At 47.1% G+C, this 72,089-nt stretch overlaps 1 protein-coding gene across 1 annotated transcript; it reads left to right on the plus strand.

Annotated features, from left to right (window-relative positions):
- The first annotated feature begins 24,441 nt into the window (after positions 1-24,441).
- LOC123041912 (non-specific lipid transfer protein GPI-anchored 3) lies at positions 24,442-25,185 on the plus strand. The gene is made up of 2 exons (XM_044464468.1): positions 24,442-24,824; positions 24,990-25,185. The coding sequence occupies exons 1-2, from the start codon at positions 24,515-24,517 to the stop codon at positions 25,004-25,006; spliced, it is 327 nt and encodes a 108-aa protein (XP_044320403.1). The 5' UTR covers positions 24,442-24,514; the 3' UTR covers positions 25,007-25,185.
- Positions 25,186-72,089: the final 46,904 nt, after the last annotated feature.

Genomic DNA, 72,089 nt, shown 5'->3' on the forward strand with positions numbered 1-72,089 from the left:
AGAGGGGAAGAAAAATACGATAAAAGAGCGAAAGGCAAGTATTGAAAGGACATGGGAAATACTACTTAGGGTTCATTAATGTGTTATGTACTTATGCTGGAACTAATTTGCTAATAGTTGCTACCTTGGCATCCCTCTAAAAGTAAATAGATGGTATAGATGACATTTATTTTACTTAGAAGCACTCTCTACAGAGAGTATTTCGTGTAGAAAAAACTCACAGACATGATCTATATTGACAATTTTAGTTTTGAGAGAGATGAAGAAGTAACCAATTTAGGACATGCGGATGGCATTCAAATATGTCGGTTACCAAACTGAATCAAGAAAGCCACAACACGTAAAAATTGTAAACCATGGCAAGTAGTTTGTAATATCTGCTTATTTGGATTGAACAAACTGGTGTGTGCAGAATGCAAAATACTATCCCTGCAAGTCATCAAGTAAAACAAGTCCGCATTGTAATGTTATGAATCCCGGAAACATCAGAAGGACACTGTTAGATTTCGTAAAAGGGACTTCTGAAAAACAATGAAAGAAAGTTAGCAAGTTCTATTATCTAAAAGTATAAACATGACAGAGGCATACACTAATTAGAGAACGTAATTGATTCAGTCTTTCAACTATATTTTTCTTCTAATCTGCTATTGGAGGATCTCTAACTCCACAAGGAATAACATAAAAAAATTGGCTCCTTTTTTTAAAACTTCTTATTATATGAAAATTGAGAAACCATTGTTGCCTAAAATACAGAACTACCATTTACCACCTTCGCGGACATATTTGAGCCAAATCATAATACTAAAAGAACGGCGACTTCTAGTTAAATCATTATAGTGCCTCCTAAATAATGTTTACTCTATACTGGAAGGAGTACTTGGATCCAATCAAACATCTACAACAGAAGTATAGAACTACTATAAACAATATTGTTGAACGGTGGATTGTGAGAAAGAAACAATTCAACAGATTACTTTGGAGAATTCTTGTACTCCTACCACTCTCAGCTGATAGAAGGGGACCACTCCCTTACAACTTGTGTCTTCGTTGCTGCATATGTCTAATACTTTATATCCCATTTTTATAACCATTTGATACCCAATTGTCTGAAAATTCATAACAACATATCAAGCAGAGGAGGCTCACTTCCCCAACAAGCAGAATGAATAGCGTGACCTTGCAGCACCTTATGGCCATGGGTAGCACCATAGCAGGATTATACCACACACCTGGGTAAGGATGGTTAGATGGAATCCAAGATGACACAGAATCCACAAACCATAACTGCGGAAGGCGGAGAAGGACGATGGTGTGTCCCTGCAGAAGATCAGAATTGGAAACTGAGCATAGACATGAGAGGATGTGAGGCGAAAAAATGATGCACAAGATTAGTGGGTGGCTCACCGGCGGCTAGCTCTAGGGATGGCAGATTAACTGTGAATGGAGACTTGAAGACTGACAAAGGATGAACCATATATACAGAGGTATATATCCCAAGGCAACGGAAATGATGAGAACATCACCCGTCATGAATCTGCGCAGAGAAACTGAATAATGATTGCAGCGGGGGCTGCCGATAGAAAATGAGAATGAGGGAGAGGCACCACTGCTCGAGGTCATGGTGGGAGGCGGTGCTAGGAAGGCTACGTCGCGTCCAGCTGCCCGGATCGCCATGGCCGTCACTCCGGGACCGTTCGCGACCTAGGTCGGCCGGCCATGGGAACAGCCGCTAGGCGAAGGGTGTGGGAGGCGTTTGGTCTTGGGAACAAAACGGTGGCTTCATGAAGGGGATGGTGCTGCAGGCCCGTTAGGCCCAATTTAATCTGAGACACCAAAAAAAGCGACCAGAGCAGCGGCCCATGACGAACGAGGCCAGATGAGGAGCGATTGACAGTAAATCTAATGGCCAAAAATGCCCAAGATTGATGATCCGACGGCTACGGACACTGATGGCCTGAGAGGGCATGAAAAGTGTTCAGTTTTAATGTTTCTAAATGTATTTCTTCAATAGGCAGTAAATTCTTAACATCTTCAGCTTTAATACCCTTTTATTTCATAGATTTCTTTGACTCTTGCATATCTTCAGGACTGAGAAATAGAATACCACTTTTCTTCGGAGTTGGCTTAGGAGTTGGTTTAGGAAGTGTCCAGTTGTTTTCATTAGTCAACATATTATTCAATAACAATTCAGCTTGATCAACAGTTCTTTCCCCCGCAAAAAAAGCTTGATCAACAATTCTTTCCCTGAAAACACAATCAGCACAGCTATCCAAGTGGTCTCTCGAAGCATCGGTTAGTCCATTATTAAAGATATCAAGTATTTCGTTTTTTTCTTGAGAGGATGATCAGGAAAAGCATTAAGTAATTGGAGAAGCCTCCCCCAAGCTTGTGGGAGACTCTCTTCTTCAATTTGCACAAAATTATATATTTCCCTTAAAGTAGCTTTTTTCTTATGAGCGGCGAAATATTTAGCAGAGAAGTAATAAATCATATCCTGGGGACTACGCACACAACCAGGATCAAGAGAATTAAACCAAGTTTTAGCATCATCCTTTAATGAGAACGAAAATAGCTTCAGTATATAGTAGTAACGCATTTTTTCCTCATGAGTGAATAGGGTGGCTATATCATTCAATTTAGTAAGATGTGCCACAACAATTTCAGATTCATAGCCATAAAAAGGATCAGATTCAACCAAGGTAATTATCTCAGGATCGACAAAGAAATCATAATCCTTATCAGTAATACAGATAGGTGAAGTAGCAAAAGTAGGGTCATATCTCATTCTAGCATTCAAAGACTTTTCTTTCAGCTTAGCTAATAATTTCTTAAGATCATATCTATCATTGCAAGCAAGAAAATCTCTAGCAGTTTCTTCATCCATAACATAACCCTCAGGCACAACAGGAAATTCATATCTAGGGGGAGAATCTTCATCATCACTTTCATCAATATTATCAGTTTCAATAATTTTCATTCTCTCTAGCCCTAACAAGTTGTTCATCAAGCAATTCACCTAATGTATTATCAAGCATAAAAGTAGTTTCATCATAAGCATCACGCATAGCAGAAGTGGCATCATCAATAATATGCGACATATCAGAATTAATAGTAGGAGAAGGTGTCGCAAGTTTACTCAAAATAGAAGGTGAATCAAGTGTAGAGCTAGATGGCAGTTCCTTACCTCCCCTCGTAGTAGAGGGATAAATCTTGGTTTTCTCGTCTTTCAAGTTCCTCATAGTGACCAGCAGATATAAATCCCAAGTGACTCAAAGAATAGAGCTATGCTCCCCGGCAATGGCGCCAGAAAATGGTCTTGATAACCCACAAATATAGGGGATCGCAACAGTTTTCGAGGGTAGAGTATTTAACCCAAATTTATTGATTCGGCACAAGGGGAGCCAAATAATTATCTCAAGTATTAGCAGTTGAGTTGTCAATTCAACCACACCTGGAAAACTTAATATCTGCAGCAAAGTATTTAGTAGCAAAGTATTAAGTAGCAAAGTAATATGGAAGTAACGGTAATAGTGGCAAAAGTAACAGTAGCTGTTTTGTAGTAATTGTAACAGTGGCAATGGTAAAGTAACTAAGCAAAGATCAATATGTGAAAATCTTGTAGGCATTGGATCAGTGATGGATAATTATGTCGGATGTGATTCCTCATGCAATAGTTATAACATAGGGTGACATAGAACTAGCTCCAGTTCATCAATGTAATGTAGGCATGTATTCCGAATATAGTTATACATGCTTATGGAAAAGAATTTGCATGCCATCTTTTGTCCTACCCTCCCGTGGCAGCGGGGTCCTATTGGAAACTAAGGGATATTAAGGCCTCCTTTTAATAGAGTACCAGACCAAAGCATTAACACTTAGTGAATACATGAACTCCTCAAACTACGATTATCACTAGTAAGTATCCCGATTATTGTCACTTCGGGGTTAACGGATCATAACACATAATAGGTGACTATAGACTTGCAAGATAGGATCAAGAACTCACATATATTCATGAAAACATAATAGGTTCAGATATGAAATCATGGCACTCAGGCCCTAGTGACAAGCATTAAGCATAGCAAAGTCATAGCAACATCAATCTTAGAACATAATGGATACTAGGGATCAAACCCTAACAAAACTAACTCGATTACATGGTAAATCTCATTCAACTCATCACCGTCCAGCAAGCCTATGATGGAATTACTCACGCACGACGGTGAGCATCATGAAATTGGTGATGGAGGATGGTTGATGATGACGATGACGACGGATTCCCCTCTCTGAATCCCCGAACCGACTCTAGATCAGCCCTCCCGAGAGAGATTAGGGCTTGGCAACGGCTCTATATCATAAAACGCAATGAATCCTTCTCTCTGGGTTTTTTCTCCCCGAACGTGAATATATAGAGTTGAAGTTGAGGTCAGTGGAGCCTCAGAGGCCCACGAGACAGGGGGCGCACCCCCACCCAAGTGGATAGGGTGTGGGCCCCTGGTCTTGATTCTTTTGCTAGTATTTTTTATTAATTTCAAAAATATTCTCCGTGGAGTTTCAGGTCATTCCAAGAACTTATATTTCTGCACAAAAATAACTCCATGGCAATTCTACTGAAAACAACGTTAGTCCGGGTTAGTTCCATTCAAATCATGCAAGTTAGAGTCCAAAACAAGGGAAAAAGTGTTTGGAAAAGTAGATACGATGGAGACGTATCATCAAGCGTTCGCTTCGAAAGTTGTTCGGCGAGCCGAAAATGACTTCCAATGTAATCGAGCCCGTGCAGTGAGCTTCTATTGCGGAGATTGTTCCCTTGAAGGTAGTTGTGGTGGGCCTGATTCTTGAAGGATCAATGCCCATTTTGCGGACAGTGTCTTGGTAGAGTAGGTTAAGGCTACTGCCGCTGTCCATAAGGACTTCGGTGAGATGGAACCCTTCGACAATTGGATCGAGGATGAGAGCTGCCAGACTTTCATGAAGGATACTGGCTGGGTGTTCCTTGCGATCAAAAGTGATCGGGCGGGCCGCTCATTGGCTTAATTTTGGGGCGGCTGGCTCTATGAAGTCGGCGTCCCGTAGCGCACGCTTGCAGTCCCCTGTAGGGGTGTGCGTCACGTATACCATGTTCACTGTCTTTACTTCGGGGGGAATTGCTTCTGACCCCCGGTGTTCCGTTGGCGAGTCTCCTCGTCATCGCTATCACTGGGCAGCCCCTTCCCCTTGTGTTCGGCGTTAAGCTTGCCGACTTGTTTAAAAACCCAACAGCTCCTGTCGGTGTGATTGGCTGGTTTAATGGGGTGCCATGAATCTGGCAAGGCCGATCCAGTATCTTGTCTAAATTGGATGGCCCGTCTTTGTTTGCCTTGAATGGCTTTTTCCGTTGACCAGGTTTGGAACCACTGAATCTTACATTTACCGTCGTGTCTTGCATTCCTTCATTGTTATTGCAATGCTTGTGTTTATTGTGTCGTGGCTTGCCGTTGCCATCTCGAACTTCGGAAGTACCCAGATTATCGGCGTTGCTGCTTCTACGAGCGAGCCAGCTGTCTTCTCCCGCGCAAAAACGGGTCATCAGAGTGGTAAGGGCAGCCATGGATCTTGGTTTTTCTTGACTGAGGTGGAGGGCGAGCCACTCATCTCGGACGCTATGTTTAAAGGCCGCGAGGGCTTCGGCGTCCAGACAATCGATAATTTGGTTCTTTTTTATTAAGAACCTAGTCTAAAGCTTCCTGGCAGACTCCCCGGGCTGCTGCATGATGTGACTTAGGTCATCGGCGTCCGGAGGCCGAACATATGTACCTTGGAAGTTATCACGGAAGGCGTCTTCCAAGTCTTCCCAGCTGCCGATGGAGTTCTCAGAGAGGTTGTTCAGCCAGTGCCGCGCTGGCCCCTTTAGTTTTAGTGGGAGGTATTTGATGGCATGGAGGTCATCACCGCGAGCCATGTGGATATGGAGGAGGAAATCTTCAATCCATACTGTGGGGTCTGTTGTTCCATCGTATGATTTGATATTCATGGGTTTAAACCCTTCCGAGAATTCGTGTTCCATTACTTCATCAGTGAAGCAAAGGGGGTGTGTGGCGCCTCTATGTCGGGCCACGTCGCGACGTAGCTCGGATGGAGTTCGTCTACGGTTTTCGTCCCGGGTACGGTTATATTTGTTGCGTCCGGTCAGATGGCCATCTTCGTGCATCGGGGCATGCCTCTGCGATCCATAGATCGATATGGTCTGACCTGTTCTGTTTTCCAGGTCATCCTGCAGGTCATATGTATATCCCCGAGCTGTTGTGTCTCTATTTTTACGGCGAGGTAGTGTGGGCTGGTGTTCGGCTTGAGCTTTTGCTTTGTCCCGACCACGTGGTGGTCTGTCAGCCGCGTTATGCGTTGGTAGGACGGGCTCCAGCGCCTCGTCATCAAATTGGGTTAACAACTTGCGTCACTAGAGAGGTGGCTACCTCTGGAGCAGGGCTAGATCCTGGCGAATGTTGATGGTGTTGTTTCTTGTGCTGCTAACAAAGGAGGAGGAGGGGTGGTCCTGCGTGACCATGATGGTGTCTTTCGGTGTTTTGTGGCTCACTTCTTCCCAAACAACTCGAAGTCGAAGATTTTTGAATTGAAAACTTGCAGGATGGTGTTCCACTTTGGATGCGACCTCGGGGTGTTGAAGATCTACATCGAGCTTGACTGTAGAGAGGTTGTCTATATGATCAATGGGGCTAACAAAAACCTCTCTATTGTTGTCCAATCGTGGATGATATCATATGTCTTATGCAGGGTTTGCAAGGATGCAAAGTTTCTTGGAGAAGGCATTTGGCTAAGAGAAAGGCTCATATCTTATCTAAGCTTGCGGTAGGTGATGAACTTTGTGAGAAATGGTGATATGTGCCTTATAATTGTATCTTGCATGTAATTGCGGGTGGGATCCCAAACGTTGTTTAAATAAAGAATTATATTTCCATAAAAATGATTGTACTATGTTTCCGTCAATCTTAATAATGAAACAACACGCAAAGCTCTTGTGTGTTCCTGAAAAAATATCCACCACCCTCCGCCATCGAAGACCAAAAAGGAAGGTAGGACATCGAATCACTTCAATCACCCAAGCAGCCACCGTCCTCTCCACAATGATGCAAGCCCATACTAGCATGGGTGCCATCACTATCGCTCGAGCCAGTGTGCCAATGCCTAATGCACATGCACAAACCGTCAGACCTGTGGCACGACCGTGGATCGGACCTGATCGCCGATGGTGAGGTAGCTAGAGAGAGGAGCAGGAGAGTGTAGCCATGGCGAGGAGAAGGGGGAAAGGGCAGCTCGGGAGAGGATAAGAGCAGGGGAGGAGAGAGATAGACGAGAGGCCCAGAATGATTTCATTTCAAACTTGACGATCTACAGAGTCACTCGCTTGCTTATAAACCGCAAGCCCACACACCGACCCTCGGCCCACTGGCCCATGGCCTACAACTCGACCCACCAACTCAACCCATTGACTCGTTCAAATCTTCCCGCTTTCACCAGGGCTCCCTTACCTCCTCTCGCGTCTGCCAGAGCTTGATGACATCGCCTCCGCACTTACCGTACCCGCCCCTGAAGAACCAGCGTATCCCCATGCTGGTGCAGGTGGAAACCTTTTCTTGAGCACCTCGTGATCTTCCCAAGTAGCCGAGGTTGCTGGTATGGTAGCCCACTTAATTAGTACTTGCAAATGAGAGGTGTTGCCCTTCTTGACCAGACGGCAATCCAAAATCTCTTCAGGGAAAACTCCAGTAGCAGAAAGATCGATCGGAACAGGCAACGACGCAAACACTGGCGTATGATCTAGCACATGATTCTTCAGTTGTGACACATGGAAAACTGGGTGAACTTGACTGCCTCAGGGCAATTCCAGGCGATAAGTTGTGGCTCCAGTTTTCTACAATATTTTGTAGGGGTTATTCCATCTGTTCCCCCAATTCCTTAGTTGTGCTCAGTTTTCCCCACGCTCCAAACTTTTGCTCACTTTTCCCCACTCTCTTAGCTGAAACTCTCACAAATGTTCATAGCAGACATTTGCCGTCTTGGCTGTTAACTGACTTGTGGGGCCACGTCGGACTCTGTTGACTGTGGTTGTGTCTTTGTTGGTTGGGCCGTGTTTGTGTTCATAGGACGGGACCTTTAGTTTGTTGGTAATAAATTAAAAAGGGAGCCCAATTTAAAAAGCCTGCTATAGATGGATGTTGCCTGCTATGCATGCCCGGCTTTGGCATCGATGTGGCCTGCTATGCATGTGAACGCCGCCACGCATGCATCTAGTGACCTAGACCTAATCACATGCATGCACGCCGACACGCACGCATCAATCTGTGCCGCACGGTTGCTAACACGACATGCACGCCGCATGCACACATCGTGTTGCACGATCGCTCCGCAGCGTCATTTCACGCGTCGCGGGCATACGTGTCGGTGATAGAAGGGGAAGGCTGCACGCTCGCGTCCATATGTCGAGGCATCGGTTCAGTCGTGGGAGGCAGGCAACCGCCAACGCAGAGCACGCAAAAGGGGGAGGCAGGCAGCTGCCAATGCAGAGCAAGCAAAAGGGGGAGGCAGGCAGCCGCTAACGCAGAGTATGCAGAGCACGCTCGCATCTATTCATGTTCTCACATTGGTTCACGCACGCTTGCATCGATTCACGATCGCATTGGTTCACGCACGCACTGAGTCATGATCTACACCGTTTCCGCGTGTACCCTCTTCATCTCCCCCGGCTATTTAAACCGCCCTTCATTGCCTCTTCTTCTACAGATCCATCTACGCCTCCCCCTTCTCTTCTTCCCCCAAAAGCCAAAGCAAACACTCAGTGAAGCGAGCAAGATGCAGTTCAACGGGCCGACGTTCCAAGAGCCGCCCACCGTGCCGGAACGGCGGTACCCCGCCAACGTCGTCGTCGAGGCATCGCTCCGCGTGTGGGCGTTCTCACGCTGGAGGGGTAGCACTGAGCTTACACAAGGGTTCCTCCGTGCGGGCTTCCACCACCTCCCAGCGGGCTCGCCGCCCATGTTCAACCTCGTGGAGCAGCATCCCCACGCCAACGCTCCAGTGGTAGGGCTCGTCGTCCACTTCACCAACAGGTTCGATGCCTACTACCTGCTCGGCAAGGTGTATTGGTGTGGGTGCGAGTTCATTGCATTCACCTCCAATAACATCTTCACTGACTTCGAGAGCGTCTTCCCCGCTCGCAACTGCATGCATAGCCTCCCGTACTACCTCGGTGAGAACGGCCTTGAGGAGGAGCAGTACTGAAGCCGGCGGCGAAGAAGACGGTGAAGCCGACGGTTAAGGTGAAGACGATGGTGAAGACATGGCGGTGTTGCCCTAGCTACCCTATCTACTATGTAGTGTGAGTTTGGTGCGTGTGTTGCCCGAGCTAGCTACCCTATCTATGTAAGGTTAATTGTCTATCAGTATCGTGTTATATGTAAGAACTTGTGTTGCCCTAGCAACCCTATCTAAGTTAAGTTATGTGTGTTATATTAATGCTTTGTTATGTTTGTATTTTGTTTGTCCCAAGTTTAGACATGGCTAATTGACGTGGGCAAAATTAACCAAACTAACTAAAAATGATGTGTTTATAGATGCCTTCTAAAAATAAGAACATATTGTACACGGCTTTGGTTTGGGACCTGTGTATTTTTTAGGTATTCCAAGAATACTTTGGTTTCCAGAAATATTGAAGTATTAAATACTTTGAGATGTTTGGCTTTAGTCAAAAGTGTATTTTTATATACTTTAATATGTAGAAAACTACACTATTTTTGAAGTATATAAAAAAGAGGGTTGGACCTCATTTTCCAATACTGAAGTATTGGTTCGCTAGGCATAATAATACTGCGGTTTGCAAATACTTTGATTCTAAAATTACTTCACCGCCAAACTAAGCCAGGTTGTGAGCAAGAAAAACAAAAGCACATACGGTGAAGAGAAATCAAATCACAAAAATGAAGGGACCCATAAAGGAAAGCCAAAAAAATTCCTCAATGAAATAGAAGAGATTGGGCAATCAAATTAATGAAAAAATCTATCAGAAACAAAAAAGAACAAGCAATCGTTCCTAAACAAAAAAAGAAACATCGCTTGTTTCTGGGCCTCATTTATCCTTTGTGGGCCTATTGCAGCTTGATTCTCTTTGGGCCCGTGAAGTAGTGTTTTTTTCTATCAGAACTAACGAACTCGAGGACAAAAATTTGGCAAGTGCGAGAGAGAAGAGATGAAATTGATGTATATCCCTTGTGCTGCTCAAGTACTGCTTACTCTCATCTGACGAGCTAGGGTATGATCCAACACTCGAGGTTATTAGCTAACAAAATAATCGTATCACTGAACTGATAGTTGTCTTTTGTCGAAACTGAAAGTGTCGAAACATAACAGTAAACTGCATACATTTAGAGATCGATAGTTGCACTAAACAGAGTTGCATTTGAGATAAATAGACTTGGATTGCTAAACAGTGGCAACAACAGTAGACAAACATCTCTAACAAGACATGACCATCAAGTACAAATTCCTAGAGCAAGTATTCCTAAAGCTATTAGATTGGATTGCTTCTTCAACTCAATCAGCTGCTTGAAGTTCTTGTTCATCTTCTTCAATTCCGTCTTCAGTAAGACATCTACCACCGTCGGGTATTCCGGACGCGCTGCTGCTGCCGGAGCGGCACTGTCATGGGGCAGATTGAACTCGCGGATTGCATTCCCCCTCGAATCCAGCAAGCCCAACCCTTGAAGCCTCTAGATGTAATCATCCATCCACTTGAAATGGTGGCATTTCTTCACGATCTGAAAACGAAATAACGTAACCTAAATCCCAAATCTGACACATTTTTTGAGAAATTAGAGATAAAGGATGCGAGGAAAACTTAGATCTAACCTACCCCTCCGGCTTGCTCTCGCATTTGACGAACTCGCGCCCAAAGTTCCCATTCTTCTCCTCCTTCGAAGTGAATCGCTTCAGTGGCGCAGTCTGTGGGCAGTCAATGCATTGAGTCATCGGCACTGGACCATACACCGGCCACGTGGAACGGGGGGCTGACGAGGAGGTCGACATATCGCCTGAGAGGAAGAAACATAGGAATTGCTCAAGAGGAATAAGAACGAGAAGATGGGGAAAGAAACAGAGGAACTGCTTGATATCTGCTCGATGCCTTTGTTTGTCAGACGGAGAAGAGGAGAAGGGGAAGCTATATTGATGATTTGCCACATTGTATTTTGTAGTTTGAATATTTGAACCAACTCATAACACTGACATGTGGTGGTCATGTGTGAAAAATACAATTTCATATGTAAAGTGGGGCAGGTCGTAAAAGGGAGTGCAGTAGCCAATCAGGATGTGTCACGCAGATCGCGCATGCCTGCCCCCACATCTGACGGGTGGTGTTCGGCGCTTGGTAGGATCCGACGGCAGACGTTTGACGCTAGGTTTTGGAGCATTTCTGCGGGGTTATGAGCCACTCAACGGGGTTATTAGGGTTTGACCAGATTTCAAATGGCCATAACTAAATTAGAAAAAAGCAAAAATATAAAGTCCGTTTATGAGACCTAGTTACCATAAAAAAAAATATAAACTCGGTATAGGGGCGTTTCTTTGAAAAATCATTTTTGAAGTGATCTCTCGAAATCAAGTTCAAATGTTTTTAAAAAATTCAAAAAAAATCAAAATGTTGTAATTCTTGCGCACATAGCCGTCATATGTGACAAGGTTATGAGAAAAAAATATAAACTTGGTGTAGGTCATTTTCATAAAAAAGGCTTCACACAAATGAGCTATCACCTATGAACATGTTCAGAGTTTGTAGAATAGGGAGGGAGGGTTTAGGGTTTGAAAAAAAATCAAAATAATTCAAAAAAATCAGAAAAATCTCCATAGCTTCATTTTGGAGTGAATAAGAAGGATCTGAACTTACTTTTTCATTTTCATATCTAACACGTGTTATTTGACGGTTTTGAATTAAAATCAAATTTTTTCAAAAAAAAATAGTAATATGAATATTAATCAATAAATAGTGAGACTTCATTTTTACCCTATATATATGGAACAAGTGTTAATAAAAAAATATATGCCTCATTTAGACAAGGTCAAAAAAACTTGATTTCAAATAGGGCTATTTACCCTAGCTTTCGAGCTCGTTTCTAGCACATTTCTCATTCGGACTGTTCACCTACGAATATTGGACTTCAAATGCTCGATCAAATACACCGCACAGAGCAATGAACCTCCAATGTTCAACTTCAACTTTGGCTCGAATCCAAATTTTGGCCCAAATTCAAATTGATTAATTCAATTGATGGAAATTTGAATTCTGACTCAAATAAGAAACCAAAGTAGAAGCAACATTATTACAACTGATAAGTTTTCACAGTAGCTCAAATCTACCAAGTTTTAAGATGCCAACATCTTAATACAAATCTACCAAGTTTTAAGCGATCGACTCGCCCTCAAATTGACAACACAAACATTTCCCAACAACTTAATTCAAATTTTCGACTTGCTCCTTGTGTTTGCAGCTGGCTTCACCGTCTTGCTCCTGGTTCCCCTAGTTGAGATGCTCTTTTCTTTCAGACTCTTTTTCCTTTTGATCTTTACTTGGGGTTTTCGCTGTGGAGGTGCTGATGGAGTAGTTCCACTCGCCGAGCACTTAACGACCATTTGACGGTCATCTAGGGTTCAGTAATATTTAAAGGCACAATTGGAAAAATTACCCCCTCCTCTTCCTCTCTTATAGCTTCAAAACCATCAAAGGCCATGGTTTCAAAATCTTCTGCTTCTTCATCTCTTGGCCTTTTCTCCTAGAGCTGGTAAATAAAATTATAAGCCATAGGCAAAAAAGAGAACAAATGCAAACAAAAGGGTAGCTGCATTCTACAAATGCAAACACATACCAAGATGCTTCATTTGCTGCTGCATTCTCCACTGCTTAATTTGCTGTTGCATTCTCCACTGCATCTTCAGTCTCCATTGCTGCTGCATTCTCCTCTGCATCTTCAGTCTCCATTGCTGCTGCATTCTCCTCGGCATTGGCTGATGTCCATCTTTCCTCCTCTCCAAATGATGCATCCACTGCATTGGTACAAAACCTAGCAATATGCCCTAGAACTCCACATTTTTTGCAAGCACGCTTCTTTGGTAGACGACCCTCCTCACCTGCTCTAATCCTCCGGTTCCTTGGTCTTCCTGGTAGTCTAGTAATGACAGGAGCATGGAGTTTGAACCCTGGATCTACTATGTTCCATTGATCTTTTCCCAAGAGTGCAGGCACATTGTCAGCATAAGCAGTCATAAATTTGGCAATAGAGAAATACTCAGAGCAATATTGATCAACTTCACCATCTGCACCCCCGATAAAGGTCATCAGATGTAGGGCATGTATGCATGGCTTCCCACGGATCTGCCATTGCCTACAAGTACATTCTCTAGTACTTAGGTTCACAGGATACCTCCATACCCTATTTTTAGTGTCAGTATAGGTAACCTCTCCCTCATATGTACCAGATCAAATACATTTCATCTTCAGTCCTCTTGCCTTCAAGTGCAATGCCTTAATCAGTGATGGGAGCATTTGATGACCAACATATTGTGTTTCTGCAACTCTTTTGCGAAGAGCCATCTTTATCATGATCATCTGCCTCATCTTGTCAAATGCTTGCCACAACAAGAGCCCTTTCATTGACTTGAACTTTGAATTGAAGCATTCTGCAAGGTTACTGGTCACATAATCTACTTTGCAGATTTCGTTGAATTTGCTTCTTGACCACACCTTGCCATGATGTGCATCCATGTACTCCTTCACAAGAGGATTTTGAGCATACAACACTCTCAACTGGTGTTCATGCTTCCTTTTGTTGCATGTGTATGATTCTGGCCATAAGTTCTCAACATAAACTTTACCGTTGAACTTCTTTTTGAAATTATGCGCTAGGTGTCGCATACATTCCCTATGCTCCACTCCAGGGAATACAATTTCTACTGCACTCTCTAAACCCTTGCAAGCATCTGTGTGTATAGCTAAACCTGAGGGTGTGCCTATAATGTTGCGCAACTGCTGCAGAAACCAGACCCAACTTTCCTCAGACTCTGCCTCCACCACACCAAATGCAACTGGGAATAGCCAGTGTGTCCATCAACTGCAGAAGCTGCTACTAGCTGTCCTCTCTATCTTCCAGTCAAATGTGTAGCATCTACAGCCAAATAGGGCCTGCAACCATCTAGAAACCCCTGCCAGCAAGCCTTGAAACAAACAAAAGCCCTTCTGAAGCACTCCTTCTCAAATGTCTTCCCTTTTATTTCGAATGGAACTGTATGCTTGTCAATCTCTACAACACTCCCTGGACTTGCCATCTCCACTTCAGCTTTGAAAGTGTAAAATAGCTGAAAACTGTCATTCCGTTGACCATTAATTCTGTCAAGAGCCTTTTCCCTAGCATTGAAAATTCTCATGTAAGGAATTCCTATCTTGTACTTCTCAAAAAGCTTCCCATGGAGTGTTGTTGGACCAAGTCCAGGTTCTTCTCTCAGCCAATCCAATATAGCATTTGCCACCCAACTAGTTTTTGCAAGCTTGGTTTTGGCCTTCCCCCCTCCCCCTCTAGGTGGATAGGTGTGCTTGTGTGGGGTTTTCTTTATCTAAAACAAAATAAAAGGGTAAAAAATAGTTAAGAAACCTTACTCAGTGATTTGAAACTAAATTACTAACTGAACTTGGATTACCTGAATATATTTGCTCTTTCTCATACGAGATGCATGCAACTTCCACCTACACCTAGGATATGGACAAAAAACTGTGAACCTTGCTGGCTCACTCCTTTTAATCTTATAGGTGTTTTCAGATATAATGCACCATGTTGTCACTGCATTCCGACAGTCCACCATTGATTGCAAAATGGTACCTACACTAAGCTCAGGTTTTTCCTTGTTCCACTCAATTGTTGGCATGTCATCACCATCATATTCATCCTTGATTAAGTTGTCCATGTTATCCACCTTCTCTTCATCGTCAGTGTCATCAAACCTAGCTTGGCCGATGGGCTCCTCCGTATATTCATCATCCACTGCTTGCTGACTGGCTACATCGACCAGTTCAGGAAACATCATCTCGTCTTCATCATCATTTGTAGGCACTGCCTCGTCAGGTTCTGCTTCTTCTTCTACACCAACTGCAGAAGGTACACGAGAAGCAGCAGCTGAATCGGAACCAGAATTGGCAGCAGGCATGTTGTGGCTCCATGAACCACTTTATTTACTTGGTGTCGACCTACAAGGAGTGCCGTGGTGCTGGCTATTAGCACAGACAGATGATGTCTGAACTCCCTTCCCCTTCGCCTGTTCTACGCGTGGATGAAGCACGTCAATTTGGAGTTTACTGAATCGGCAGCCAGCAATCCCAGCAAAAAACAACGGCATATGATCGTCGCAAGTTAGTGGGAGAAATCTTTGCTCGTCATTGCTAAAGTAATTCAGTTCAACAGCATCGGCATCACTCCAGGGATAGGTGTTTCGGAGCTTAGCTCACAAATCTTTGAAAGATATGTTGGTTTCTACCACTTTGGGATAGAAAAATGATGAAATCAAATGCGGTTTAGTACCACGCAGCACACTAGTTTCCATTCTAATCGCCAGCCAGAAAGCCAGCGCGGGATCAATCCTATTTTGTTGAAACAAAGGCTTCAGTTAGCCGGGTAAAATCGAGCACAAATTCGAACGATTCAAGCAAACATAAGTCAAATACGGCCTACAATACGACTTAGAATGTCAATTCGAGAGGAAACCATGCTTACCCAAGTTTAATCCATGAATTATCTGCCGCAGATTCGACCCAATCCTCTCCATAGTCGACTGACTTTCGGGTGTCCTCACTCAACATTGCTATGTAATCCCAGATGGGGAGGTGGGCTATATCTGGCAGAGATGCGGCGTCACCGACGAACGGAATAGGGCATAGGGTGGAGGAAACAACTGCGGTGGACGCGACACGACGCAGGCGGAGGGAGCGGGGCGACACGGTGCGGTGCGGTGCGGCCTATCTAGATCTATTTCAGATTCAGACAAGCTGCCCAATACGTGTTTCCTTGCGGTCCCACCCGTCAGCAAGCAACGGTCAGACGAAGACTCGGCCCCACTCGTCAGCAATTAACAGTTAATGGACGGTCAAGACGGCAAACGCCTGTTATGAGCATTTGTGAAAGTTTCAGCTAAGGAAGAGGGGAAAAGTGAGCAAAAGTTTGGAGCGTGGGGAAAAGTGAGCACAATTAAGGAACCAGCGGCACTAATTTAAATATCCCTATTTTGTAAGGCCCAAAATACTTCAGTGCTAACTTGCGACAAGGTCGGTTCACCACAGTGGACTGAGTGTATGGCTATAACCTTAAGTACACCATTTCACCACCAGTAAATTCCCGCTTGGAGCGTTTTTTGTCAGTAAAGTGTTTGTATTTGCACTGAGCTCTGGTCAAGTGTTCCTTCAGTACTGTTGTATGTTGAGTGTGAGCGGCCAACCAAGTATTCACATATGGTTTGAGAGAAGTTGGATGCCCCAGTAGCTGTCCCATGTTAGGAGCATAACCATACAAGGCTTTGTAAGGTGTACACCCTAGTGAAGAGTGATATGAGGTGTTATACCAGAATTCAGCCTGAGGTAGCCACACTGCCCACTTTGCTGGAAACTCATGTACTGCACATCTGAGGTACATCTGAAGGCATTGGTTTACTCAATCGGTTTGCCCATCTATTTGGGGTGGTACGTTGTAATCATTTGCAGTTCAGTGCCCCACACACGAAAGAGCTCCTTCTAGAAATGACTAGTGAAAATTTTGTCCCTGTCTGACACAATAGTCAAGGGCAGGCCATGCAACTTAACTATATTTTTTCAGAAACACCTTAGCAACAGAGGCTGCAGTGAATGGATGCTGCAAAGGAATAAAGTGCCCCACTTTGGTGAAACGATCCATCACCACAAGAATAGCAGAGAAACCATCATATTTTGGTAGTCCTTCAATGAAATCCACACTGCTGGACTGCCAAGGACTGTCAGGCACTGGCAAAGTTTGCAAAAGACCTGGCACTTTGCATAACTCATGCTTTGCTTGCTGCAAATTCCACATTGTTTGACAATGTTTCCACATCAGACTTCATGTTTGCCCAACTGAATAGTTGTTTTACTCTGTGATATGTGGGTAAAATTCCAGAGTGGGCCCCCACAGGAGTGGAATGGAAAGCCTGAATCAATTTAGTTTGTAATCCAGTGTTGGCTCCCACCCAGATCTTGTGATCTTGTTTTATCAATCCTTCCTGTAATTGGAACCCAGGACAAGCATTTGGATCTACTGCAAGTTTCTACAACATGGATATGGCCACAGGATCTACAGAATAGGAGTTAAGTACTTCCTGCACCCACATAGGTTTGCTTACTGTCACACTCTGAGTAGCAAACAGATGGGCTACTCTGGACAAGGCATCAACAGCAGTATTTTCAACCCCTTTTCTGTATTGTATAGAGAATTGCAAACCCACAAGTTTAGTCATCGCCTTTCTCTAAAGATTAGATGCGAGGTTTTGATCACCGAAATGACACAAGCTTTGATGATCTGTTTTTATTACAAAAGGTGCTCTGACCAGGTAAGATCTCCATCTGTCAATAGCCAACATAATTGCCAAAAATTCCTTCTCATAAATGGATTTCTTCTGACTGGCACCCCCAAAGCTTTGCTATAGTAAGACAAAGGATGGCCCTCCTGAGATAACACTGCTCCCACACCAGTGTTACAAGCATCTGTCCCTACAGCGAACGTTTTCTCAAAGTAGGGTAGAGCTAGCACTGGTGTGTCACTCATAGCTTGCTTGAGAAGTTGAAAAGCTTGTTGAGCTGCATCAGACCATTCAAAAGCATGTTCCTTTAGAAGGGTTGTTAGTAGTTTTGCCAGGAGTCCATAGTTCTTAACAAATTTCCTGTAATACCTAGTGAGACCCAAGAATCCTCTGAGCTCAGTCACATTTGTAGGCACAGGCCACTATAGCATTGCCTCAGTTTTAGCAGGATCTGTAGCCACTCCTTTGTCAGAAATTATGTGGTCTAAATACTCTAGTGACTATTCGGCAAAAACACATTTACTTTGTTTAACAAACAACTATTGTTCCTTGAGTATATCAAATACTGGCTGAAGATGTTCTAAGCGTTCTTCCAGTGTAAAACTAAACCCTAAAATGTCATCCAAGAATACCAGGACAAATTTTCTATTTTCCCCAGCAAATATGAAATTCATGACACACTGAAAAGTGCTAGGAGCTGTAGCTAGACCAAATGGCACAACTCTAAACTGGAACTACCCATGGTGTGTTTTAAAAGCAGTTTTAAATTCATCCTCCTCTTTCATCCTGATTTGATGATACCCAACTCTCGGGTCTAGTTTAGAAAACTACTTAGCACCTCCTAACTCATCCAGAATTTCACCAATTACCGGCATAGGAAACTTGTTTTTTACTGTCACATCATTCAGTCTCCTGTAGTCCACACAAAACCTCCAAGTGACGTCCTTTTTTTTGACTAACAGCACAAGAGCAGCAAAAGGGCTCATACTGGGTGTGATCATACCACTGTCCAACATTTCTTTCACTTGTCTCTCAATATCATCCTTCTGTAAGGGAAAGTATCTGTAGGGCCTGCAATTTACAGGCACAATATTTGGTAGTAAGTTGATATTGTGGTCCAACACTCTGTGTGGAGGCAGACTAGTAGGTTCTTGAAATACTTCCTTGTTTCTGTGCAAAAACTGTTGTACTTCAGTGGCAGGTGCCATTACTATTCTATTAAGTAAGGCAGTGGCCCACACTTCATTCCCTTTTTCCCACTTCAGCAGCTGATCGGCGGAAACCTCGGTAATTTCCTCTTGTTTGACAGGCAGTACTCCTTGTAACCTCACTGTATGTCCTTCATATTGGAATTGAATCCATTTGTCAGCCCAGTGGCACTGCATGACACCCCACTGTTCCAGCCAATCCATACCCAGTATAATGTCATGACCTCCTAAAGGCAGCACTTGCATAGCATTAGTGAAACTGTGACCCTGCATCCACCAAGTTACCTTAGGTGCCACTTCAGTGCTTTGTGTAATGTTTCCATTAGCCACTCTGACTTGCATTGGTTGTTTCAATGTCTCAGTTGGAACAACAATCTTGCTCAGTAAAGCCTGGTCGACAAACGCGTGTGTGCTGCCTGAGTCCACTAAGATCAACACCACTTTGTTTCCCACTAGTGCTCTCAGTTGTATTGTTTTTGGATGAGCAGCCCCTGACAAAGTTGTAGCTGAAATTGTGGCACATTCCTCCGGGCCACCTTGTACTAAAGCATCAAGAACAGCATCAGAAATTATCTCATGTGGATCCACCAGTTCAGCTACCTTGAGTTGAGCCCCAGGAGCTGGTGCCTGATTGCACATATGGCCAGGAGCAAAATTTTCACCACACTTATAACACAGTCCATTTGCTCAGCGATATTCCTTGCATTGCTTGGCTTTCCACAAATCCCTTGTAGCAAGACCCGACTTTTTCTCTATCTATGCATATGGTGTCTTGGTAAAACTTGATTTGGTGGATTTCTGTTGCAAGAGTAAACCCTCCTGAACTGATGCATAAAGAGCTGCTAGTTGCACATTTGACCGAATTTGCAGTTCCACTCCTGACCTGAGCTCCTCCTTGAGCCCCATGATAAATCGAGTGACTAGGAATGTATCACTGATTGTAGGCTCATATAACTTGACTATGTACACCAGTTCTAAGAGTTGTTGCTTGTATTCCTCCACAGTAGTTGTCTGTTTGAGCATCATCAGGTCCTTCATCTTTTGTCGATATACATTCACATCAAACTCTTGCAAAATCGCTTGACAAAATTGGTCCCAAGTGTGCAGTGCACCTGTTTGTTTGAATGCTTGGTACCAGTGAGCTGCATTATCTATTAGATATAGCGAGGCCGACGTAACCTTAAAACTGTCAGGTATGTGGTACAGCCTGAAGAACGCCTCACATTTATCGAGCCAAATTCTCACATCAGACCCATCAAACCTAGAAAAATCCATCTTAGGCATCCACTGGCGCTTTGCTGCATGTTCCTCTTCTATAGGTAGCACAGGTGGCTGAAATTCGAAGGCTTGATCGGTACCTGAATTGGACGCGGCAGAGCACGATTTGCGAAGCCAGGGCCAGCCCCCAATATGCCATCCAGCACCTCTGATGTCATTGGCGAAGAGCTCTCGCCCATCGCGTGCTGCTTCCCCATCTGAACTGCATGGAACTGCGTCTGCTGCACTTGCCCCAGTGTGTCGCAGGAGAGGTCGACCTTGACCTGAACCTGGTCCAACCTTGTAGGCTGCTCGGAAATCTTCGCGTCGAGGGCTTCGAGTTGCGCACAAATGCCTTCCACCGCTTCCCACTTGCTCTGGGCCGCTCGCAGCTCGGCGAACTCCTTGAGCATCCGCTCCTGGAACGCCTCCATCCCGTCCACGATGAAGCATCTGCGGGTTAGGCTTGAAGGTCGTCGTCGTCGCGGATTTCCCCAAATCAACCCACCTCAGGTCAGGAATTACGCTGATCGAACCCTAGGGTCATCCGCCACCGTCGCCTTGAGTTTGCTAGGTACGAGACGGGAAAAAAATCACGGCGCGACGCGGCGGAGAGGATCGACGACTCTGATACCAGACTGTCACGATCGTGGATCGGACCTGATCGCCGACGGTGAGGTAGCTAGAGAGAGGAGCCGGAGAGCGCAACCATGGCGAGGAGAAGGGGAAAAGGGCAGCTCGGGAGAGGATAAGAGCAGGGGAGGAGAGAGATAGACGAGAGGCTCAGAATGATTTCATTTCAAACTTGATGATCTACAGAGTCACTCGCTTGCTTATAAACCGCAAGCCCACACACCGACCCTCAACCCACTAGCCCATGGCCTACAACTCGACCCACCAACTCAACCCAATTGACTCGTTCAAATCTTCCCGCTTTCACCAGGGCTCCCTTGCCTCCTCTCGCGTCTGCCAGCTCTGCCAGAGCTTGATGACATCACCTCTGCACTTACAACCTGACCAGATTCAAAGGAGCAGGCATAGGGCGGAAAGGGCATTATTCCAACTTTAGAGTGTTGTCGTCGCCTCACGTCTCAAACCAGACACAAACATTTACTTTGAAAAAAGGAACAGGAACCCTCCCAATGGTGAGAGATCGTTGTCCGTCGGGCTCCCAAGGAGGGCCACTGGAGGCGAGGTGGACTGGCGGCGTCACCGGCAGAGGAACGGGAACCATGACCGCCTTCTGATCGCCTTTAGAATTGTAGAGGAGGGGTTTATGAATCCACTTAGGCCGAGTTTTCAAACTCACATACAAATGCTGAATAGCAAATTTGTTAGACCTACTCCCTCCATTTCTAAATATTTGTCTTTCTAGAGATTTCAACAAGTGACTACATACGGAGCAAAATGAGTGAATTTACACTCTAAAATATGTCTATATACATCCGTATGTGATATTTCATTTAAAATCTTTAGAAAGGCAAATGTTTAGGAACAGAGGGAGTAGTTGCTAACCAGAAGCAAGAACGCTGTTTCAGACAATTCTACTCCCGTACACATTTATTCCAGTTGAGTGCACACACCAGCAGTTTCTCCCCTGCAAAGTTTTTCAAAATCTGCCATGTCCCCGCAGAGCACGGATCAGAACAAACCCGTGGAACAGGCAAGCCGCGTCCAATGATAATGTGTTCAATGCGTACATATCGTCAAATCAAATGTGGTTTGGGTAAAGATTACGAAAGAATAAAATCAGAGGGTCAGACCCAACGGGGATTACATAAGCATGACTGCATGAGGAGCACCTAATAAACAAACTAAACAAAGCAAAAAGCAAAGGAGAAGCCATCACATCACCGACAGTTTAGACGGAGCTTGTTGCAAGCCAAACGGAGAAAACAACAATATTGTAGTGTAGCACTGTTTTCAGATAAGAAAGAGGGAGAAGACAAGAAGATGCTTCCAGTCGATCATTTAACAGCTAAGGGCATCTTCAACGGGCCCCGAAATTTTCTCTCGCATTCGTCCACGGACAGAGAGGACCAGTTCACGGATTCGGATACGGAAACCGGTCATTCAACGGCTATGTACATTTCAAACATTTTTTCAACAAACCTGATGGAATTCGTGCAAAACGGGGGATTTTCATATAAACCGAACGAGATTTATGCAAACACGCCAGATTTTTTATATTTGAAACATTTAGAACAAAAAAGGAAACCCTACCCTAAACCTATCCTAAAGAGGCGACCGGGCGTCTTCCACTTGCTTTCTATTCCGCATCGACGAACGTGTCCTTCATTTGTCGTTTCCATGAACGGTGGCGGTAAGACCCATGAAATGAAGGTGTGGTCTCCGATGAAGAAGAGTAGAACACAAGAGACGGACCGGCCCATGTGGGACACAAGGCCCTGCCACCTCCCGTGCCCTACTCATCCTCGGAGGAGTCCCCGACCTGCCTGTCCCCGGTGGACGTGAGGTCCATGATGGAAATGGTGGCTCGGCGCTGTCGTCGCCGAACCGGCCCGACTGATAGTTCGTCGGCCGCGTGTAGTAGGCGCAGTTGGCGTTGTTATCCTCCATGATCCCCTGCAGTTGTGCCTCGGCAGCTTGAGAATGAATGACCTCATAGATCGCACACTGCTCCGCAGTGAAGTAGGGGTTCGCCGCGACCATGGCTGCCATGGCCTTCTCACTCTCGCGCTCGCCGCCGATCTGGCCCTCCGCTAGCTAGTGTTGCTCTAGGAGAAACATCTTATATTGTTGTTCCTCCTGCACCTACTGAAACACCGACATAGGTGTCGGCGCAGGCTGCTCCTTCGCAATAACGGCGTCGTAGTGCGCCTATGCCCGCTCCATGGCGAAGCCGGCATGCACAAGCGCGGGCTCCGGTGCGGTGTCATTGGAGACGTCGAGCGAGCTGGCCGGCATGAGGCCTCGATCCGCCTGGCACGACGGCTCTGCCAGGCGGCCGCAAGGGCGGACAGCTCGTGCTTCATCTTCGTCGATAGGCTTTTTCACACAGCATTGCTTCTGCGGTCATGGCGGATGTGGTGCAAGGGAGGAGGATGTGGAGCGGCTTATGTTGTGGCGTGGAGTAGGCCGGGTGTTGCCGCTTTTAAATAGGGGATTCCGATGTGGCCAGGCGTCTGGTTGCGTCAATGCACATCGCAACCGTGGGTTTCTCGGCCGGCGAGCCTGCTTAATGGCGGCTTACGAATGGACGGGACATTGAACTGGCGTTGTAGATATTCATCACGTCCCGTCCAGTAACGCGTCTCCGACATTGAACAGGCGAGGACACCGAGGACGCGTCGTGGGCGGCACCCTCGGCCAGCGCGCCGCTTCAATGTCGGCGTCAGTGAGAGGTCGCTTCCGCTCTACAGCCGGCTTCAATGGGGAGCGGCCGCTCTACGACGGCATGAGAGCGGGCAGCTGTCACCGGGCGGGAACCCGTGCGAGTGAGTGAGGAGGGTGGTGGGTGGGTCGGGGTGGTCAGAAGCGGGGTGATGTCCGGACACTCGCAAAGCCCTCATATAGGGGTGGAATTCGAGCCGAGTCGAGCCAGCTCGACTCGACTCGCTAAAACTCGTTTCATTAACGAGCTAGCTCGACTCGACTCGTTACTATAACGAGCTCAAATCCAAGATTGGCTCGACTCGTATAACTCGCGAGCTGGCTCGTTTAGCTTGTTAAGCTCGTTAAAGATATGAACATAAAAACGTAAAGAATACGACAAAAAGATTAACCGGGAATTTAACATGGACATATATGGTCATGTACGTGTGAGCCTCCTAGGTGACTAGGCCTTGAGCGGTTGGGCCTTGTGCTTGAACGCAAGGTGTTTAGTGGCTGTTTTTACTACCCATCAAGAAACACTGATTCTTTTACCGAGCCTAGCGAGTTATACGAGTACTTGTGAGATCGGCTCGTTTAACTCGTCCTGCAAACGATCTTAAACTAAAGCTCGGCTCGACTCGTTATTGTTCGAGTTCGAGTCAATTCGAGCCGAGTCACGAGCTACTCGTTTAGCTCGCGAGCTTCGAGCTTTTTTTCCAGCCCTACCCTCATACATTTGTCTCCGATTTTCGGGAGAAAGTGCGTCCAAACCAGCTTGTGGACCAATCGCTTTGGATGGCATAACACGTCCGGGTCGTGAGGATGGTTTGAGGGTCGGATTGAAGATGCCATAAGGGGACGCGGAAATAATAACTCGCAAACGTGTTCTGCATTGTGGAAAAACGGAGAAACCATTAGCACAGTCAGCATGCAATCAGAGAGCCTGCGGTGCTTCCTCCTACTTGCCACAACGGCAGTACGGCTATATAAGAAGCACCACCCATGTATACCCACGGCAAGCAGCTAGCTACGAGCGATCCGCACTAACGTTGTACAGTAAGAACTACTAGTACAGGTGAAGCCATCAGAGCAACACGGGGAGATCGATGACAATGAGGCCGCTCGTCCTTCTTGCCCTGGCCGCCGTGCTCGCAGCCGGTATCGGCAGCGCTGAGGGAGCTGGCGAGTGCGCGAGGGCCATCGCCAGGGTCCCGCAACTGGCTCGGTGCGCCCCGGCGGGGCGCAACCCGCAGTCCGCGCCGACGGCCATCTGCTGCGTGGCGGTGCGCAAGGTCAGCATGGCGAGCCCCGATTGCGTGTGCGCCGTCTTCCTGAACGACGCCTTCAAACTGTTGGGAGTGAAGCCTGAGGTCGCACTCACGATCCCCAAGCGCTGTGGCATAGCCGACTGCGGAGGTACGTGCGCACATACATACGTAGGCGTATGCTAGTAGATTAGTACTAGTATACTCCTACTTCTCAACGAGATATAATAATGCCTAGCTTTTCTTTCTTGGAGCTGAATATTGTTCTGAAATTGTTGGCAATATATTGCTCAATCCAGCTTATTTGATTTCGCAGATAACACGTTTCCTTGATGGCCTACCTATCAAAATTGCACGACGTACGTGCGTGGAAGGCTTTGTGTGAGAATAAAAAACGAGTCATGCGCATGAATGGAATTGGCGGCGGATGTTAGTCGTTGGCCTGCTCTGTTCCATCCTTATTCAAACTTGTAACAATGGATATCTTTTATATATTGCATCTTTCCAGTTTAGAACTTTAGAAGGTTCACGTGTATCTCTAGGTTGACGATTTAAGAGCACCTACACGTCTAGATAGCAAATCCAGTCTCTCAAACGCCCGCGCACGCCCAGGTGCGGTCGGCACGACTCATTTATTGGCTTCCACACCCGTATCCCTTATATTCGAATTCTCAAAACCATGCTACCCATACAACACTGCGTAAAACACGATCAACGCGCAGCTCATCGGATCAACATTGCATCGGCGGGCAAAAGGAGCATAGTTCATTGGAGTTCAACGGTAAATCCATACTAAACAACTTAAAACATAGTTAAAATTTAAACAGAACAAGGAAGGGTGGAGGAGATCACCATTTCCTCACCGGCCCCTTCCCCTTCTGGTCGTCGGCGCGGTTGTGCCCCTCCTCTGACAACTCCAAGGCGAGTCGGAGCATCTTGGCATTCTTGCGGCGGAGGACCGACACGAGGGGCGCAACCTCGGGATCGACCGGCGCGCTCACGCGCGAATGGCACGCGGACATCGCCTCCCCCCTCTCCCTCGCCCGCTACTGCTCACGCTGGGTTGCACGTGCCTCGGACTTGGGCATCCTCCTGTGCGTCGGCCCTAGCGCGGGCACGAGGACCCAGCGGTGGCCGGGTACCACTTTCGTACTAGTGGGTTGTGGAGGTGGGCGGCATACCTGAAGGAGCAGAGTAGAGTTGTGCGCCGGGCGGGAAGGGCCAGCGACGTCGCCGGCGCTGCGTTGACGGGCGACGGGCACTGAGGAAGACGATCCACTATTCTCGAGGCCGCCTTGCTCGAGCATCGACCTCCTCAAGGCGATGCGAGGGCCACCTCCTCCACATCGATGTTCGAGCCATCGGATTCTGCACCGGAGCCACCCCTGCTTCCGTTGCCGGCCATCGTATCGAAGGGGAGGGGATCGGAAGTGAACTGGACTCATTTTTCAGAAAAAGAGGTCCAGGGTTCTTTTTTAAAAATAGAGAAAATACCACGGTTTTACAAATACTACAATATTAAAACCATAGTTCTTAGTAGCGGCCAAACACTCCACAGTAAATTAAACTGTGGTAATCTCAAATACCGTAGTATTTTCAAAATACTTAGATAAAACTGAGCTATCAAGTAGGGCCACCTTCACCCCCCTAAGTGCAATTGTTAAGTGGTCGATTTTATCCAACATCGAAAAGATTATTAAGATAAACATACAAAGATGATGTCAAATCCTATCGGCATTCAACACCTAAACATACCAGGTCCCTCATTATCGCTGAGGACTACGAGTTTTACTCAGAAATAGAGACAACAAGCATCGAAGGGGTAATCGTAGTAATAATGGATGATAGATCAATGTAACACACACCGAAATCCACCTAGGGTTTGGTATTATAAAGGGGTGAATAGGGGGCCAATGATGATGATAGTGGTTGATGTTGAAGTCCTCTTGATCGGGTTGATGGCGTAGCGGATCCTTTCTATCTTTTCCCCCTCCGGAGCCCTTCCACATGCTAGGTTTTTTGGTTTTGGTGGAGTTTCTGATCTCTTTGTTTCTCTGTTGTGTGTATGAAGCCATCGGGGTAAAGTAGTCGATTAGGGGTGACTCATTTGGCGTCGGCAGGAAAAATCCTTGAGATTTATTTTCAGGGATTTCGAAGCAACACAAAGGCAGTGGAACGAAGTCCCATGGGGCCCACGCGACCACGCCCTGGCCATAACGCCTGGCCGCATGGGGCCCACAGGTCTGCCCATGAGAGGCCAGGTGCCTCCGAAAGCATCCAGACTCAAAACATTTTTGTGGATTTTTTTGTTTTTTTTGGTTTCTTAAAAACCTTTTCCTAAAAAATTGACAACAGCATAAAACAACAACTTGCCCTGGGTACTGAATTAACTAGATTGATACCCCGCGCGTTGCTGCGGGACATGTAGTAGGATTCTAAATATAAAATTACATAGTTTCAACAACCATTAAAAGTTTTTTTACAAATGAAAATCTTTGGGTTGTTTTCAAAGAAATTGGCATACAGTTAAGTACACACCTAATATGACATAGGCTTTGCAATTAGTAGTTTGAAGTTTAGTCATGTTGGCATATAGCATTGAACATCAGTTCCTATGTACACGGATACAAAAGATGATTTGATAAACATGAGTGTCTATCAGAGGCACATCTTGCAGAGGTGATTTAATTTTGCAACATGTGAAGTTACCATCCAATAAATAGTGAAAATTGCAGATACAACAAGCAAATAAATTAGTTTCTAGCACTGAGCCAACTGCTTAATATTGGTTCAAAAAGTATTATTGCAAGCTGGCACAACATAAACCAAATGAAGCTACTAATTCTATGCTTGTGACTGAGTAGAAAAATATACTATTATACGACCATATTCTCTTGACATCTATTGCTAAAAGTACTTCACAATCATCACTCCACCAGCGACGACAATGTATATAGATTTATTTCAATCTATCCTTCATGATGAATGACAAAAATTTAAATCGAGTCAACACCTTAGGGAGAATATATAAATAAAATCCCAAGGCCATACCTTAGTTAAATCGACCTCTGCTCCAACTATAATAGGCAAGCAACTATGCTAGTTGATACATGGATATCCACTTTGATTGAATGCTTGAGAAAGTTGAAAGTGTAAATTTGATTGAGATATGAAGAGACATGATCAAAGATGATATAACTGAGAAAAACTGTTGGTGGTGGCACGAAGAAGATATTGTTGGTATGGACTGCAAAGACATGCACGTAGACGGCTTTCGGCGGAACCTTGATCGGGTTGCCTGCATGTGTGAGTGGTAAATAGTAGTAGGAAGGTGCCACCGATGACCCCTACAACACGGAGTTAAAAATGCATCAAATGTCAAGGAAACCACCAATTTCTCGATTCTTGAGTTAGACCGTGTATACAACATCACTATATGGGCTAATTTTTTTAAAATAATACATTTTTTTATTAATTTTCATAAATATTACGCTGGATATTTTTTTTTCAAAAATAATACACCATCGGCCCGCTGCAGGCCGACTGGGCCTAGTCGGCCCACAGCAGGCCGATTGGATTCCAGTCGGCCTATAGCTGGCCGACTGGCCCCTGTCGGCCCACTATGGGCTGATTGGGTCCTGTCGGCCCACTGTGGGCTGACTGGAGCTAATTGGCCCGCTGTGGGCTAATTGTTTTTGCAAAAAAATAGGCATAAAAAATATATGTTTAAAAAAATGTTAATCATGTAATTAAAAAATGTTAAACGTCTATAAAAAAATGTTCCTGATGTATAAAACAAATGTACAATATATATGCAAAAATGTTGACATAAAAAGTATGTTTTAAAAAGTGTTAATCATGTATTTAAAAATTGTTAAATATGTGTATAAAAAATGTTCCTGTTTATACAAAAAATATAGAATGTGTATGAAAAAAAGTTGACACCAAAAAATTATGTTGGTCAGTTGGTGACAAAAAATAAATCAAGGTTGTGAAAAAAATATGATTGGTTGCTCTTTTTGTATGGAACTGGAACATTTTTTTCAAACATATTTTTTTGGTGTCAACTTTCTTTCATACACATTCTATATTTTTTTATAGATAAGGAACATTTTTTATACACACATTTAACAATTTTTAATCATGTATTTGAAAAAATGTCAACTTTTCAAACATATTTTTCAAACATAATTTTTTGGTATCAACTTTTTTTCATACACATTCTATATTTTTTGTATAAATAAGGAACATTTTTTATACACACATTTAACAATTTTTAAATACATGCTTAACACTTTCCAAACATATTTTTTATGTCAACATTTTTGCATATATATTGTACATTTTTTTATATATCAGGAACATTTTTTATACACGTTTAACATTTTTTAATTACATGATTAATATTTTTTTAAACATATATTTTTATGCCAATTAGCGCCAGTCGGCCCACAGTGGGCCGACAGGACGCAATCTGCCCACAGTGGGCCGACAGGGTCCAGTCGGCCAGCTGTAGGCCGACTGGAATCCAATCGGCCTACTGTGGGCCGACTAGGCCCAATCGGCCTGCAGCGGGCCGACGGTGTATTATTTTTGAATTTTTTTTATCCGGCGTAATATTTATGAAAATTAATAAAAAAATGTATTATTTAAAAAAAATTAGGTCTATATGGATGAAGTTACAGGCTGGTTGAACTTATACAAATATATCATTTGCAAGGAAACATGTAAGAACTTACAGATTCTGTTTTTGCACTATGAGAACATGTCGTTCCCTATAATTTTTTCAGATAAAACATTTGCTTGTTGAAAAGGCGATGTGCTGACAAAATTAGAATAAATGTCCACTACACAAACTCTTAATTAAAAATCCAAGTATCAGATCACTGCAAGACTATAAAGCAGGTCACGATTCAGTTACCTGTGTTTTTGTTCCAGTTTTGCAAGATGCTCTGCAGCTTCACACTAAAGTTAAGAGTAAATGTCGTAGGAGTTGCTCGACAACATGAACCCGCCATAATTGGCAGCACCTTCCCGCTACAGCACTTGTAACATGAACATGCCTGCGTCAAGATAAACCCGCTGTTTGCAGCATCCAACGACGCCGGCAGCTGTCCACTGCTATGCAGCCATCCACTCTGAATACTCAATGACAAATGGCACGTGAACCACACCGACACATCACTGAACGACCTAGAGTCGCAAGCGTAGCCGTGAGGGGCGTATAAGTGAACGGGTCCATGCCATCAAGCCACGTGACACCGAGTAGCCGGGGCCTTTAGGTAGGTGGCCTTGTCATGCCCGTCGGACTGCGAGGACAGGGTTCCATCCGAGCCCACAGCCGCCTGTTTTCTTGATGCGATTGGATGGACTGTTGGAGTCTCGTGTCACGGGTATCACCTAAACTCCCTCCTTGTCGATGCTCGCGAGCTTGTGCGTCGTCCTCGACGTGCCCGGCGACGGCGGCGAGACCCGAAGACCCGAAGACTGAGGAGGACACGGGTCGCGCGCTGCTCGCAGAGGTTGCACCACCGTGAGCATAGCGCAGTTGTGCGTATGGCCGACTTAAGCGGAAGCAAGTTTGGAATCGGCGTTGTAGTGCGCCGGGGAGGTCCGAGATGCAATCTGCCCACCCGCCGCACGCAATGGCTTCCTCTCTATCCTCCTCCTCGCTCGCGGCGAGGTGGCGGCAGTGGTGTATAGGAGGAGAATCGCTTTCGGTGTGCGTTGTTGGAGTTGTGCGGCCGAATTTGCCGACGCAGACAGCTGGGGGAGGTAGGCGACCAGCTGTGGAAACACGAAGAGGTTGTTGGCGGTGCGGATGGCTCGGTAGACGATCGATCCATCTTTCTGTTTTATATCGGAGGGGTTGTGGGGAGTCGGGGATAAGACCATGCGTCTCTCTTCTCTTAATTCTCTCGTAAGTTACAGAATAGGAAGAGGAACAAATGCGAGAAATAAAACCACAAGATTTATTGAAAAAAAAATCCTAAAAGAATCGGTCAGGAGAGATGCGAGGAAGAGACATAGTTGTGACCCCTTCAAAAAAAAAAGAGACATAGTTGTGATCTTGTGATTGGTTGGTATATGATGACATGTCATTAAGCTGGGTTGGACCATTTGCATATCAAGAGAATGCCTTGTAGTGGGAAGCGACTTTTTAAGAATGGTAGATAGGTTAGTCTAAAAAAGTATTAAAATTTGATGCCAAAATAATATAATTGTAGCATCAAACAAGAAAAAAAATATAGATGTATCAGCATTCTCAAGTTTAATACCTACTCATCTTTTGAATCATTAAACAACAACAAAATATTATATCAATAAACTAAAAAATGTTGATACACAATGGTAGCGGCGACGTGAGGCAGCGTGTGATAGTGGTGACTCCTGATGTGGCCCTGTATCGTCCATGGCGAATGGCGACGTCAGCAGTGAGCCAGTGACATGAGAGCCTGAGGTGGATGGTAGGGGTGGGGATGGACCATGAGCACCCATTCCCATGGCATCCGAGGGCGTCATTGGCGGCGGGGTCGGATGGGAGCTGAATGGGAAAGGGGAGGGGTCGAGCGGATCCCTCTTTTTTTTAATGAGTAGTGTCTTTCCCGAAACAAGTTTGGCCTAGTGGAGGAAACTTTGAGGAGGAAAGCTATCTTTTAGGCACTAAAACTTTTCAAGGGAAGGGCTAGGTGGATGTTAACCCCTCAAACAAGAAAAAAGGGGGCACTAGGGAAGGGCTAGGTATGCTCATAAAGCATACACTCAAAAGGCAACATATATTCCTCATAAAATGTGATGAAATCGACATTCCTTAGCTGGTCACCGGTTTAACTGCTTTTTAGCTGCCTATCCTTTAACTATAAGACTCAAGAAGATAATTGTTTCTAAACTATCTGTCCTCTTAGCCGAGATTCATAATTAGCGAGCGATTGTCCCCTTGAACGAGTCTGATAAATATTTTTTATAAAAAGGAGGTTAAACCCCTGGTCTCTACATCATTACGATGCACATAACCGTTCTTATTCATTATTAAACGAGATAGAGAACAAATATAACCACTATTGAACCATTACAATATATAACAAAAACACCTACAACTATGTCGACTGCTTCAGCAGCAACGCCTTCAAGAAGAAATAAGTGTCCTGGCACCGCTGTCATCACGTTCGGCCAGAGACGGCCAAGACAAGAATTTTCATCTCGGTCCGTACATGTTTTGTCGGTTTCCCGTAGGGAAATTTCTGTAGCGTTGAGTTTCAACCCTAGTCGAGGTTGTAGCTATTATTATGCAAAGAATGTTTGTTTGACATGATTATTCGGTTAAATATCTCCCCAGAGTTTTATGCTGCTCCTGCCGGCTTGGACTAGTGGAACCACACTTGCAGGCACAAATTAAGGGCCACCACAAAGATTAGTGGAGCTACACTTTTCTGGTGCATGTTGCCAAAGGGCATTTCAACTCCCTGAAGAACAGCCGCAAGAAAAGAAAAAACTCCCTGAAGAACAGTGCTATTCCATACGAATGCACTGAATTTGCATTCTGAATACGAACGGCTTCGAGCCACACGTCAGTCGTCGGATTGCTGCGGCCTCGAAAACTGAACCTCGCCTCTGTAGAGCACGTGCGGTTCTTGAACCTTGCAGGAGGCCCGCCTGTAAACGGCTTGCGACTCTCCCCTGACTGACTAGTCGCACCGTACTTGTCTGTTCCTCTCGAGTACCTGTCTGCAGCAAGAAAATTCTGGCGAGACACGACAGGCGTGCGTGACCGAGTTGCGATCGCGAGCCCTTTTTTTTCAAACAAGGCAAAAGACTTGCCACTTTCATTGATTAAGAAGAAGTAAGAATTGTCCGGTTAATTGACGAAAAACCAGGCTAAAACCGATACAACCCAACCCATAAAAACATGGGCACCATCGGCCAACCTGGCCACTGACATGAAACATAAGCCATGACGGCACGTGCCAACAGATGGCCACATGCACGAACAACTGACGGCTTCGACTTTGACGACAGGCATCGCCCGAAAAATATGCAGGACTTTGACGATAGGCGATCGCGAGCCGGTTTTTGGTAAAATGGACAAAACTGAAGCGTGGGTGAAACTTCTTCACCCACCTGACCCTTTTGTGTAGCGTCCAACAGGTCGTGCTACACTACACTGAGTAGCGCCTGACAGACGGGCACTACACTTCTGGCTAGTGTGGCACTCCGGGACCAGGCCGAACCCCACCCCTGGCTATGCAGGGCCTAGACTAAAGGAGCTACACTACCATGTGCAGCATCTAGACGAAAGGAGCTAAGCCGTCGCGGGCCAGCCCTCCCCATCCCACCCACCCATTTGTTCCAGTAGGGAACAAAGAGTGGCGTTGCGGCGGTTCTCTCCCCCCCCCCCCCACCACCCCCCTCAGTCTCCTCTCCAAAATCCTGTCTTCGTAGATTTCTTCCCTAGTCCCTCCTACCTCCGATCCCCTTCTTTTTATTCGTAAAATCATTCACATTTTCCAAATTTGTGCAAGTTTGGGTGGAACCCTTGATTTGCTTGGATTCAAAAGTTATATGAAAAACTGAAATAGTGTGGTGTGATCTAAAATTTGTAGATGTTTTATAATCATTGTGGAACCCTCGTGTTGTTGATTTCTAGTGTAAATCATGCCTACATAGTGGAACCCTAGATTGTTGACATGATTGTTGAGATTTGTATTGTAAATCATGCTTCCATTATATATCTTAGATGAGTATTTAAATTCCTTTCAGTACCTATGTATGATTGTTGAGATGAATACATTTGAAATAATGCTTGCGTATCCTTTGCTAAGTTCCATATCTCATTCACTTGTCAATGTGACAGCGTCAGGGCCAAAGGTTAGGGCGGTTATCCAACCTTGTAGGTTGTCGTGACCAGGAATATTCAGAACTGCCACAGTCTAGGTCCACTACACCCCCTAACCTTGCGGCTCATCTAGAGGATGACTACCTCGGCAACCCATATGGAGGATGTGAATGACAATGGCACACATTCATCTCTTTGATGCATTCCTCACTTCATTATGACGCACGTTCTTTACCATAATGTCTATTTTTATGAAAGGTTGAGGACAACATGAAAATACAGGACTATCAAGTTTGCTCTGCTTAAATGTTGAAGCCTGGGACGGAAATCAAGCGATGACTAGAACAATAAAAGGGAAAAAAGGTGGTCGGTGAGGGCTCGCGGAGAGCAACAGGTATGAGGAGGATGAGGGGTGTGGGGGACGACGATGACTTGGCAGATGATGCGGATGATGAGGAGGCGGAGGAACCGCAGCCGGTTGTGAGGGAGAAGATTAGGAGGGGACGAGGCAAGACTACGCGAGGAAGACTAGTGATGTTGCCATCGTTTTCTTATTTTGATCTTGATTGAATATCTGAATTTGTTTCTGATTTTTGTAACATCCCAAATTTTGAATTTGGCATGTTATAAATTAGATCATCATTGGATATCATATTTTATTGCATTTTGCCTTGATCCTACAAATTCTAGCAACTCAAGAACCCACAGAGAGAGTTGGGGATTTTGATATTTTGATATTTGAATTTTTCTCAAATTCTAAAAAGAGGATCAATTGGTTTTGATTATTTTTCTTTCCTAATATTTCAAACAAATAAAAATTACAAGAGGAGATAAAATGACTTCTCCAAAATAAATGAAATATTAGAGGAAAATATTAAAATCAATTTGTTATTTTATTTGGAGTTTATTGCATTTTTATTTGAATTAGCAAAATATTGCACGTTTTCAAAAATTGCATTTTTAGGGCCAAGAAATGTTCATCTTGTTCTAAATATTCTATTTAGACGATGGAAATTTATTTTGGCATTTTTAGATTTTTATTTATTTTTCTAGGATTTATTTTCAGCGGAATGTTATTTAAAAAAAATCTCACGCGCCCGACTGGGCGAGCGGCCCAGCCGAGCCGGGCCGGCCCACTCCGCCCCACCGTCGCCTTCGTCCCCAAGCCGGACTCCTCGAGGGAGTCCGAGCCGCCGCCGTTGCCCCTCCTCCAAGCCGCCCCTCACCCCCTCTTTAAATACCGCCGCCGCCACCCCCAAGCCGCAGCCCGCCCGAGCCACAGCCGCCGCCGCCCGCGCCACGCACCACCGCCATCGCCACCGCCTCGCAGCCCCACCTCGCCTCGCCGGAGCCGCCGCCTCGTTGCCGGAGCCGCCGGTATTTTTTCCGGTTTAGGTAAAAACCGACCGGTTTTATTTAAACCCTAGTTTCATTTTTTTAGAATAGATCGGTTTAGTTTTTTTTCTGGTTTATTTACTTAGCGAGCGTCCGCTCGTCCGTTCGTTTTAACGAACGCTGTTCACTCGTTAGCCGCAGACAGCGAACGCTTGTTCGTTAGCCTGTTCGTCAATTTTCTTTTTCCAGGGTTTTTCCGCGATTATTTTCGATCGCGATTTCAGCCCGAATCTTAGTTTTAGTTTATCTTTTCGCTCGTTTATCGGAATCAGGCGATTCAAGCGCCTAGAGTTTCATCTCGAAGCCCTCTTTCTGTTTAACCAACTTGAACAAGATTTTGGTACTGTAAAACTTGATTTAAGTCCAGATTAGTAATCAGATCTTGTTTCTTTCGCAGTTTGAGTTTCGTTGCTTCGTTTGATTTGATTTTTTTTTGCAAATCGGAGTTCTTAAGTTGAACTTTCTGGTTAGATCTCTTATTCGAGTTTTACCCGTGCCTCTAGATTGATTGCTTATTGTATGCTTGTTTGTTTGTGATAGAGTACCCGGAGTGCGAAGCGTGCTACTACGAGTCTCTAGGTTTTGCAGATCATCAGCAAGGCAAGTAGCACTTTGATCATACCTCTTTAATACCCAGTTTTATTGCATTAGATCAATCCATCAAACATTGCGTGATTAGGATCTGATTAATATGTGGGTTTTGAGAAGTAGATGAGGTAGTACCTATTGTCTTGTTTATTATCAAACCTTTGGGAGTTACTTCTGCGTACTGCTTATATTGCCATGCTATGCTAGTAGACGTGGATTGGGTGAGTGTATCCATGACATATGTGAGTTTGTTAATTAATGGTTAACTTAAGGTGGCAACTTTAATACACATCTAGGTGGATTGGGGCACCTGGAGAACCTAGTGTTGCCTGTATTTTTGGAAATCCCGGGGTACCGTGTGATTTTCCTATGGACCGCCACCCAGGCTCAAAGAGATCATAAGATTATTCATACTAGAAACTTCCGTGTGCAGCCACAAGCTATTATGGGCTCTAGCATAGTTGATTAAGTTGCGTGAGCTCTTGAAGAGGTAAGCAGATGTAGTGGGTTGTAGGTGGTACTGTCTACCCGGAGTAGAGAGTTAATGTTTCTGAAAGACTGTGTCTCGGTCATCCGTTTCTCAAACACATTATAGTGCGAGAAATACAGCAGAGGCGATCGAGTCTTGTGGGGGAAAGTGCACAAACCTCTGCAGAGTCTACAAACTAATCATGGTTAGCCGTGTCCCCGGTTATGGACATCTTGAGTATCTGGTTCTTGGATTATCATGTCGATCTCATCATGTTACTTAATTTAATTTGTTTGCGTTTAATGATGATGCTTAATTGGGATTGAGTTGGAGTAACCTTCTCAATGTTTAACAACCACCATGATAGTTAAATAAAATTTATTCCTTTGTTGTAGGAAAAAATTGGCTTTATGCAAAACTGTAACCATAGAGCTTTCCACCAGCCATATTGCATGTAGTGATAGCAATTTTTTTGTTTATTATTCTCTATGTGTTACTTTGCCATCATATTCCATGTGCTGACCCATTTTCGGGCTGCAACGTTCATGTTGCAGACTTTTCAGACGATGAGTAAGGTGCCTTAGGTCGTGATCTTTCACTCAGCTATGTCGTTGGAGTTGATGGACTCACTTTATCTTCCAAGCCTTCCGCTGTTATCGTTATTAGATGGCCTTAAGCCATATTATTGTAATAAGTTCTCTTTTGAAGACATTCGATGTAATAAGTGTGTGATTGCTACTCTATTATAAATTCTTCAAGTACTGTGTGTGTCAGCATTACCGATCCAGGGATGACACTGATGCACAGAGATCAGACTGTTTGAGGTCTGGTCGCTACAAGATGGTATCAGAGCACACGCTAACTGTAGGACACGACCACTAAGCTAAAGCCCTAGATCACTACTCTCTTCTCATTTCTTACTCCTTTCCCTTTTCTACTCTATAGGATGGCGGATGTAAGGAACAAGTTCGCGCAACGGGATGAAGATACACCTTTTGGACGACACTTGAAGGAATATACTAGATACCTGAACATCGGAGTACCAAGCTTCACGGGGACCTACATCGCCACTATGCCAGAGGAGGAGCGTTGGATGATACAAGTTCAAATTCCAGGAAGGACGTTCATGCCAGTCACTGAGCCCATAGAGTTTTCCTTTGATGCACCAACCTGGAGTCTAAGAAAGAGTATGGCAGCCCACATCGCCATAGGATGCATTGGAGAAGTTTACCATAAGGATCTCAAGGATACTATCTACCAGATTTGTGGGCGCCGAGATGAGCAATGGAAGATGATCAGCACCAGGAAGGATAGATCCATTGCAGCTTTTATCCAGGAGTTAAACCAGCACATTCGTCGCCAGGAGAACCAGATGTGCGCAGGCATGATAGATCTGAAGAAGGCAATGACCAGGATCACCGAGCTGGAAGAAGAACTCAAGACTACGCGTGATGGATATGAGGAGGAGATTGTAACACTATTGGAGAAGAATGACGAGCTGGTAAAGAAGATCGGAGTTTTCATGGGAGACCTGGCGCCAGGAGGAGAAGACAACGATTCCACTTGTTCGGAGAACTACATCATCATTGATGACACCGACTCGGACCCCGATGACAGCGATGATGACTATGTTGATGAAGCTGGAGCAGATATCATGGAGTCTTCCACCGATTAATTTTTCTAGTCGACCACCATATCAGTAGTAGCATTCCCCCATGTATATAGAATAGTCCGAGCACTTTGTAACGATAGTTAGACCGATTGTATGCCCTTGTTTGAATTGATTGAAGTGAAATTGATTGTGTTTGTCTCATCAGCATATGGGTAGTGTTTTCCCTCTAGACCTCATTCTACTCTATTTTCTCATCTTTTCCAAACCCATCAGGTGCCTCCGAGACGCGACAATGGATTTGCTTTCCCACCGGAGCTCACTTAGTTGATCCAGTAGCAAAATGCATTGATGCAACTACTAGTCCATAATCAGAATTAGGGGAACAACAACAACAACCCACCACCACCACCACATGTTGATCACTTAGCCCGTTTTCTAAGGCTGAATCCGCCGGTATATTCCAGTAGCACCGAGCCGATAGTTGCAGATGATTGGCTCCGCAAGATTGGAAGGGAGTTGACCACTGCAGGATGCACAGATGCGGAGAGAGTGTGTGTTTCCGCACACCAGCTTGATGGACCCGCAACATCATGGTGGGAGAATTTCACAGCCACTTACCCCATCGACACTGTCACATGGGATCAGTTTCAGCAGGCGTTTCGTACTGCCCATGTTTCAGCAGGACTATGGCCATGAAGAAGCGCGAGTTTCGCATCTTGCGCCAGGGAGGACGTACCGTTGGCCAGTACGTAGATGACTTTAGTAAGCTAGCACGTTATGCCCATGATGACGTTGCTACGGATGCAGCTAAGCAGGAGAAGTTTCTGGAAGGACTGAATGATGAGCTGAGCATTCAATTGATGGTGGAAAACTTCAACAACTACCAAGAGTTGGTAGATAGAGCGCTCATGATTGAAGGGAAGCAGCAGCAGATAGACAGCCGCAAGAGGAAGTATGGACAATGGAAGTACAATTCAGGAGCTCATCAGAAACCCCGTTTTACCCCGAAATCGGAGGACACCTTCAGCATAACCATGGAGGTCACAACCACAATGGAGGGATTCCGCACAACCATAGTGGCCCCAAGAATGGGAATGGTAATGGAGGAAGCAACGGTCAAAACTGTTCCAACCCAGCAACGCCCGCTAAGAAGGATCTAAGTCACATTACTTGCTACAAGTGCGGGAAGACTGGACATTATGCCACGGAGTACCCGAAGCTAAAAATGGAAATGGCAATGGGAGTTCTGGAAAGAAGCCCAACCCTTTCAACAGGGGACAAGTGAACCACATTAGCGTGGAGGAGGTTGAAGCACAGCCAGATGCAGTAATAGGTATGTTTTTTGTTAAGTCAATTACTGCAATCGTTCTTTTTGATACTGGTGCATCGCATTCATACATATCAAGGGGATTTGTGGATAAGTTTAAACTGCCAACCCAAGCCCTTAGGTCACCCATGTTAGTAACCTCGCCAGGAGCAGAGTATATGGCTAGTCTATGGTGTGATCGGCTACCATTAAGGATTGGTAACTATGTGTTTCCCTCTGACCTAATAGTATTGGAGTCGCAAGGACTGGATGTGATATTAGGCATGGATTGGTTATCAAAGTATGGAGGGAACATTGATTGCGCCAGTAAGTCGATTTTGCTCACCACCCCAGAAGGAAGAAGGATTAAGTATGTATCCCGGCATGTGCCCAAGAGGACTCAAGTGAATTCCTTATCAGGAGTCGTACAGGAGGAAGTACCAGTGGTGAAGGATTTCCCTGACGTATTTCCAGAGGAGTTGCCAGGCATGCCACCAGATAGAGACATTGATTTTTTGATTGAACTTTTGCCAGGCACAGGGCCAATATCTAAGAGACCGTACAGGATACCCAAAAAGATTTGGAGGAAATTAAGAAGCAGATTAAGGAACTACTGGATAAGGGCTATATTTGCCCCAGTTCATCACCTTGGGGATCACCAGTGCTTCTAGTGGAGAAGAAGGATGGATCGTTAAGGATGGTTGTTGAATATCGTGGATTGAATGAGGTGACGATCAAGAACAAGTACCCACTGCCGATGATCAATGATCTGTTTGACCAATTGCAAGGAGCTAAAGTATTTTCCAAGATCGATCTGCGATCAGGATACCACCAGCTGAAGATTCGAGAGCAGGATATACCTAAGACAACTTTTACCACAAGGTACGGGCTATATGAGTGTACTGTCATGTCATTTGGTCTGACTAACGTGCCTGCCTATTTCATGAACATGATGAACAAAGTATTTATGGAGTTTTTGGATAAATTCGTCGTGGTGTTCATTGATGATATATTGGTTTACTCAAAGAATGAAGAGGAGCATAAGGAACATTTACGTTTGGTACTTGGGAAGCTCAGAGAACATCAGCTATATGCCAAGTTCAGCAAGTGTGAATTTTAGTTGAAGGAAGTTGGATTCCTCGGACATGTAATATTCGGAGAAGGAATAGCAGTAGACCCCACCAAGGTTATCACCGTGACAAATTGGGAAGCACTCACGATAGTTGGAGAGATCCGGAGTTTTCTGGGACTCGCGGGATACTACAGGAGGTTCATTGAGAATTTCTCCAAGATTGCAAAGCCCATGACGGAGTTGTTGAAGAAGGAGACCAAAATCAATTGGACTGAGGAATGTGAGGCCAGTTTCCAGGAGTTGAAGAAATGCTTGGTTACAGCTCCAGTGTTGATTCTTCCAGATCAACGCAAGGATTATCAGGTGTATTGCGACGCTTCTCGTCGAGGACTTGGAGCAGTGCTTATGCAGGATGGAAGAGTTGTCTCATACGCCTCAAGACAGCTTAAACCACATGAGCTAAATTATGCTACACACGATTTGGAGTTAGCGGCCGTAGTGCATGCGTTGAAGACATGGAGACACTTTCGCATTGGAAATCACTGTGAGGTGTACACATATCACAAGAGTTTGAAGTATATCTTCACACAGAAGGAGCTGAATCTCAGACAAAGGAGATGGTTGGAGCTCATCAAATATTATGATATGAAGCTGCATTATCACCCCGGAATGGCTAACGTCGTAGCTGATTCGTTCAGCCGCAAGAGCCATCTTAACACACTCATAACCGGAGAGTTACCCAAGGAGTTAGCAGAAAATCTTCATGAGCTATGTTTGGAGATAGTTCTGAGAGGCTATGTAGCAGTGCTATGTCTTGAGCTTGCGTTGGTTTTCTTTGAAGAGGAAACGGTGATGCAGCACAGTAGCGTAAGTATTTCCCTCAGTTTTTGAGAACCAAGGTATCAATCCAGTAGGAGGCTCCTCAACAAGTCCCACAAACCTACACAAACAAACAAAGAACACGCAACCAACACAATAAAGGGGTTGTCAATCCCTTCACGGCCACTTGTGAAAGTGAGATCTGATAGAGATAGTATGATAAGATAAATATATTTTTGGTATTTTATAATATAGATGCAGAAAATAAAGATGCAAATAAAAGTAGATTGGAAGGAAATATGATAAGAGATAGACCCGAGGGCCATAGGTTTCACTAGTGGCTTCTCTCGAGAGCATAAGTATTACGGTGGGTAAACAAATTACTGTCGAGCAATTGATAGAAAAGTGAATAATTATGACGTTATCTAGGCATGATCATGTATATAGGCATCACGTCTGCAACAAGTAGACCAACTCCTGCCTGCATCTACTACTATTACTCCACACATCGACCGCTATCCAGCATGCATTTAGAGTATTAAGTTCATAAGAACAGAGTAACGCATTAAGCAAGATGACATGATGTAGAGGGATAAACTCAAGCAATATGATATAAACTCCATCTTTTTATCCTCGATGGCAAAAATACAATACGTGTCTTGCAGCCCTTTCTGTCACTAGGTAAGAACACCGCAAGATTGAACCCAAAGCTAAGCACTTTTCCAATGGCAAGAAAGATCAATCTAGTAGGCCAAACCAAACCGATAATTCAAAGAGACTTGCAAAGATAACTCAATATAATAAAAGAATTCAAAGAAGATTCAGTTATTGTCCATAGATAAACTTGATCATAAACCCACAATTCACCGGATCTCGACAAACACACTGCAAAAAGAGATTACATCGAATAGATCTCCACAAGAGAGGGGGAGAACATTGTATTGAGATCCAAAAAGAGAGAAGAAGCCAACTAGCTAATAACTATGGACCCGAAGGCCTGTGGTAAACTACTCACAACTCATTGGAGGGGCTATGGTGTTGATGTAGAAGCCCTCCATGGTGGACTCCCCCTCCGGCAGAACGCCGGTGACGGCTCCAAGATGGGATCTCACGGATACAGAAGGTTACGGCGGTGGAAATTGTGTTTCGGTTGCTCCCTGGATGTTTTCAGGGTATGTAGGCTTATATAGGAGGAAGAAGTAGGTCGGTGGCCGCCCGAGGGGCCCACGAGATAGGGGCGCACCCTATAGGGGGGGCGCGCCCTACCCTCTCGTGGCCGCCTCGGCTGCTTCTTGACTTGCACTCCAAGTCCTCTGGATCACGTTCGTTCCAAAAATCACGCTTCCGAAGGTTTTATTCCGTTTGGACTCCGTTTGATATTCCTTTCCTTTGAAATACTGATATAGGCAAAAAACAGCAATACGGGATGGGCCTCCGGTTAGTAGGTTAGTCCCAAAAATGATAATAATGTGTAAAATAAAGCCCATAAACATCCAAAACAGGTAATATAATAGCATGGAACAATCAAAAATTATGGATACGTTGGAGACGTATCAAGCATCCTCAAGCTTAATTCATGCTCGTCCTCGAGTAGGTAAATGATAAAAACAGAATTTGATGTGGAATGCTACCTAGCATAATTCTCAATGTAATTTTCTTTATTGTGGCATGAATGTTCAGATCTAAATGATTCAAGATAAAAGTTCATATTGACAACAGAAATAGTAATACTTCAAGCATACTAATAAAAGCAATCATGTCTTCTCAAAATAACATGGCTAAAGAAAGTTCATCCCTACAAAATCATATAGTTAGGCTATTCTTCATTTTCGTCACACAAAGATGTTCCCAACTTCTATACCCCCGATAACAAGCCAAGCAATTGTTTCATACTTAAATAATCTCAAACTTTTTCAACATTCACGCAATACATGAGCGTGAACCATGGATATAGCATTATGGGTGGAATAGAATAATGATTGGGGATTGTGTGGAGAAGACAAAAAGGAGAAAGTCTCACATTGACGAGGATAATCAACGGGCTATGGGAATGCCCATCAATTGATGTCAACATGAGGAGTAGGGATTGCCATGCAACGGATGCACTAGAGCTAATAATGAATGAAAGCTCAACAAAAGAAAACTAGTGGGTGTGCATCCAACTTGCTTGCTCACGAAGACCTAGGGCAATTGAGGAAGCCCATCGTAGGAATATACAAGCCAAGTTCTATAACGAAAAATTCCCACTAGTATATGAAAGTGACAACACATGAGACTCTCTACATGAAGAACATGGTGCTACTTTGAAGCACAATATATGAGACTCAATAAAGAACAAGGTGATACTTTGAAGCACAAGTGTGGAAAAAGAGATAGTAGCATTGCCCTTTTATTTATTTATTTATTTTCTTTTTTTTCCTTTTTTTCTTTTTTCTTTTTTTCTTTTTTCTTTTTTTCTTTTTCTTTTGGCCTTTCTTTTTCTTTTCTTTTTGGGCAATGCTCTAATAATGATGATCATCACACTTTTATTGATTACAACACATGAATTACAACTCAAAACTATAACAAGATATGACTCTATATGAATGCCTCCGGCAGTGTACCGGGATGGTGCAATGAATCAAGAGTGACATGTATAAAAATTATGCATGGTGGCTTTGCCACAAATACGTATCAACTACATGATCATGCTATGGCAATATGACAAAAGTAATGTATGTCATGATGATGATAAACGGAACGGTGGAAAGTTGCATGGCAATATATCTCGGAATGGCTATGTAAATGCCATAAATAGGTAGGTATGGTGGTTGTTTTGAGGAAGATATAGGGAGGTTTATGTGTGATAGAGCCTATCATATCACGGGGTTTGGATGCACCAACGGAGTTTGCACCAACTCTCAAGGTGAGAAAGGGCAATGCACGGTACCGAAGAGGCTAGCAATGGTGGAAAGGTAAAAGTGCGTATAATCCATGGACTCAACATTAGTCATAAGAACTCATATACTTATTGCAAAAATTTAGAAGTCATCAAAAACCAAGCACTACACACATGCTCCTAGGGGGATAGATTGGTAGGAAAAGACCATCGCTCGTCCCCGACCGCCACTCATAAGGATGCACAAGCCAGGTACACTTCATGCTTCAAATTTGTTACACAACTTTAACCATACATGCATGCTACGGGACTTGCTAACTTCAACACAAGAATTCTTTAAATTCATAATCACCCAACTAGCATGACTTTAATATCACTACCTCCCTATCTCGAAACAATTATCAAGTATCAAGTTGATCATAGCATCCAATTCACTTCCTATGATAGTTTTTATTATACCCAACTTGGATGCTCATCATTCTAGGACCAATTTATAACCATAGCAAATACCATGATGTTCTAAAAGACTGTCAAAATAATATAAGTGAAGCATGAGAGATCAACAATTTCTTCAAAATTAATCCACCACCGTGCTCTAAAAGATATAAGTGAAGTACTAGAGCAAAAACTATCTAGCTCAAAAGATATAAGTGAAGCACATATAGTATTCTAATAAATTTCAATCAAAGAGGCTTCTCCCAAAAGGTGTGTTACAGTAAGGATGATTATGGTAAACTAACAAACAAAGACTAATATAATACATGACGCTCCAAGCAAAACACATATCATGTAGCAAATAAAAATATAGCTCCAAGTAAAGTTACCAATTAACGAAGACGAAAGAGGGGATGCCTTCCGGGGGCATCCCCAAGCTTAGGATTTTGGATATTATTGAATATCTTGGGATGCCTTGGGCATCCGCAAGCTTAGGCTTTTTCCACCCTTTATTCCATAGTCCATCAAATCTTTACCCAAAACTTGAAAACTTCACAACACAAAACTCAACAGGAAATCTCATAAGCTCCGTTAGTGAAAGAAAACAAAACCACGACATAAGGTACTATAATGAACTCATTCTTTATTTATATTAGTGTTAAACCTACTGTATTTCAAGTTCTATATGGTTTATACCCTTACATAGTAGCCATAGATGCATCAAAATAAGCAAACAACACACGAAAAACAGAATCTGTCAAAAACAGAACAGTCTGTAGCAATCTGTAACTAACGTAAACTTCTGGAACCTCACAAATCCTACCAAAATAGGACGTACTAAACAAATTATTTATTGAACATCAGCAAAAAGAATCAATGCAAAAGCTTGTTACTGTGATTTATTGAATTTTTTCTCGTGAGCACAAAGTTTCTGTTTTTCAGCAGAATCAAATCAACTCATATCATAGGTTATCCTATAGGTTCTACTTGGCACAAATACTAAATAAAACATGAAAACACATCTAAACAGAAAGTAGAAACAAAATTTATTGAATAACAGCAAGGAAAAATATTGGGTTGTCTCCCAACAAGCGCTTTTCTCTAAAGCCTTTTTAGCTAGGCATTGAGATTTCAATGATGCTCACATGAAAGACAAGAATTGAAGCATAAAGAGAGCATCATGAAACACATGACAAACACATCTAAGTGTAACATACTTCCTATGCATAGGCATATTATAAGCAAACAAATTTGCAAGGCAAGCAAGAACAAGCATATACAAGGAAGAAGAAAGAGATGATAGCAATCTCAACATGACGAGAGGTAATTTAATAAGATAAAAATTTCTACGACCATATTTTCCTCTCTCATAATAATTACATGTAGGATCATAGGCAAAGTCAACAAAATAGCTATCACAAAACATATTCTCAACATTATCCACATGCATGCAAAGTTGACACTCTTCCAAGATAGTGGGATTAACATTAACTAAAGTCATGACCTTTCCGAACCCACTTTTATCATAAATATCATAAGATTGAACAAATATGTGGGATCTAAAGTTGACACTCTTCCAAACCCACTTTCAATATTATTGCAGACACTATTATCAATCTCATATTCATCATGGGGCTTAAATAAATTTTCAAGGTTATAAGAATAATCACCCTAATCATGATCATTGAAACAAGTAGTAGACATAGCAAAACTAGCATCCCCAAGCTTAGGGTTTTGCATATTGTTAGAACAATTGACATCAAGAGAATTTATAGGAAAATCATTGCAATCATGCTTTTTATTCAAGGAGTTATCGGGAATCTCTTCATAAATTTCATCATCATAACTTTCAGATTCACAAATTTTTAGCAAAGCTTCATAAAGATAATCTAGTGCACAAAACTCACTAGCAATTGGTTCATCATAATTGGATCTCTTAAAAATATTAGCAAGCGGATGAGGATCCATAGATCTTAAGTTCTCTGTTTAGCAATAAATAAACAACTATTCCAACCAAACGAGCAAACGAGCCAAGTAAGACATCAAAGCAAAAAGACAAACAGAAGAAGGGCGAATAAAACGGCAAGGGTGAAGTGGGAGAGAGGAAAACGAGAGGCAAATGGCAAATAATGTAAATGCGAGGGAGATGAGTTTGTGATGGGTACTTGGTATGTCTTGTGTCGGGGGTTGGATACGACATATGCCAAAGGATGGCTTATCATGGTGGGAGCGAGTAGAACGTCGCCGGTGCCTGGAAGCGGGATGAGGCGAAGACATGCACGCCGGCGGAACTTACCCAGGTTCAGGGCTCTCCTAGGAGATAACACCCCTACTGCTGCTCTGCGGGGTCTCCGCATGATCACTAAGGCAAAGTGACTACAATGGTGCTCCTGGAGCTGTTTTGGGAGGCAGGAGAGGGCAAGGCTAGCTCTCTCCTCCCCGTGCTATCTGGTCTATATCTATCTAGGTCCGAACCCTTTGCATGGGTGCCCCGGAGGGTTTATATAGGCCTACCCTTGGGGGTACAATAGTAATCTGGCTGGGCGCGGGTCCCAGCCGTCTGTCTCTCAGGCCGCCGTCCTCCCGCCGGCTTCTGGGGCCCGCCGACTGGCGGGTCCCGCGGACAGGCTTGATACTGTAGCGGCACTCCTGATGACGCAGGCTCGGTCATTGGGTCGTGGCAACAGTGCTGCCGTCTATCGGGCGATCATTGTCGCCATTCCCCATCCTATCTGGTTAATGACTCGTGGGGCCCTGGGGAGGAGTCGGCCGACTCCAGGGAGGCCGACTCCCACAGGTCCGTCTTCGGGGCGCTCAGGCCGCCTTCGGCCCACCCACTGACAGGCGGCCCCGCCGCCTTCGGGTCGTACAGGCCGGCGTCGTGGGCACAGTGTGCTGCGCCCTGTGGCTGAGGTCAGGGCAGGCATGGCAACAGTGCCGCGCCTCGCTGGAGATCTTCCAGCGATACGGCTCACTGTAGCCATGCCGTCCCTTCATAAGCAGGGGGAACGGCCACGCCGTGACCGTACCCCGCATCGTACTTCGAGATGAGGGAGGAGTCATGGGCCGACTCTCCATAGTCGGCCTCTCTGGAGGTCGCCAGCTTGGAGTCGGCTTATCTCGGAGTCGCCGTCTGGGACTCGGCTTGTCTTGGAGTCGCTCCTGGGACTCGGCCTGAGGGGCGCGGCCTGCCCCGATGTCTTGAAAGGTCCTGGGACTCGGGTTAGCCTACCCGTGGCCCATTACTCCGACAGTAGTCCCCGAAGCTGGTGAAGCCCTGCGGACGCTGCATTGTGGGGCTTCAACAGTTTCAACCTTCCAGGAGCGGACTCTGGAACTCGGCTGCCGTCTTCCCTTGGGCCGACTGTCGAGAGTCGGATGTTTAGCGAAGAGCCGCAGCTCGAAAGTCGCGGCGGGAAACCAGGCGGCGTGCCTGATACGCTTCCCCGCAGCCATCAGGGCGGTCCTATCGCGTGGCGCCACGTGGAGAGGACAGTCTGCCTGCCCACGCGCGCGACGGGACGGGCCGTCAGGCGGGGCCCGCCACTACCGTGCCTCGGCATACGAACGGATCCGTTGCGGCCGTGGACGGTTGGTTTTCCCACGTCGTTACTGCGCGCAGTAACTTCGTGGGGTAAATCGTGGGGCGGCGTGGGGCATCGTGCGCAGTTAATCCCACGCCCGCCCCCTCGGCTTCTCAGCCCACAGGGCTATAAGTAGGCGGGGGGGGGGAGCGGAGCGGCACAGCACGCGCGCCCTTCTTCCCCGCTCCCCCGCCTCATCTTGCCTTCTCTCCCTCCTGCCTCCGCCGTTGAGCAAGAGCACTCCACACCACGGCGATGAGCTCTTCCTCCGCCGCGGCCCCCGCCGTGCGCTCCGGCGTGTGGGACGGCTCGGAGGTAGAAGAGGAACACATCGAGTTCCTCCGCCGGACACGCCGTCTCCCCAGCGCGGACCTCGTGCGCGCCCGCGCCGCGCCGGAGGGGGAGATCCGGCCGGCGCCGGAGGAGGGCGAGCGGGTCATCTTCCGCTCGCACCTCATGCGCGGCCTGGGGCTGCCGGCGAGCGGCTTCTTCCGCTCGTTCTTGGAGTTCCACAGCCTTCAACCGCACCACCTCACTCCGAATACGGTGGTGTTGCTCTCCGCCTTCGCCACTCTGTGCGAAGGTTTCCTCGGCGTTCTCCCCACCATCGAGCTGTGGGGAGAATTCTTCTCTTCTAAGCTCGGCACGCACGTCGCCGGCGTGCCGGCTCAGTGCGGCGCCTACATCGCGGTGCGGCGCTCGACGGCCGACAACCCCTTTCCTCCCATCACGCTGATCAAGTCGGTGAAGATGTGGCAGCGCTCATACTTCTACGTGAAGAACCTCGCCTCCGACGGCGACTGGGTCAACCTGCCGCCTTACAACGCCGCCCCCCTAACTGGGAGGCTCCCCAGCTGGTCTCACCGAGTCAAGACGCTGACTCCCGCCGGAGCCGCCGCCGTAGCGCGACTCCGAGTCTTGACGCAGTCGGAGGGTCTCGTCGGGGCCGACTTGCTGGCCGCCTTCGTGGCGCGCCGAGTTCTCCCGCTCCAAGGCCGGCCTCACCTGATCTGTCAGATGAGCGGCCTCCGAGACCCAAGTCGGATGAGCACCAAGGAGATGCCCCGCAAGGAGGTGGCGAACTTGGTGAACCATATCGCGCACTGCGAGTTCGAGGAGGACTGGCAGTTCGGCAAGGAGCCGTACTCGCGCGACAACCCCCACCAGTGGTAAGTCGCGTCCCCCTATTGTTTTGTCTTCTTTGCGGCCGACTCCGGCTTCTGACTCTTGTCGGTTTCTTCTGAGGTAGAATCCTCTTATGCAGCCCGCAGCCGGCGCCACGAGACAGCCCCGCGAGTATGTTCCCGATCGTGCGGAGAGCGACGTCGACGACCCCGACTTGAGGGCGGAGGCGATGGAAGCCGACGCCGAAGGCGGGGGAGAAGGAGCAGAAGGCGACTTCAGGCCCTCGGCCACCTTCGCCGACTGGCCTAATGACGACGCCGAAGGGGAGGTCGCCCCGCGCCACCAGCCGAAGGTCGGTTCCTCCACCGGCCAAGGCAGTTTGAAGAGGCGTCACGCCGGGCCGAGTGCGCTTGGCGGCAAATTGAAGAAGATAAAGGGGGCGGCCGCCGCGACCAGACGGGAGGAGGCGGCCGCGAAGGCCAACCGCTTCCGAAGGGAAGTGAGAAGGCCGCCGCTAGTCTCTGCATAAGTCTTTACGCTTTTTTATTTTCCTTCGTTGAATCTTGTCCGAGTCTTCTTTTATACTCCCTTCATTCTTCTTCAGGGCCCCTCTTTCCCTTGAGAGAGTCACCGTCCCCTCCGTCATGGGGTCGGCAGAGACGTCTGCCAATACTCGGCGGGCCGACCCTGCCGCCGACCTCTGGGAGGCGACGGAGCGAAATGCGCGGGAGAAACGTGAGGAGGAGGAGGCTGAACGTCTGGAGAAGGCGGAGGCCGACAGGGCGGCCGCCTCCACCCAGAAGAAGCTGGAGGATGCCGAAGCCGCCCTTGCGGCGAGACAGCGTGCCGAGGAGGCCGCGCGTCGCCGATCGGCGATGCTCGTCCCCCCACTGTCGTCTGCACCGCCGCCTCCGGAGTTCACGGGGCAGACTGGAGAGGCCGGCACCGAGAACCCCGTCGTGGAGAAGGAGAGCGGCGAGGCTTCTATGTCGGGCACTCTCATGCCGCCACCGCCGTCTGGGAGACCGCACGGCAAATAGCCGGTGGGTCCGTCGGAGCCACCGGCCATGGACGAGGCCGAGGCGCGGCTGCTTCTCCAAGTCGCCTCGCTGGTGCGCCGCCGTCTTGAGAGGGCGACCTCGGGAGACCGGCGCTGCCAGCTCGGCAACCCTAGACGCCGAGGCCACAAGCGCTGCACCCACCAGGTGGTTGCATGGAGGCGGCACCGGGCCGCTAAATCAATCGCTTCTGGAAGTCCAGGCGAAGCTGCGGGCCGAAGGCGACGCCCTTCAAGCCTGCACCAGAGCGCATCTGGCCGCACGAACGGTCGTCCGAGTAAGTTTCTTTTCCTTATTGATTCTTGTTTTTCTCTGTGGGGGCGCGCCAGCGCACCCACTGGGTGTAGTCCCCGAGTTCCGGGCCGGCTGCTGAGCAAGCAGTTCGGAACTCCCTCTAGCGAGTTCCAAATACTAACTTTGTCTTCAATGACTTATTGCAGGAGTATCACAACCTCCGCGCCACTGCCTTCAACCACAATGTTGAGGAGTTGAGCAAGCGGGCTGCCGACTTGTCGAAAAGCCAGAGTAAGTTCTTCTTCCTGGGGGCGCGCTGGCGCACCCGCGGGCTGTAGTCCCCAAGATTCGGGCCGACTGCTGAGCAGTCGGGCCGGATCTTCCCGGCGATCTTCTTTGCTGACGACTTGTTTGTCTCTTCTTTAGTTCTTCAGGAGCCAACGCCGCTCTTCAGGAGCAACTGGGCGAGGCCAATACCGCCCGGCGTGCCAAGGAGGAGGAGTGTGGCAAGCTTGCCGCGGAGCGCGACCTGCTGGCGGCGCAGCTGGCCGAGCAGAAGGAGCTGCTCAAGAAGGCGCAGGACGAGGCCGAGAAGAAGGAGGCCGCTCTCCTGGCCGAGTTCGAGAGCGAGCGCTCCTCCTGGACTGACAGGGAGGCGATGCTGACCTCCGGCTTCCACGAGATCGAGGATATCGTTGATGGTAAGTTTCTTTCGTTTCTTCGGGCTTCCGACTATGTGTCAGGCCGACTTCTGATTTTTCGACTTGCTTCTTTTTTGTCTTGGCAGACTTCTTCCCTGGTCACTCGCAGGCAGTCCCTCTGGCCATCGAGGCTGCTCGTGAGGCGCGAAGGGCAAACGGTGAGGAGATCGCCGCTAATGCCCCCCGAACCATCGATGAGCAGCTTCTGAGCATTGAAGCCCGTCTTCGTCCGGCTCACCGGCTGATGCGCCGGCTTCAGCGTGCCGGCGCCCAGGCGGTTGCCGCCCTGTGGCCAGGCACGCCGGCTCTGCGCACCGCCAGCCGAACTGCCGACTGGCTGGAGGTCGCTGCCGGCCGTCTTGAGGCCTGGAAGGGCTCCTCGGCCCGGGCCGGAGCGCGCCGGGCCTTGGAGTTCGTCAAGGCGTGGTATCCAGGGCTGGACCTGGACCGTCTGGCCGCGTTCCGGTCAGAAGCCCAGGCCGAGCTGGAGGCCGTGGAGGGCGCCCTTATCGAGCGTGCGGCGGCCATCGCCGAGTACACGGACACCAGTGTCTTCGTCCCCGAGCGGGCTGAAGGCGGCGAGGAAGTGCCGCCAGAGTGGTTCGGGATGAACCCGGAGTATGGCGAGGACTCGGCGGAGGTGATCGACTCCAGCACCGAGGAGGAGGACGAGGCGGAGGACGAAGGCGAGGCGGAGGTGCCAGAAGACGGAGCAGGCGGCCAGCCTCAGCTCGACCGCGCCTCCAGCAACGAGCCGCGTCGAGAGAAGGCGACTGCCGCCGGAGGCGATCAAACCGAGACCGCCCAGCCGACTGCCCCGGCGCCTGACACCGCCATCTCCTCCGATCCTCCGATCCCAGATGCCGCCTCCTAGGCTGCCTTTTTCGCCTCTGTTTGTTTGTCTTAGTAATCTTTTGAAAACTTTGTTAGATTCGAACAATTCCACCCGCGGGGTGTATCTTGAACTTCTATTCGAAGATTCGGCCAAGGGCCTATGTAAATATTTATCCGATTTCCGTCTTTCCTTGCTTACTGCTCTTTAGGCTTTTCCCTTTGCCGCCTTCCTTTAGTCGCTGCCTTGCCAGTCGGACAGCCGCTCTGCGGACTGTCGCTGGGTCAAGTGCTTGGCTACTTCGGGAAGGCAAGTACTTGGCCGTTTAGAGTTTCTTTAGCAAGTCGGATAGAAAGCGACAGGCCGACTACCCAAGAGTCGGCCGTCCTTGATAGAGGCTAATAAAGACGGCGAGCCGGCTACTCATGAGTCGGCTTTCTGCTTCAGAAATGCTGGAGGCCGTCTTACGCTATGTTCGTGCTTTAGGTCCTTAGCCATTTTTCGTGTGGGCGCCCGTTCTTCCTCACTCCTGCCCGCCTCACAGTCGCTCTGCGAGCTGCGGCTTTGCCAGGAGGCGGATTGGGCACCGCGCACTACTTGTCTGACTGCGGGAAGCTCCTCATAGCGCAAGGCGGCGAGTCCCCGGGCCGACTAGTCTGGCCCGGTGCCAAGCGGCTTGTAATGAAAGTAATGTACTCGAAGGCATAATTCTTATCATACAGATAACAAAAAGGGCAGTCCAAAGTCTTAGTACTTTAATACAAAGGGGTAGTGTGATACATACTGCATCAACTGTAAAATCTTCGAAGAAGATTTGCATTCCACGGGCGCTCTGTCTCTTTGCCGGAGTCGTCCCTCTTGCGCGCTCGGGGCTTCTGAGCGTCGATCAGATAGTAGGCGTCGTTCCCTAGCACCTTGCTGATGATAAAGGGGCCTTCCCAAGGTGCCGACAGCTTGTGCTGGCCGGCTGTTCGCTGGATCAGCCGGAGCACAAGGTCGCCTTCTTGGAAAGATCTTGGCCTGACCTTCCTGTTGTAGTATCGACGCAGACTCTGCTGGTAGATGCTGGACCGGCTGAGTGCCAACAGCCGGCCCTCTTCCAGCAGATCGACGCCGTCTTGACGTGCTTCTTCTGCTTCTTCCTCGGTGTACATGGTGACTCGCGGGGAGTCGAACTCTATGTCCGTTGGGATGACGGCTTCGGCACCATAGACGAGGAAGAAGGGTGTGAAGCCGGTTGACTTGTTTGGAGTCGTGCGCAGACTCCAGAGGACGGCTGGCAGCTCCTCAAGCCAACAGCCGGCAGATCGCTCCAGCGGTACGACGAGTCGAGGCTTGATGCCGGATAAGATGAGGCCGTTCGCTCGCTCCACCTGGCCGTTTGACTGCGGATGGGCAACGGACGCTAAGTCCAGTCGGATGCCCTGTGTCGCGCAGAAACGGGCCAAGGCGCCTTTGGCAAAATTCGTGCCATTGTCGGTGATGATGCTGTGTGGGATGCCGTACCGAGTTGTGATGTCAGCGATGAAGGTCACTGCAGTCGGACCATTCAACTTCTTGATGGGTTTCACCTCCACCCACTTGGTGAACTTGTCCACTGCGACAAGTAGGTGAGTCAAGCCACCTCGTGCCGTCTTGAATGGTCCCACCATGTCCAGGCCCCAGACTGCAAAGGGCCAGGCGATGGGGATAGTCTTGAGTGCGGAAGCTGGCTGAAGTGGCTTGGAACGGAAAATCTGGCACCCCTTGCACTTTTGGACTAACTCTTTGGCCTCTTCCAGGGCGGTTGGCCAGAAGAAACCGTGCCGGAAGGCTTTGGCGACGAGTGCCCTGGAGGCCGCGTGGTGACCGCACTCGCCTTCATGGATGTCTCTGAGGATTGCTTGGCCTTGTTCTGCCTCGACGCAGCGTTGGAAGACGCCGGTAACGCTGCGCCTGACCAGCTCTCTGTTGACTATGGTGTAGGCTGCTGCTCGGCGTTGCACTTGCCGAGCCAAGATTTCATCAGTTGGCAGCTCTCTGTTTACTAAGAACCTGAGGATGGGCTGGGCCCATGAAGGTGCTGCTATTTCTTCAACTGCCACTAGTGCGACTTGGACAAGGGCGGCCGGGCTGGGAGGCGGCGGGTTGGAGTCCGCAGCCGCTTGCTGATTTGACAAAGTCCCGGGGCCGACTGGAGCAGTCCCCGGGCCGAGCTCTGGAGTCTTCGATCTTGCCACTGCAGTCCCCGGGCCGGGTTCTGAAGTCCCCGGGCCGGCTTCGACTGTGTGTTTCTTGGAGTCGGATCCGTCTTCCTCAGGCGGAGCCGGCACAAAGATTGAATCTGATTCTGGTGACGGCTTGATAGAAGGCTTGAGGAGGCGCCGGAGGGCGACACCAGATGGTATTGCCTGGCGGGTGGAGCCGATTCGTGCCAAGGCGTCTGCTTGGTCGTTGTCGTTCCTTGGCACGTGGAGGAACTCGCACCCCTCGAAGTATCCGCTGAGTTGCTGGACGAGGAAACGGTAGCTCGCCATATTTGCGTCCTTGGCGTCCCAATCGCCAGATGATTGCTGGACCACCAAGTCAGAGTCGCCATAACACAGGATCCGGCGAATGCCGAGTTCTTTGGCAAGCCGGAGCCCGTGGATGAGCGCCTCGTACTCGGCCACGTTGTTGGAGGCGGCGAAGTGGATCTGCAGCGCATATCTGAGCTTGTCGCCCTTGGGGGAAGTGAGGACGACGCCGGCTCCCAAGCCGGTGCGCATCTTGGAGCCGTCGAAGTGCATCCGCCAATGGGTGGAGTCGGGCGCTGGCGGCAGATACTGGGTCTCGGCCCAGTCGACGAGGAAGTCGGCCAGTGCTTGTGACTTGATGGCGGTGCGGGGCTCGTAGTAGATGGTGTAGGGGGCCAGGTCGATGGCCCATTTGGCCACTCGGCCAGAAGCATCTCGGCTTCCGATGATCTCGGCCAGTGGAGCTGTGCAGACCACAGTGATTGGATGCTCCTGGAAGTAAGGCTTCAATTTCTTGGCGGCAAAATGCACGCCGTAGCACATCTTCTGGTAATGGGGGTAGTTCTGCTTGGAGGCCGACAGTACCTCGCTCAAGTAATATACCGGTCTCTGGACAGGTAGCGCCTTGCCTTCCTCCTTGCGCTCGACTACAATGACTGTGCTGACTACTCGGCTGGTGGCGGCAATGTATAGGAGCATGGGCTCTTTGGGAGTCGGAGCCGCCAGCACAGGGGGAGTAGTCAACATCTTCTTTAGTTGGAGAAAAGCCTCGTCCGCCTTGGGAGTCCACTCAAAGAAGGTCGTCTTCTTCATGAGCTGATACAAGGGGAGAGCCTTCTCGCCCAGCCGACTGATGAATCGGCTGATGGATGCCAAACAGCCGGTGAACTTCTGCACATCTAACAGTCGTCTGGGTGCTTCCATCCTCTCGATGGCCTTGATCTTCACAGGATTGCACTCTATGCCGCGTTCGGAGACCAGGAAACCGAGGAGCTGGCCGGCTGGTACTCCAAAAACGCACTTCTCTGGGTTGAGCTTGATCTGGAATCGGCGCAGATTCTCAAAGGTTTCCTTGAGGTCCTCCAGCAAGGTTCCACGCTTCTCCGTCTTCACCACTACATCATCCACATAGACGTGGGCATTTCTGCCGAGTTGCTTCAGGAGGCACTTCTGCATGCAACGCTGAAAGGTGGCGCCGGCGTTTCTTAAGCCGAACGTCATGGTCAGGTAGCAGAAGGCTCCAAACGGCGTGATGAAGGCGGTCTTCAGTCTGTCAGCCGGGTTCAGCTTGATCTGGTGATATCCTGAATATGCGTCTAGGAAACTCAACAGCTCGCATCCGGCTGTGGAGTCTATCACCTGATCGATTCTCGGCAGAGCAAATGGGTCCTTGGGGCAAGCTTTGTTGAGGCTCGTGTAATCAATGCACATCCGCCACTGCTTGTTCTTCTTCAGCACCAGTACTGGGTTTGCCAGCCACTCTGGAAAAAACACTTCCATGATGAAGCCGGCTGCCAGGAGCCGGGCTATTTCTTCTCCAACAACTCTTCTTTTTTCTTCTGACAGGCGGCGCAAGGGCTGCCTGACGGGCTTCATATCAGATCGGACGTGTAATTTGTGCTCGGCGAATTCCGTCGGGACACCAGGCATGTCCTTGGGGGACCATGCGAAGATGTCGCGATTCTCACGGAGGAAATCGACGAGCTCGCCTTCCTATTTGCTGTCAAGGCCTGTGCCCATGACAGCGTACCTCTCCGGGTGCTCCGGGTCCAACGGTATCTTCTTTGTTTCTTTGGCTGGCTTGAATGATCCTTCTGCTTCCGACTCCTTGGGGTCGGGCGATAACTCGGGCTGCTTGCCGGCCATCGCCACGACCCGATCAAGAAGCCGTTTCTCAGCCGCGATCACCAAGGACTCGGCCAGCCGACCGCTTTCGGCTGCGCAAGCGGATGACTTCCTGTAGTCGCCGGACATGGTTAGGATTCCCTTGGAACTCGGCATCTTCATCTTGAGGTAGGCGTAGTGGGGGACCACCATGAACTTGGCCAAGGCGGGTCGGCCAAGCAATGCATGATATGGGCTTTCGAGGTCCACCACCTCGAACCAAATTGGCTCTCGGCGGAAATGATCCTTGTCTCCGAAGAGGACATCTATCAGGATCTTGCCGATTGGCGAGCAGGAAAGGCCAGGGACGATTCCGTGGAACACGGTCCGGCTGCTCTGAAGCTGTCTTCGCTTGATTCCTAATTTCTCCATTGTATCCTTGTACAGGATGTTGATATTGCTGCCTCCGTCTATCAGTACTCGCGAGAAGCGAGCGGCCCGCCTATCTGTGGTGAGTGTGGCGCCTAAGACCAAGGCTTAGGAGCCTAGACTCGGCATCACCTTTGGGTGATCAGCTCTGCTCCAACTGATAGGCTTTTCAGACCAATGCATGAACTCTGGAGTACTTGATGCAACCGCATTTACTTCTTGCTGCTGTTGGTGCCTGCTGCGTCGGTCATCCGCTACACTGGTGAACACCACATAGGCTCCGTGCTCATCCGGGAACTCGTCTTGTATCGCGCTGACTGGCCCAACGGCCGGCTGCTGGGGCGGCAGTGGAGGAGGCAGCCCAGCAGGAGGGGGAGGGGGCAGGCCGTCCCCCTTGGCGATTCTGGTCAGCCAGTGGCATTTCCTGGTGGTGTGGTTGGACGGCTTTGCACCACTGTGGAACTTGCAGGGACCATCTAGAGTCTGCTCGTAGGAGAAAGCCGGCAGCTAGTTGGACTTGCCGCCCTTCTGTCGCTTCGCCGAAGGCGGTCCCTTCAACTGCTGGTCCTCTGCCGTTGCCACTTGCCGACTGCTGGAAGTCAGCTACGGGGCTTTGCGCTTCTGGTCATTCTGCTGTTGCCACCGACTGGTGTCTCCAGCCAGAGTTCTTGGAGCCTGAGGGGCGACTTTGCCAGTTGTGCTGACCCGAATCTCCGCCTTCACGGAGGAGTCGGCCGTGGCGTACTTGTCCGCTGTGATCAGCAGCTCGTCGAGGGTCTCCGGCTCGTCGCAGAGGAGCTTGTGCTTGAGGAGGGTGCCTTCTCTGCACCCGGCAGTAAAGTACTCAATGGCCTGCACCTCGTGCACGCCCTCGCAGGAGTTCCGGAGTTCGCCCCAGCGCGTGAGGTAGTCGCGAGTAGACTCGTCAGGGCCTTGCACGCACAAGGAGAGTTGGTGTGGCTTGGGAGGTCGCTTGTACGTGCTCGTGAAGTTGCGGACGAAAGCCTCGGTGAAGTCGACCCAGCTGTTGATGCTGCGAGGCTTCAGACTGTTCAACCACGTCCGGGCCGAGCCCTGGAGCATGAGCGGGACGTATCTTACGGCAACATGCTTGTTGCCGTTCGCTATGTTGACGGCTGTGGAGTAGTCGATCAGCCAATCTTCCGGCTTCACGGAGTCGGTATATTTGGGCATGTCTCGGGGGAGCGTGAACCCTTTGGAGAAGGGCTCATCTTGGATGCGGGGTCCAAAGCAGGGGGGACCCAACTCGTCTTCTTCTTCCAGTGCCAGGGATCGGTGGAGTCGGTCGATCCGGTGGCGGGTGTCGTTCTCTCCGACTCCCTCTCGGCGGCCGAGGCGGTCGCCGAGGGTTGGATGTTCCACGGGCGGCGGGGAGACTCGCCTTTCTCTGCGAGGAGGGGGAGGCAGGTAGTCGTCTCGTTGTTCCACCGCTTTGGGGCGGCCGTCTTGGTCGCGCTCGATGGTGATGTGAGTCCGACTGTGGCTGACAGCCGGCTCCTTGTCCTTCTTCCCACGGGCCCCACCAGTCGGCGTCCGAGACGTCGCACCTTGGTCTCGGCGAGGCGGTGGGTCGTCATTTGGCGCTGCGGCGCCTCGGTGCGGCAGCCGGCATCATTCTGCGCGGCAGCCGCGTCGAGGAGCTGCTGAACTCGCTCCGTCATTATGCGGCGCTCTTCACCTTCGAAGTTGTCGAGCTCGTCCGCCGCCGTGTGGGCGGCACGGATATTCTCTGCGGGCGTGGCATACACAGGGCGATCAGCCCCGAAGAAGTTGGCGATTGCCGCGCCGCGCTGTCGGACCACGCCTAGGCGGCTAGGCCCGGTTGGAGCCGGCGAGCCGCCTATGGCGCGATCCATCTCGCGTTGGTAAGCTTTTGACAAGCGCCTCATTCTTGCCAGCTTCTTCGCGCCCTCGACGAGCTGAAGGCGGAGCGCCTCCAGCGTCTCGGTGTCGGCGTCTTCCGAAATCGGCGCTGCAAGGTCTCGCAGGGTCGCGTCAAGCGGGTCATGCGCTCCTTCGCCGGAGTGCTCGCCGTGGTCGAGGACGAGGACCTCAGTGACGGTGCTTCCGCCGCTCCCCGCGTAAGAGAGCGGCTCGTCGTAGACCACCACGTTGGTGGGGAACGCGTCGAGCGACGCGGTGTCGGAGTCGACCAGCATCGGGTCGGTGGATCCTATGGACTCCAGGTCCGCGGCAGGCTCGCCGGCGACGTGGAGTTGGTCGAGGAGGCCCGCGAGGAGGCTCTCGGGGCCACTCGTGCCTGCGTCGGACGCAGGCTCATCGGAGAGGCGAACCTCGCCGATAAGATCGGTGAGGCAGCTGGCCGCACAGGCGATCTCAGCACCGTGCAGCGCGTCGGCAAAGACGCCATCCGGCGTGCCGGGCTGGCTGTGCTTGCCAGGGAGGAACAGGGTTCCCGTCCAGAGCAGATCTCCGGACGACGGTGCACCTCGCCCCACGGTGGGCGCCAAATGTCGGGGGTTGGATACGACATATGCCAAAGGATGGCTTATCATGGTGGGAGCGAGTAGAACGTCGCCGGTGCCTGGAAGCAGGATGAGGCGAAGACATGCACGCCGGCGGAACTTACCCAGCTTCATGGCTCTCCTAGGAGATAACACCCCTACTGCTGCTCTGCGGGGTCTCCGCATGATCACTAATGCAAAGTGACTACAATGGTGCTTCTGGAGCTGTTTTGGGAGGCAGGAGAGGGCAAGGCTAGCTCTCTCCTCCCTGTGCTATCTGGTCTATCTCTATCTAGGTCCGAACCCTTTGCATGGGTGCCCCGGGGGGTTTATATAGGCTTACCCCCCGGGGGTACAATAGTAATCCGGCTGGGCGCGGGTCCCAGTCGTCTGTCCCTCAGGCCGCCGTCCTCCCCGCCGGCTTCTGGGGCCCGCCGACTGGCGGGTCCCGCGGACAGGCTTGATACTATAGCGGCACTCCTGATGACGCAGGCTCGGTCATTGGGTCGTGGCAACAGTGCCGCCGTCTATCGGGCGATCACTGTCGCCATTCCCCATCCTATCTGGTTAATGGCTCGTGGGGCCCTGGGGAGGAGTCGGCCGACTCCAGGGAGGCCGACTCCCACAGGTCCGTCTTCGGGGCGCTCAGGCCGCCTTCGGCCCACCCATTAACAGGCGGCCCCGCCGCCTTCGGGTCGTACAGGCCAGCGTCATGGGCACAGTGTGCTGTGCACTGTGGCTGAGGTCAGGGCAGGCATGGCAACAGTGCCGCGCCTCGCCGGAGATCTTCCAGCGATACGGCTCACTGTAGCCATGCCGGCCCTTCGTAAGCAGGGGGGAACGGCCACGCCATGACCGTACCCCGCATCGTACTTCGAGATGAGGGAGGAGTCATGGGCCGACTCTCCATAGTCGGCCTCTCTAGAGGTCGCCAGCTTGGAGTCGGCTTATCTCGGAGTCGCCGTCTGGGACTCGGCTTGTCTTGGAGTCGCTCCTGGGACTCGGCCTGAGGGGCGCGGCCTGCCCCGATGTCTTGAAAGGTCCTGGGACTCGGGTTAGCCTACCCGTGGCCCATTACTCCGACATCTTGACTTGAGCGAAGACCTCCCCGACAACGGTACCAGAAATCCTTCTTGCTACGTCTTGAGCTTGCGTTAGTTTTCCTTGAAGAGGAAAGGGTGATGCAGCACAGTAGCGTAATTATTTCCCTCAGTTTTTGAGAACCAAGGTATCAATCCAGTAGGAGGCTCCTCAACAAGTCCCACGAACCTACAGAAACAAACAAAGAACTCACAACCAACGCGATAAAGGGGTTGTCAATCCCTTCACAGCCACTTGGGAAAGTGAGATCTGATAGAGATAGTATGATAAGATAAATATATTTTTGGTATTTTATAATATAGATGCAGAAAATAAAGATGCAAATAAAAGTAGATTGGAAGCAAATATGATAAGATATAGACTCGGGGGCCATAGGTTTCACTAGTGGCTTCTCTCGAGAGCATAAGTATTACGGTGGGTGAACAAATTACTGTCGAGCAATTGATAGAAAAGCGAATAATTTTAACGTTATCTAGGCATGATCATGTATATAGGCATCACGTCTGCAACAAGTAGACCGACTCCTGCCTGCATCTACTACTATTACTCCACACATCGACCGCTATCCAGCATGCATCTAGAGTATTATGTTCATAAGAACAGAGTAACACATTAAGCAAGATGACATGATGTCGTAGAGGGATAAACTCAAGCAATATGATATAAACCCCATCTTTTTATCCTCGATGGCAACAATACAATATGTGTCTTGCAACCCTTTCTGTCACTGGGTAAGAACACCACAAGATTGAACCCAAAGCTAAGCACTTCTCCCATGGCAAGAAATATCAATCTAGTAGGCCAAACCAAACCGATAATTCAGAGAGACTTGCAAAGATAACTCAATCATATAAAAGAATTCAGAGAAGATTCAATTATTATCCATAGATAAACTTGATCATAAACCCACAACTCATCAGATCTCGACAAACACACCGCAAAAAGAGATTACGTCGAATAGATCTCCACAAGAGAGGGGGAGAACATTGTATTGAGATCCAAAAAGAGAGAAGAAGCCAACTAGCTAATAACTATGGACCCGAAGGTCTGTGGTAAACTACTCACAACTCATTGGAGGGGCTATGGTGTTGATGTAGAAGCCCTCCATGGTGGATTCCCCCTTCGGTAGAACGCCGGCGACAGCTCCAAGATGGGATCTCGCGGATACAGAAGGTTATGGCAGTGGAAATTGTGTTTCGGTTGCTCCCTGGATGTTTTCGGGGCATGTAGGCTTATATAGGAGGAAGAAGTAGGTCGGTGGCCACCCGAGGGGCCCACGAGACAGGGGGTGCACCCTATAGGGGGGGCACCCTACCCTCTCGTGGTCGCCTCAGCTGCTTCTTGACTTGCACTCCAAGTCCTCTAGATCACGTTCATTCCAAAAATCACGCTTACGAAGGTTTTATTCCGTTTGGACTCCGTTTGATATTCCTTTTCTTCGAAATACTGAAATAGGCAAAAAAACAGCAATACAGGCTGGGCCTCCGGTTAGTAGGTTAGTCCCAAAAATGATAATAATGTGTAAAATAAAGACCATAAACATCCAAAACAGGTAATATAATAGCATGGAACAATCAAAAATTATAGATACGTTGGAGACGTATCAAGCAACATTGGACGTTCAGTCTACTTTGATGACTAAGATCAGAGAAGCTCAAAAGACGGACAAGGAGATTGCCGAGATTAAGGAAAGAATGAGCAAAGGAAAAGCTAAGGGATTTCGTGAGGATGAACACGATACCCTATGGTTTGAGGACCGCGTTTATGTGCCCAATGATCTGGAGATCAGGAAGTTGATTCTATAGAAGGCCCATGATTCGCCATACTCGATTCACCCAGGAAACACCAAGATGTATTTGGATTTGAAGGATAGTTTCTGGTGGACCGGTATGAAGAAAGATATTGCTGAGTACGTAGCAATTTGTGATGTTTTTCAGAGAGTGAAGGCAGAGCATCAGAAGCCAGCAGGATTGTTACAGCCTTTGCCGATACTCGAATGGAAGTGGGATAAGCTAGGCATGGACTTTATCACGGGATTGCCCAGGACTCATTCAGGCTATGACTCGATATGGGTTGTAGTCGATCAATTGACGAAGGTAGCTCATTTCATCCCAGTGAAGACCACTTACACCAGTGCTAAGTTCGCAAAGACTTATATGACCAGGATCGCATGTCTGCACGGAGTTCGGAGGACCATTGTGTCAGATAGAGGAACCCAATTTACCTCAAAGTTTTGGAATTAGTTGAATGAAACCTTGGGTGCCAGGTTAGAGTTCAGTACAGCCTTTCACCCGCAGACAGATGGACAGACTGAGAGAGGAAATCAGATTCTGGAGGACATGTTGAGAGCTTGTGCGCTAGACTATGGATCTAGTTGGGATGACAACTTGTCATATGCAGAGTTCTCCTACAACAACAGTTATCAAGCTAGTTTGAAGATGGCCCCTTTCGAAGCCTTGTACGGAAGGAGGTGCAGGACCCTGTTGCTATGGGATGAAGTTGGAGATCGCTAGTTGTTTGGACCAGATTTGATCAAAGAGTCTGAAGAGAAGGTTAAGTTGATCCGCGATAGACTCAAGGTAGCCCAGTCCAGGCAAAAGAGCTATGCAGATTCAAAACGCAAGGAGACATTTTACGAAGTCGGAGATAGGGTTTATCTACGTGTGTCCCCACTTCGAGGAGTTAAACATTTTGAAGTTAAGGGAAAATTAGCGCCACATTTTGTGGGACCATACAAAGTTTTGAAACGTATGGGAGAAGTTGCTTATAAGTTGGAACTGCTCGAAGGATTGTTAGGAGTTCATGACGTGTTCCACATTTCTCAGTTGAATAAGTGCCACGCGGAGATGGCCGGTATTCCTCTGAGAGATACAGTGCCGCTGGAAGCAAGTCGGTTGGATAGCAATTTGACCTACAAGGAGAAACCAATGAAGATTCTCGAGTTTGCCAGCCGAGTCACACGCAGCAAAGTTATCAAATTCTGCAAAGTTCATTGGAGCCACCATGCCGAAGATGAAGCAACCTGGGAGCAAGAGGAAGATCTACGGAAGGACCACCCTCACCTATTTTCTAGCCAACCCGAATCTCGACGGCGAGATTCATCTTAAGGGGGTAGGTTTGTAACATCCCAAATTTTCAACCTGGCATGTTATAAATTAGATCATCATTGCATATCATATTTTATTGCATTTTGGCTTGATCCTAGAAATCCTACGCAACTCAAGGACCCACGGAGAGAGTTGGGGATTTCGATATTTTCATATTTGAGTTTTTCTCAAATTCTGGAAAGAGGATCAATTGGTTTTGATTATTTTTCTTTCCTAATATTTCAAACAAATAAAAAATTATGAGAGGAGATAAAATTACTTCTCCAAAATAAATGAAATATTAGAGGAAAAATATTAAAATCAATTTGTTATTTTATTTGGAGTTTATTGCAATTTTATTTGAATTAGAAAAATATTGCACGTTTTCAAAAATTGCATTTTTAGGGCCAAGAAATGTTCATCTTGTTCTAAATATTTTATTTAGATGATGGAAATTTATTTTGGCATTTTAGATTTTTATTCTAGGATTTATTTTCGGCGGAACGTTATTTTAAAAAAAAGTCTCGCGCGCCCGACTTGGCCAGCGGCCCAGCCGAGCTGGGCCGGCCCACTCTGCCCGCCCGTCACCTTCGTCCCCGAGCCGGACTCCTCGAGGGAGTCCGAGCCGCCGCCGACTCCACCCCCTCGCCACCCCTAAGCCACTGCAGCAGCAGCCCCACCGAGCCACAGCCGCCGCCGCCGCCGCCCGCTAGCGCTGCCGCCCGCGCCGCGCACCACCGCCGTCGCCGCCGCCCCACAGCCCCACCTCGCCTTGCCGGAGCCGCCGCCCCGTCGCCGAAGCCGTCGTTCTGATCCGATCAGGAGCCGCCGTTTTTTCCGGTTTAGGTAAAAACCAACCGATTTTATTTAAACCCTAGATTCGTTTTTTTAGAATAGATCGGTTTAGTTTTTTTTTGGTTTATTTATTTAGCGAGCGTCCGCTCGTCCGTTCGTTTTAACGAACTTCGTTCACTCGTTAGCCGCAGATAGCGAACGTTCGTTCGTTAGCCTGTTCATCAGTTTTCTTTTTCCAGGGTTTTCCGCGATTATTTTCGATCGCGATTCCAGCCTGAATCTTAGTTTTAGTTTATCTTCTTGCTCGTTTATCGGAATCAGGCGATTCAAGCGCCTAGAGTTTCGTCTCGAAGCCCTCTTTCTGTTTAACCAACTTGGACAAGATTTTGGAACTGTAAAACTTGATTTAAGTCCAGATTAGTAATCGGATCTTGTTTCTTTCGCAGTTTGAGTTTCGTTGCCTCGTTTGATTTGATTCTTTTTGCAAAGCAGAGCTCTTAAGTTAAAATTTCTGGTTAAATCTCTTATTCGAGTTTTACCCGTGCCTCTAGATTGATTGCTTATTGTATGCTTGTTTGTTTGTGATAGAGTACCCGGGTTGTGAAGCATGCTACTACGAGTCTCTAGGATTTGCAGATCATCAGCAAGGCAAGTAACACTTTGATCATACCTCTTTACTTCTACGTACCCAGTTTTATTGCATTAGAGTACCCAGTTTTATTGCATTAGATCAATCCATCATACATTGCACGATTAGGATCTGATTAATATGTGGGTTTTGGGAAGTAGATGAGGTAGTACCTATTGTCCTGTTTATTATCAAACCTTTGGGAGTTACTTCTATGTACTGCCTATATTGCCATGCTATGCTAGTAGACGTGGATTGGGTGAGTGTATCCATGACATATGTGAGTTTGTTAATTAATCGTTAACTTAAGGTGGCAACTTTAATACACATCTGGGTGGATTGAGGCACCTGGAGAACCCAGTGTTGCCTGTATTTTTGGAAATCTCGGGGTACCGTGTGATTTTCCTATGGACCGCCACCCAGGCTCAAAGGGATCATATTCATGCTAGAAACTTCCGTGTGCAGCCACAAACTATTATGGGCTCTAGCATAGTTGATTAAGTTGTGTGAGCTCTTGAAGAGGTAGACTAGCAGATGTAGTGGGTTGTAGGTGGTACTGTCTACCCGGAGTAGAGAGTTAATGTTTCTGAAAGACTGTGTCTCGGTCATCCGTTTCTCAAACACCTTGTAGTGCGAGAAATACAGTGGAGGCGATCCAGTCTTGTGGGGAAAAGTGCGCAAACCTCTACAGAGTGTACAAACTAATCATGGTTAGCCGTGTCAACGGTTATGGACATCTTGAGTATCTGGTTCTTGGATTATCATGTCGATCTCATCATGTTACTTAATTTAATTGTTTTGGGTTTAATGATGATGCTTAATTGGGATTGAGTTGGAGTAACCTTCGTTTAACAACCACCATGATAGTTAAATAAAATTTATTCCTTTGTTGTAGAGAAAAGTTGGCTTTATGCAAAACTGTAACCATAGAGCTTTCCACCAGCCATATTGCATGTAGTGATAGCAATTTTCTGTTTATTATTCTCTATGTGTTACTTTGCCAGCATATTCCATGTGCTGACCCATTTTCGGGCTGCAACGTTCATGTTGCAGACATTTTAGACGACGAGTAAGGTGCCTTAGGTCGCGATCTTTCACTCAGCTATGCCGTTGGAGTTGATGGACTCACTTTATCTTCCAAGCCTTCCGCTGTTATTGTTATTAGATGGCCTTAAGCCATATTATTGTAATAAGTTCTCTTTTGGAGACATTGATGTAATAAGTGTGTGATTGCTACTCTATTATAAATCCTTCAAGTACTGTGCGTGTCAGCATTACCAATCCAGGGATGACACTGATGCACAGAGATCAGACTGTTTGAGGTCTGGTCGCTACAATTTTGCAGAATTAAACAACATATCGTCTCAGTCGTAGGTGCCACACTCTATAGTGCAGGGCCTAGGGGGCGGACGCTGCACTATCTAGTGTAGCGCCTGGTAGACAGGCGCTATACCCTGACTTAGCGAAAATGGGACTGCAAAAATGTTCTGTTGCTTTCTAGGGTGTGTGCGGGAATGGGCTAAGAAGGGTCGGCCCACCTGCGGTGGATCAAGTCATTGTGCAGCTCTTTTTGTCCAGGTGCTGCACATGGTAGTGTAGCTCCTTTCGTCCAGGCACTGCACAGCCAGGGGTGGCCCTGATCTGGCCCTGGTGTGTCACGTTGGCCACGAGTGTAGCGCATGTCAGTCAGACGCTACTTAGTATAGTGTAATACCGACCTGAGCGCTACCACAAAAGGGTCATCTGGGTGAAAAAGTTTCACCTACGGTTCAGTTTGTGAATTAGTTGCGTCCGAGATCAATTTTGTCCAATTTTGCCCCGGTTTTCCCTTAACCGGCGGGAATCATCCCTAGAATCCTGATATGAACCTCTTCCTTCTGATGCGACGCTACTGTCTGGTGCAACGTAGAGCAATGCACGCGTGGCGTAGCGGATGAGGGAGGCTTTCACCATATGCATCGTCGCTTGCTCCCACGCACGTTGCTTGCTCCTACGCCTGGAATTTTGTTTGGCATGCGTGTGGCGAGTCCTTCGTGGCACCATGCAGGCTCCCTGTCGTGCGGTGTATGAAGCTATCGGGCGGGGAGTGGCCCGGGGAGTCGACCCGATCGATGGCGACGGGAGCCCGACCCCGGCCGATACATAGACTACCGTTTGGGTCAGTCCTTTCCACGGTCCTATTTTATTTTTTATTTTTATATTATCATGTGAAGCCCATTAATATGGAGGCTGGCCGTCGCATGACCGTGGCTTCTTGGGGAGCTTTGCGCTGGTCAGATCCCCGAGGTGATCAAAAGGAAGAAGCGAAGATTCGCGTGCACGATGCCACAACATCACATCCATGTTTGACTGCTAGTCTAGTGCAGTACGGGTAGTATACTCGCCACATTCGCTGTGAGGCCAGTCATAATGAGAGTATGCATGTCAACTAGACTTTTTGGATGATGTGTCACACAATTAAATGAGGAAAGAGAGGATGTGGTATTATATCATGATACCATATCATATTAAATGTTGCACTACTTTGTATCATGCATGACATTTAGTAAGGCAAGCTAAGATAATACTAACTTATGATATTATGCATTACGAAAGTAGTATCATACACTAGTATCATATGCATGATACGAGTAAATGATACTCCCCATTACGACCAGCCTGATGCGCCACCGAGGTTTGGACCAAAAGCGATCATGTGGCACAGCTAAAGTATACTATAGCACCACTTTAATGCATAGTAACACTGTTAGTCTACTGTAATTTATGATACTCGAATTGGTCATGCCGTTATTGTGCCAATTGGGTCGATCTGGCAACACTGCTAGAGTTGCTCTAAAGAAAGAAATCTTGTCAGGTGAAGATTGAAGAACTACCTATAGACGTCAAGAGTGGATGAAACATCAATGTCATATGGCATTGTCCTCACTTGATCCCTCCACATCTTAGTCGTCAACCACCTCGTCTGTTCCTACAATATTGACAAGGACATTAATGTTGTTGAACCCCTTGAGAGGTTCTTAGGAATTGCATATCACCTTCATCGTCAGCAATGACAAGGACCTCCGGTTTACCAAACAAGGCTTGTGCCCCATATCACATCAACGACAACCACAATACTGCTTGGTAATATTTAGTCATAAGAGCATAATTTTTTTATATAGATACGATAATATACACACAATAAAAAGGTTTACCCACAAGCAATGGCGGAGCTTTGGTCAAAATGTTGGAGGGGCAATGGGACGGGGGGTGGGGGTGGTCCAAAATATGGTTTGGGCCAATTTCACTGCTTATATGGGCCAACTACTAAGGGATTATCATAGATAATCTTCTGACTGGGGGTAGTGACCCAGGTTGGCCCTCACTAAGCTTTGCCACTACCCACTAGACTAGCGGCCTCCGCATAAATGGCGACTGCTCGTGGGCCAACAAGCAAAATACTAGAGGTAAGGGTTGTACTCATCAAGTTTATGCCTCATGCACCATACATGAGCCTCAATGCGCTGGAGCTTGTTGGCGATCTGATGGCGCATCTTCAACTTCTTAAGGTATTCAACAATCTTCTTGATAACCTCAGTGACTACACATTTTACTTAAAGGCCATGCTTGAAGTCATAGATGCAATCCTCAATGTCATATGGCATCTCCCTTGCGTGATCCCTCCACACCTTAGCCTGGCCATCTACCTTGTCCATTCGTGCAATCTTAACAAGAAGAACATTCTTGTTATTGAAGTCTTCAGTGAGCTTCTTAGGACTCGCATATCACCTTCACCGCCATCAACGACAAGGACCTTCATTTAATCTAACAATTTTTATATCTGGGGCCCCACACCAGTAATAATAAAATCACAATAGTACCGTACTCCCTCCGTCCCATAATGTAAGACGTTTTTTGACTCTAGTATAGTGTCAAAAAGCGTCTTACATTATGGTACAGAGGGAGTACTTGATAATATTTAGTCACGAGAGCATAAATTTATGGTGATAAAATAATATACACACAATAGAATGCTTTACCTCTCATATTCATTACACTAGCATTGTTCATGCCATTCCAATTTGCTTTTGTGAGGTGACTGTTATTTGGTGAGCTTGAAGAATAAATTCATGAGAGCATAAATTTATTCTCAGGGATTTCAGAGCAACACAAAGCAGTGGAACAAAGTCCCGTGGGGCCCACGCATACACGCCCCTGGCCATAGGCCTGGCCGCATGGGGCCCACAGGTCTGCCCATGAGAGGCCAGGTGCCTCCGAAAGCTTCCATAATCAAAACATTTTTGTGGATTTTTTTTGTTTTTTTTGTTTCTTGAAATTGATTTTCCTAAGAGATTGACAATAGCATAAAACGACAACTTACCCTGGGTACTGAATTAATAGGTTAGTCTAGAAAAATATTAAAAATTGATGCCAAAACTATGCCAAAATAATATAATTGTAGCATCAAACAAGAAAAAATATAGATGTATCAGCATCCCCAAGTTTAATACCTACTCATCTTTTGAATCATTAAACAACAACAAGATATTATATCAATAAACATAAAAAATGTAGGTTCACAATGGTGGCAGCGGCGTGAGGCAGTGTGCGACAATCGTGACTTCTGATGTGGCCCTGCATCGGCCATGGAAAACGGCGACGTCAGCAGTGAGCGAGTAACATGAGAGCCCGAGGTGGGTGGTAGGGGTGGGGATGAACCATGAACACCCATTCCCATGGAATCCGAGGGCACCGCTCACTACTAGGGAAAAGCCTAGCAGCAGCGCGGGTTTTAGGCCTATCAGTAGCGTGTGCTGGTGCGCTACTGGTACGGCGCTACAGCTAAAGGGTTAGCAGTAGCGTGCCTTAACCCATGCCAGTGCTATATCGACTTAGTAGTAGCGCTTTCCCAGAAGAGCGCTACTGGTAATTAGTAGTGGCGCTTCTCCCGGCCTGCGCTACTACTATTATTTCGTATTTTATTTCTTTTTTATTTCGTGTTGTATTCATACAACTTTACACAAGTTTTCATACGACAGGAATTTAGAGATTATTTTTACATCATAATGAGTTATTACATCACGGGGTGAAAGAACCGTGGACTAGTTTCAAGTGGATGTCCATCCACTTGAAACTAATCCGCGGTTCTTTCACCCAATAATATAATAAATATCATCATCATCATCATATCATTAACAACTCATCATCATAATACATCATTGTCATATAACACCTCCTCAAGATCATCGTTTTCATTAATGAGACATCACATAGCAAATTGGTCACTAGTCGTAATCACAACTACTCCTCATCATCAACTCTAACACATTGTACCACATAATAAACATATTGTACCTCATAGGACCTACTACATTCTCTTAGGACCTACTATATTCTCTAAGGTAAAATAGCAAAAAAATAAGATAGCCCCTGACTCTCCATTATGGAGAATGGAGATTATCCTATCTCCAATTCTTGCCTTTCGCTTAATGTTACTTCCAAGAACCTCCTTACGAATGTCCAAACATTTTTTCCATTCTTTGATTAACATGTGTTCACCGGTTTTAGAAATCCGATATGCATAGGTGAGATCCGTAGGTTGACCTGGCTGTAGGTTCAGAACTGCAAGGCGACCATTCTGATACATCAGATGAGGCACACAATCCATCGGGATTTTTTGTTGAAAAACATAGTAATAACTTCGTAGTTAGCAATGATGTACTAGTTTTAGAAGTATGCAAAAGATGCATGGATGTCGTAATAGTAAAAAATCTTACCAGGGTATCTCCATAGAAGTTACCGTGGTTCAACACGTGCACTAGTGGCACGTATTCACCATAATTTGGAGGAGTTCGATAATAGGTATTGTAATTCTCAAGAAAAGTACAAAATGTGATCAGATGATTTTTCTCCTTATAAGTTAATTCGGAGCCATCGGTGTAGTGGGTTTTGTCTACCATCTTTCGCACATTCTTTGAAGAATCAAAATAAGCTGTCAATGGAAATAAGCTGTCAACTATTTTGAAATAAACAATATAAATTAGTTAATAACTATGTTTGAGAAACTCACATAGCGGTAGAATCGGAAGCGTATCAACAAGGACCCAAATGTCCATATTGTATTGCTCGATGTCAGGATAACCAAGATCCATGGTGACAATCATACCCTCATAAAAACCATACATTTTGCAAAGTGCCTCCCAATTTTGGCAACCAAAATGGGTTACGCTCTGAGAATTGTACAGATTTACTTCAGAATCCATATCATGATGGGTCCTTAGGTGTATTTTCTTTGTTTCAAAATTTTCATGGTCTTCAAAACCCATCCTCTCCAAGATATAGTTGCATGGCATGGGATAAGCTAGTTGAATTTTAAAAGATGAAAATTAGACGTTGAAATAGTTGAAGTCATGCTTAATTACGAAAAAACACTTGTCGTCGTTGTGTACCATTTCAACATCGAAGGTCTCCTCGAGCTTAATGCTGAAGCGCCAATCTTCGTCCAGCTGAAGGAACCTGTCGCATAGACCTCGATCATTGTGGCACCAGCTGCACTCCCCCGGGAGACTTTCGTCGTTCGAGTACGACATTTCCTACGTTCATAATTCAAAGATTAAACTTGTACAATTAAATATATGTACTAAAAAACCTAAATTAGATCATTATTTTTCGAGAAAATCCAGGCAACTCGATATTTCCTACATATTCTAGCACAGGTCATGCCAGAATTCACGGAAAAACCCGGCATGACCTTTGCTAAAAAAGGACATGTCGAGCGCCTGAAATTTGCCGGAACGGAAATTAATCAACACTCCGGTAAAACATAGGCCACTCGAAGGTGTAACCTGAACATGACCAGCCACTTGGGCAACCACATATCCTATTTGAGCAACACAAGATATACATGGAGATTTGGCTGATCTCACCTCGAGATCGGAGGGGGTCGATGACGGGGACGACGGCGGGGATGATGGAGGGGCTCCTTGATTTCGGCAAAAGCAAAAACCCTATAAGTTATCATTAATACATCCTGAATAATTGCTTAAACTAAAAAAATAACAACAAATATGACATGTTCAACTAGTTCTATTAATTCAACTAGTTCTTACTAAATATAAACTTACTATAAATAGAAAAAAACTAGTTCTTTCTAAAAATAAAGTAGTTCAACTAGTTATATTAATTATCTTACTAAAAATACATTAGGTCTATTAATTCAACTAGTTCAACTAGTTTGTTAATTCACTTACTAAACTAGTTCAACTAAAACTAAACTAGTTCAACTAGTTTATTAATTTACTTACTAATTATTTTAAACACTTACTAAAAACAGTAAAAAAAACTACATTATACAACAGTAAAAAAACATCTACTATTAACCATACTACCCTAGTTAACTAGTACCATCACTACTACTAATTAACATCTACTACTACTAAAAATCATTATCTATGAACCCTAAATTAACATCTACTACTATTAAAAAACATCTAGTACTAACTAAGTAGAGAGAAAGGGGGTGGGGGGCTTATAGAGAGGGGAGAGACGGTGGCGGGGAGGTGCTCGGCGACGGAGAGGTAGGTGCGGCGAGGGCGGGCTCGGGATCGGGATTCTGCAGTGCTGGGCGAGCTCGGGCGGCGGCGGTGAGGTCG

Source organism: Triticum aestivum, chromosome 2B, assembly GCF_018294505.1.
Source record: "Triticum aestivum cultivar Chinese Spring chromosome 2B, IWGSC CS RefSeq v2.1, whole genome shotgun sequence".
In the NCBI taxonomy this organism is placed as follows: Eukaryota; Viridiplantae; Streptophyta; class Magnoliopsida; order Poales; family Poaceae; genus Triticum; species Triticum aestivum.

Bases quoted from the DNA above. Each gene is read 5' to 3' on its own strand.
- LOC123041912 (XM_044464468.1), top strand. From the start codon at position 24,515: ATGACAATGAGGCCGCTCGTCCTTCTTGCCCTGGCCGCCGTGCTCGCA.